The sequence below is a fragment of the Watersipora subatra genome, chromosome 9 (assembly GCF_963576615.1).
Source record: "Watersipora subatra chromosome 9, tzWatSuba1.1, whole genome shotgun sequence".
Classification (NCBI taxonomy): domain Eukaryota; kingdom Metazoa; phylum Bryozoa; class Gymnolaemata; order Cheilostomatida; family Watersiporidae; genus Watersipora; species Watersipora subatra.
This window is the reverse complement of record NC_088716.1, coordinates 57,799,285-57,871,373: the sequence shown is the minus strand read 5'-3', so window position 1 is coordinate 57,871,373 and position 72,089 is coordinate 57,799,285. Positions and strand designations below refer to the sequence as shown.

The following is a 72,089-nucleotide window of genomic DNA, read 5'->3' as shown; positions in this document are numbered from 1 at the left end:
ATGCATTTGATAAAGAAGACAGGTGAAAAACTGTACAGCAAAACTAACTTACCATATTCCTTAGTGAGTCAGTAGTTAATGAATTAGTAAGGTCAAGGTTTCTCCAAGGTATCATCTGTACTATAGCACTTTGATCAAATTCTGTAGAGCTAGGACTCTGTAATAAAGTGGGTGTGTTTATCCTTGATGCTCTCAGTGCCAGACACTCAATAAGCTTTTTTCTGTTATCTTTTTCTTTATGAAAAAACAGTGAAAGATTTAAATGTAGCTATGTTAAATGCTGTTATGTGACTTTGATTAATTAGTGAGCAGCAAACCCGCTGTGTGTTATGATATCATCTCATCAGTAACATACCAAAGTGTGTTGGAAAATGTCGAATTGTCTGGAGCAAAAATCTGAAATGTTGCTCATGTAATGACAGCGGTATCAACTTCAGTGTTAGCATGCAATCACTGTGTTATTATGCAATCTGCAATCACTATGATTATAATTTGGCAGCTTCTTGCACCATTTTTATCAAATTCATTCTGAGATAGCTTACATCAGAGTAAAACATATTTGTCCTCCACACTCTGCAATTGTAGTGGACTAAACCCGTCCTATCAATGGCCATAAATGGTACACACTGCATTACAACAGCGTATAACATAAACAATTACCTAGTTGATCTGCAAAAGCAGGTGCTACCAATAGTCTTACTTTTACTCTTCTGATTGCTTATAGATAAGTTTATCTTACTGAGCGGGTAATTACAGTCACCCTGTTCCTCACTGGTTGGTAATTCATCTGCCGACAGGCGAGCGCTAAATACGACTGAGTATTTGGATTGCCATAGTTTACCAAACTATTAGAAATGCCTGAAGTAGATGCCATTGGCGCATCAGCTTTCTGTAAACAATGTTTATACAGCTGTTGTATTTCTAGTAACATTATTTACACACAAATTTAGCAATAATATCTAAAGGTATTAGTTAGCTATAACATGCAGAAACATTGAATAGGCATTTTTTAACATTCCAAAGGATATTTTTAGGAATAAGTCTGTTAAATAGTGCTCAATAATATTTAATAAGTTCATTCATTTAACAGCTACTCAAGTTTAAAATTGTTTACTTCAATCAAAACATGCTAAAAGCAAAAAAAAACTATTTGCTCAAACAGATTGGAGAGCACGGGTAGGCTATAACAGACAACAAATCTTTAAATATATTTTTGAAACTCTATAAAAATTGTTAGTGATAAATCTGTCACATATTGTGCTTTGATGTTTAGTCATTATACACAGTTGACAGTTTATGAAGTTATTATTCAATTCACCTCTTTCAATTCAAGTTTAAAAATAGCAAACAATTTTAGTTGTTTATATAGGAAATTGTGTGCCTTACCAGTCGAATGAGTCAAAGATGACTAAATTCCCTTACTGAGACAGACTTGAAACAAAGCTATGAGTTCATTCTTTACACTGAAAGCCAATAATCTCAAAAAAGCTTTGTTTAAAGCGCAAAGCTGTAAAGCTATAATTCAAGCTTGGCCAAAAATAGCTGTTCTTGTCTATTCATTAGACCAAGTTTCTTGGATGTAAGTTTTAGTGAGTATGCTTTATTGCTTATGCTCCCAGCTAATGTGGCTTTTTAATAATTCTAACATAAAAAAAACAGCAAAGAATAGATACCTTGTTTTGATATTCATGATTACATCTTAAATTAACTACCCAGTCAATCAGGCACCAAATTAAAAAGAAGTACCATGACCAGTAGATCTCATGTTTATATTTCCAACGCAAGCTTTTCGAATTTACTAAATTTCAGCAATCATGTTTATGTCTATATGAAAAATATTTTGTATATGATGAAAAAGCTTTTCATTTTATCATTGACATACTTTTCTTTTATTTTTCTAAATAATACCCCACTGCAATTATCAGGCCTGCGGCTGCATCGGTTTTGATAGAAAATTTCTTTTGCAACCCTAAAGAATTAATCGGAAAAATGTTTTCAAATTTTTTGTCATCTGTAACTTTACCTACACAGTTTCTGTTTGATTCTGGTTGAAAAGCTATTTTTGCTTCCAGCGATCGAAGGAGATCAAACTTATGCTGGGAATTCGCTGTGCTGATTATAATTAAAATATGGTGTTTGTAATCACAAGCCCAAGCTATGCTCATTTAGTAGATAGTATAAGATCATTGGGGCTCATATTTACATTGCCATATTTCCAGGTAACTGATGTTTTGCTGTCAGAGCTGACTTTAGCACTCAATTCTTTTAGCAAACCATCATTATCAGCACTGAAGATCTGTGGCAATAACTCGTCAAGAAATCAATAGAACAGCTTGGTTTTATTTTGAGCAGCATCAGGTTGAAAGCATACCACAAAAATTTCAGAAGTAACGCGGAATAAACCTATAGACGTCCTAAGCTAAGAAATTTGCTCTATTAACTGATAATTGTTTTGCGGCTTTTTTATAACTATGTAGTTAGTTTTGTTAAGATCTGATATAAGTTTGCTTACATTGCACCAGTCAGTTATGAGTTGTAATTTATAGCTTACAGACAGGATGTTATTGTTTAAATTTTATATAAAGTACAGAACGAATTATGTCATCTGAAAATAATATAGTCTGGAAGATATTTGTGTTTATAAAAAGTCATTGATATATAAAAAAGAGAGTATGTCTTAAAATGGAACACTGGGAGAGTTCATGTTCCATCTAAAAGGAGCTGATAATGTTTGATTTCTTATGACACATTGTGCTCTTTTAGTTAGATAATTTTGAATTAAATTTAATAGACAGCGAAAGTTTAAATAAATGAGCTTGTTAGTTGATATTGTTCATGATTTATAATATCAAATGCTTTTGGAAAGTTAATGAAAACTAGTATTATACATGAATGGTTGTTCCATCAGCAAAGGTTATGTTTGTTAACTCAATAAAGGTTTCTTGAGGTCCTTTATGTTTCTAAAAGCCATGTCGATGAGAGTACATAATTTGTGTAAACAGCAATGTGGTGTTGATTGGATTATTAAATAACCATTTGATAATCTTACAAAATACTGGCAAAACAGAAATTTGTTGATAATTATTACATAGAAACTCACTTTGTTTTTGTAAATAAGAACTACTTTTGCCGAATTCCACTGAATAAGAAAGATACAATGTGTTATACATAAATTAAATATATATGTTAATGGTTTTATTAAGTAATTTGAACTAGGTTTTACAAGTTCTGCAGATATGTTGTCTAATTCTTTAGCTTTAGCATCATTTACGTCAATTGATGCACGCACCTTGCTAGAATGTTAGCGTAAAGTTTAAACCAAAAGATGGGTATACCCATCTTTTGGTTTAAACTCCTATGGTTTTAAAACTCCTTTGGTTTTACCACCTATAGCTGTTATATAACTAAGAATCTTTGAGTATTTCTATGAATTTTGAAATATTTTAAACTTTTTCAAAACTAAATATTATAATGTAAAATAGGCGAAAATTGCTAAAGGTCATATCTAATATTACTTCAAATACCACAAGATTTGCCCAAGATCAGTAAATATTTAATCAAATACATTATTATCAGTAAATATTTAATCAAATACATTATTATCAGCAAGGTTGTGAAATATTCAGTTAATATAAACCTCTTAGTCATCGGTGCCATTATTATAAATCATGTTAGCAATTATGATTACTATTAAACACTATACCAGAATCATTGCAGATGTATTTGTTATTCAGCATAAATTATCCCACATTTTCTTTAATAAAACAAAATTAAACAATGTAGTTAATATGCCTGCTTTTTAAAAAATTATAAAGTTTCAATATTTTTTTTTACAATATTTACACTTTTTCAGCTAAAATAATATTTCAATCACATCACCATGAATGCTAAAGGGAGCACACAAAAATCCTTACTGGTCAGCTTATCACTTTGATAGCAATAAAAATAGTTATTGTCTAAATATTCTGTCAGCGAAGTATGTCTGTAGACTTTATAAAATATTTATTCTTTTTCATGTTTTAGAACCTTCGGAGTTTGATTTTTGGCAGAAAGCCAGAGCGCCATAGCTGATTGTTAATTAAATCTCTGCTTTGTACTAGAACATCTTTATAACGTTAAAACTACTACATTTGTCTCTTGACAGCGACTGCTCATTGACAAGTCCTTAAGCTTCTATACTCAAATTGAATGAGCTAGTGCAACTTTGTAGTATTATTTTATTATTGAGTTATGATTTTAGGCGTGCTCATTATTCTACATGCTTTTTAGCCTACTCTTATTTGTCTTTGTACTATTCTAAAAGATTAGATAATATTGTTGTTACATATTAGCTGTGCAGTCAGCTTTCTTTTAGCTGTGCTATAATCGCATAATTGTCTAATAACCCATAGCTATCATGGGCTTGCTAACTAAGTCAGTTCCTTTATGTGCTTCTTACCTGTTAGCTGTGTTTTCTGTGATACAAGACTTATCGTGATAATACAATTCAACAACTACAATACAACAACTGGTGTCAGGAACGAACATTGTGGACTCACAGCCAGCATTTTTCTATTGTCTTGCTATGGATCTTAACATAAAAGCTTTGATCGATGCTATGCAGAAACAGCAACAACAGTTCCAGCAGCAAAACGCTGATCTACAGAAGCAGTTTATCTCCTTGTTTGAAGCTACCAAGAGTGATAGTGCTGCATCAATACCAGTAGCTGTCGCCATACCCAAGTTTGAAGCATACGACAGGGGTAAAGAAAAATGGAACCAGTACCTTCAACGTTTCAATCAGCACTTTAATGTGTATCGGGTGGTAGATGACAGTCAGAAACGAGCATGCTTACTATCTTGGGTAGGAGCTGAGACATACGACTTGTTATCAAACTTATTTGGCGCAGAGGATATTACAAGCAAGTCATTTACTGAGTTGTCGGAGAAACTTAATGAACACTTTGCAGATACCATACATGTTCAGGCAGCAAGATTTGAATTTTCTCAATGTAAGATGAAGACTGGTCAGTCCTATGTTGATTGTGCTGCAGAACTTCGTGGACTCGCACGGCACTGTGCTTTCACGTGCAAAAGCACAGGCTGTGGCACTAGTTATGTTGATGAACAAATTCGTGACATAATCATTAAAGCGACGCCACATGCTGATGTACGTCGCCAGTGTCTACTTGATGCTGATCCCTCTCTTAATGATGTTTTTAAGAAGACTACAGCATTCATCAAGACAACGGAGACCGATAAAATTCTCAAGGGGGAGACAACTTCTCCAGCTATTGAAGACACAGTAAACAAAATGTCAGGTCAGTACAAGCAAAGATCCCGCCGAGGTCAACAAACCATTGGAAAGCAACAAGCTAATGCACAGAACACAGGTATGTTGAAGTCTTGCCCTAGCTGTTACATTAAACATGACAGAAAAAATTGTCCCTGCAGAGCATTTGTCTGCAGGAAATGTGAGGTCAAAGGTCACATTGAGGCTGTCTGTATGGCTAAGACAGCAGCACAAAGTCAGACAGAACAGTCTGCTAGGACAGTTGAAAACTCTGTGTTAAGTGTGCTCACTGATGCAAGTGAACCTTATCATTCAGTACATGCAGTTTCAGATAATCTTTTCCAACGAGTCAATAGAAAGGTTTGGATCAAAACTGTTGTCAATGGTCATGATGCAATGTTTCAATGGGACACAGGGGCTACTTGCTCTATAGTTGATTTGCAAGGCTACCAAAGTCTTGGATCACCCCCCCTCTTACCTGTCAGTACCCATCTTAAAGCGCATGGGCAGAGTGAGTTACAGATTGAAGGACAATGTTCAGTTAGTGTGAAGGTAGGAGATGTGGAAAAACAAAATCTCAAACTTCTTGCTGTAAACACAACACAAGGCTCAAACCTTTTTGGTCTAGATTGGAGTGACAAATTCGGTCTCTCGCAGCAGGGGCTAGCTATATTGACACAGGGTAGTTGTGATGTTACCTGTACTGTCACAGGAAGTAACCCTATTGGATTTAGGGACAAAATCGCTCTACTCTCCTCTAAGTACTCTGATGTCTTTAAGACAGGTCTTGGCCGATGTAAAAAGGTAAAAGTACCAGTACGCTTGAAACCAGGAAGCACACCAAGCTTTTCTAAACCTCGTGTAGTGCCATTCTCTAGACGCCAAGCTGTAAAAGAAGAGCTAGATCGATTAGTTAAAGCTGGTGTTTTGGAACATGTGGACTTTAGTGATTATGCTGCTCCAATAGTAGCAGTTTCCAAACCAAATGGAAGAGTGCGTATATGTGGTGATTTCAAGATGTTGAACCAACAAATATCAATTGATCAACACCCATTACCAAGCCTTGAAGAGTTGCTAGAGAAGTTGAGAGGCGGGGTACACTTTTCCAAGATAGACCTGGCAGATGCCTACTTGCAACTAGAGTTAGATGATAATGCAAAGAAGATGTGTGTCATCAACACTCAATGTGGTTTGTTTCGCTACAACAGGATGTGTTTTGGATTGGCATCAAGCCCTGCACAGTTTCAGCGATGCATGGACTCAATGATTGCTGACTTACCTGGATTTGCAGCATACTTGGATGATCTGATTGTCACTGGTAGCAGTGAGAGTGGGCACTGGTCTAATCTTGACAAACTCTTAGCTAGACTACCAGGAGTATGGGCTCCGCATACAGAGAGAGAAATGCGAGTTCTTTAAGAATGCTGTTGAATACCTAGGTCACATAATAGACAAGAACGGCAAGACTCCCTCGAATTCTGCAATAGAGGCTATTGAACAGCTTCCACGACCACAGAACTTACAACAGCTACAGGCGTTTTTGGGCAAGATCAACTACTATGGCTCACACATTGCTGACCTGTCTAGCAAAGCAGCCCCCCTCTACAAGTTTCTTCATGAAAGTCTCGAGTTTGACTGGACTGACGAGTGTGACAAGGCCTTCCATGTTCTTAAAGAAAGTGTCATCAAGGCTACCAAACTTACCCATTTTGACCAGAGTAAACCGCTGGTTCTAGCAACATACGCATCTAACTATGGAATTGGGGCAGTACTCATACAAGAGGAAAATGGAGCTGAAATACCACTATCACATGCATCAAAGACATTGAGCGTGCACCAAAAGAATTACTCACAGATAGAAAAAGAAGTGCTTTCTATCATCTATGGAGTGACTAAGTTTAGACAGTATCTATATGGGAGACGTTTTACGCTCATCACTGATCATAAACCCCTGGTTGCCATGTTTTCACCAGAAAAGAACATCCCCGTTTTAATAGCTCAGCGACTGCAGAGATGGGCCCTCACACTGATGGCTTATCAGTATGACATCAGGTACAAACCTACAGCACAGCACGGCAATGCAGATGGCTTGTCCAGGTTACCTTTAGGGGCAGACCCGAAGTTTGACCATGATGAAGAGAAGGAGAGCATTGAGGTCTCACACACTATACAAGAGGAGCTCGATCATGATCTCCTTGACGATGAGGCTGTTAAACAAGAAACCATGAAAGACACATCACTACAGATAGTGAAAGAGTGGATACTGAATGGCCTTTGGCCCAATAAGCTTACAGCTAGCTATGAACATTTGCGGCCATATTGGAATATGAAGGAGTCTCTTTTTGTTCATGGGGAGGCTGTGCTTTTGCAACATGATGACACTACTAGAGTTGTCATTCCACAGGCTCTGAAGAGTAAAGTGTTAGCCTTGCTGCATACATCACACTGGGGTGTAGAAAGAGTAAAACAGCTTGCTCGTCAATACGCATGGTGGCCTAGCATCAATGCAGACATAGAACAGCTAATCAAAGCTTGTGAACCTTGCCGAATCTGTGCTAATGACCCAGCCAAGACTTACCAAAGTTGGCCGTCCACCCAACTACCATGGGAACGAATTCATTTGGATTATGCAGGACCTTTTAAAGGTCAGATGTGGTTGGTTTGTGTAGATGCACATTCCCGATATCCGTACGTTGCTATGCTAGATGTAGGAAAAACTACTTCTAAGGACACAATTGGCGTGCTACGACAGATCTTTGTACATGAAGGTCTTCCTTGGACTATTGTTACGGATAACAGCCCACAATTCGTTTCAAATGAATTTGACCAGTTCTGCACCATGCATGGCATTAAACATATAACATCTCCCGCATTCCATCCTGCATCGAATGGAGAAGCGGAGAGATTTGTCCAGACTCTTAAGCAATCTGTAAAGAAGAATTGTGCAGGAGGGGAGAAAATCAAGACTGCCCTACAACTGTTTTTAACCACTTACAGATGTTTGCCTCATCCCTCTTTGAACTGGAAATCACCTGCTGAAGTTCTACATGGACGACAGCCGAGAAATACTCTGACCTTGCTGAAACCAATTCAGAACAAGAAAACTCTTTCACCAGGTCAAGCATCTTCTACATCATCACGGTATGAAGTAGACTCTTTGGTTTATGCAAGGAACTATAGCTCTGGACCTAAGTGGATACCTGGAACGATAATTAACAAGCTGGGTAACATACTGTATGCTGTGCGAACAGACCGTGGTGTATGGAGACGACATGCCAATTAGCTACAAGCTAGACTTCAAGTTAATGATACATCGACCAATGACAATATCATCACAGCTTCAAATGATCTTAACATCCAACCTGCCCAATCTGTACCTGATGAGAGGCCAGTACAAAGTCCCAGATATCCTACTCGTAATAGAAGACGACCTGATTACTATGACAGTTCTAAGTTCTAACAAGGTCATGACTAACCATAAACTCCGAATAGTGAGGGAGATGTGTTACATATTAGCTGTGCAGTCAGCTTTCTTTTAGCTGTGCTATAACCGCATAATTGTCTAGTAACCCATAGCTATGGGCTTGCTAACTAAGTCAGTTCCTTTATGTGCTTCTTACCTGTTAGCTGTGTTTTCTGTGATACAAGACTTATCGTGATAATACAATACAACAACTACAATACAACAATTGTCTTAATTTCATTGGGTTCCATGGGGTTCAATACAAAAGCTACTCACAATTCTTTTTTTTACTCAACACTCCAGCTAGTTTATCTCGAAGCTACCTGTCACAAAAATGAAAAATGACCCATCCCAAAAGTGACCCATCACAAACGGGATCTGTCATCAGAAGGAGAATAAAAGTTATCTGTAATGAAAGTGACCCATCATCGAATAAGCCCGTCATCAAAGTGACCCTTCTCCAAAGTGACCATTTTCCCAAGTGACCTGTTATAAAAATAACCTGTTATAAAAGTAACTTGCCACAAAATTGACTTGCCACAAAAGTGACTTGCCACAAAATTGACCTGCCACCAAAGGGATTTGCCACAAAATTGACCTGCCACAAAAGTGACTGGCCACAATAGTGACCCGTCACAAATGTTACCGGCCAGAAATGTTACCGGCCAGAAACGTGACCTGCCACAAAAGCTACTTGCCAGGAAAGGGATCTGCCATAAAAATGCAGTCAAATAATATTCAACCTTTATTCAGATTTCTGTGATTGTAGATCTTAGATGCATGGTTCAGCAGGAAAAATGACCCTATTTAATTAAGGTACTCTACACATACGTTCATCTTTTCGTTCAATTCAATTACTCCAGCTTCTTATTTTCTATTTAACTCTCGTCTCTTATTATATCCAATATACCTTCAAACAAAATGGAAATATTGTTATATCTAATGTTGTAAAACATTCAAGTAATATAAACTTCTCACCTGATGACATCATTTTTTATAAACGATGATAGCAGTTGTGATCATTGTTCGCTATTAATCATTATACTCACAGTAAACATAAATAAGCGTAATTCACATATAATTACGCTTATTTATGTTTATTATAACACGTTAATTATAATACATTGGTCTTTGCAGAAGCAGAAGGAAGAAACTTTGATGTCATGTTCTAACAGAGTATAAACAATCTATGCATGCTTCCTATTCTACATGTAACTTCATCATGGTTTTTATGGTTCATCAGTATAGATGTATAAGAATACATTTCTAAGCAAGCTCATCATAGAATACAGTACTTACTTAAGTGCTAAACAGTTCTAATACCATGTTCAGTCTGCTTTCCCTAAAATAATGCTCAACTCACCTCACCACGAATATTAGTCAGTCAGTCAAGCAGTTAGTCAGTTAGGCCTGCTTCAGACAAGTATTTTAGATAATCAATCATGCTTTTCAATTCCTTGAACATTTGTATCCCCGATTAGTAACAATACAACAAACTTGCAAAGAGCACATGACTTCGCACAAATTGCCTTTTCTCCAGTTCCAAGATATCACATTACATCATTGCTAGCATTTTCCAACATTTAAATCGATTGAAGATGCTGTTTTGCAGCAACAAAAGATGAAACGCTGATTTCCTATTGTTAAAGAAATTAACTAAAAGGAAAAAGGCAGCAAATAAGTTACAGAGTAAGCTCAAAAATGGTGGGTCAGACCTTTTTTGGTTGAAAGGGTTGGAAGGGTGAAGAAAGGCCTTTTCAATTACATGCCACGTCATGCGCAATCGTGCACGACCGCGCATGACCAGTGCGCGTGGTTCAGCTGCGCCACCCTTTGATTATATAGATATTTGAGTCACACCAATCACGCACCTGCATAAGTTTGCATACCAGGGTACATCACCTCGCACACCATACATAAAACATCAGTTTGAACTAGCCCTTACATTAATAATAACGGCAAATCAGATTTAATGTCAAAATGATCATGCAAACAGAGTGTTTCTGTAGGCACAATAAAAAAAATGCCTCCGTTATTTTTTAAAATCTTCAGCAAGATTTTTTACTATTGTAAATTTGTAATGCTATAGCTGATCATTGGTAAAAGCATTCATATATGCTTAACCTTCTATTTTCATGTTTGTTATTGATACACAGCATACATGTGTAAGGGTGAACCATTTTGATTATTGTATTGTAGAAATCCTTTATTTATGCACACTCAATGTTTTTCAATAACAAACAATAAAATCATTAGATGCCACAGTAAAGTATGGGTATTAATGAAAAGTGCTTCCATAATATTTTTTACAATACTTAATTGCAGCAGTCAACTCAATAAGGTATTCTGGGCATGCAGCTGCATCGTGGTAAACAACAAATACAGTTGGATTTTCGACATTGTCAACAGTGGAGTGAAAGGTTGGTGATAGATTGACTCTGCTGACTGAGCGGTTGCCTTTGTAAAATTTTCCAGTGAGAACTCTAGCCATGAACACACACTCTCCTCTAAATGCAGCAACACCTTCTCTTGTACCAAAATAAGCGCCTGCACCATAGGAGGTACCTTCAACAGAACAATTATTTTATTGCTTTAGCTACTTTCTGATTACTGTACTAGCTTAAGGGTAAAGACATCCTAACATCTTGTTGACACTTAGACTAATTTGTGGCGTGTTTCTGTTGACACCTTATGCAGTAAGTCTTTATCTAGCTTGATGCTAACATCCGAGATTATGGATCGAAGCATTTGACTTTACGTGATTGTGTTTGCGAAACTTATTAATGTGGCATATATTATTTATGGCGCAATATCTTGGTATAGCAAAAGTTTAGCTGGTACAATAATCTACCGAGATATAATTGCTGATGGCCTAAAAATTAGACAAACAAGGAGACCACCCACAAAGTTGCGCTGTATGTTACCAAGTGTTGTTCGGAGAACTCTAGGATCAACAACCATCAATCTGGTAAAGGTTGAACTGTTGTTATTCACCACATCAAGGACACAAAAGTACATATATACTGATATGCTTTCACTCATCTGTCTGTGCAAAAGCACCTAGAATAACCTGCTTACCATATGCTGAGCCGGCAAAGCTTCTATTAAATTCTTCTCTGCATATCTTATCAGCTGCTCCCTTGTCTGTTGAATGAAATAGTATTCTTTCTGCAGGAAGTTCAGAGTTTTCTGCTGTTAGCGACCACTGAACTTTTCTTTTTTGAGCTTCATATTGGGTGAGTAAAGTGAGATTTCTTATTTTACTTATCTGCAATGAGAGACTGCATGATTGCTGACATAAGTAGGCTGTTCTAACGACTGAGTGAAATTACAGTTTAGGAAACAATAAATTGATAGTTATTATGTAAAGGTACAATTTCTAAAGTGAGAAATATAAGTTGGGGTAAACGAGAGCATAGCTAAAACCCAGAATTTAAGCCAAAAATAGTATGAAAGTTATGCTGTAGGTCGGCTCTTCTTAATTGGAAAATGATCCTTTGATTGGTCATCAGAACATATCACTTATGAGAGAGCAACCGCTGAAGAGGTTGCTGATAGTCTCGGCAAGTAGAAAGAACTTGAAATATACAGACTCTATCTTTGGTATGACTTAGTATTAATATTATATTAACTCACCTTAACAGTACAAGAATGATTTGATGATGCGAAGCTCCTATAGTAGTCATATCTTGAGAACAATTGGTCAATAACTGTCTGGTACTCTTGGCTAGTTGCAAAAATTTCAAACTTGTAGAACCCACGATCGACAGGATTTGGGATATTAATCTGGTGCTCTGTAGATATGTATGTTGTTATCAATCACAATGAATCAAATTGGAAATATTGTGGGTTGGACCCCAAAAAGGTATAAAGTATAACTGCTCTACAAGTAAGAAGTTAAGATATTTATTTAGTTCTCTTTACAGTCAACTTGACCTAAATAAAGTACAGTTTGCTAGATTATACAAATGTTACATTCGGTAGCCACGGAGATAAAGTTTTTGACCAAAATAAAGGTGAATAAGTTGGACAATATTAAGTTTTTAACCAAAATTGTTAACCTTGTTAACCAAAGTTAACTTGTTAACTTTGGACACTTTGTTCATACAGTGCTAATCCAGAACTGTAATAAGATTATTTACTACCTCTAGTTTAGATAACTTACTCTTTACTTGACTAAAAAAACCTATCACTAGCTCAGAGTACCAACAATAAATAACTGAACTCACAGTAAATTGTGTGTTGAACTTGTTAAGTAGAAAACCAGTTAAAATAACCACTTTTTAACAAAGGTTTCTACTATTGATATGTCTAAACATGAAGGCTGAGTATTTTTGTAGCTTGCATGTTTAGAAATCAGGCTACAAAACACTCAGACCAGACCAAAACTAACAGATACACAAAACTATCACTTGCAACTGATTAACAAGAAAAAATAACTAGAAGATGTAGTAATTCTTTGGTAGCCTATAGTGTAGATACTATACATAGTTATGGCTTTCATTCAATTAATGAATCAGTATATGTGTATAACGTAATATTTTATTTGGTTAACATAAATGGCGTTTTTATTTTTTTAGTTGTTATTCAAAAATGTCTGACTAAATGAAGCAGTTTTACTTCAAAGAAAAAAAACTTGACTCCACACTCAAGCTGGCTTATGGTATCTATGGCTTACATGTACTGACACTCCTTTGGTACTTACTCCGTTGGTCAGCTTCCCTGGTGCTACCATTTTTGCTAACCTTGGCTCCGAATTCGTCAATCTGTAGTAGAATTTGATGCTAATGACAATAATTTATAATTATTGACAATAAATATAGACTTCCTACTATCAGATAGGATGTTAAGCATATCATTTATGGTTTACTAGATGAAGCTTAAATATTTGGAACTTCAATTAACAGAGCTTAAAACTTTCAGTAATCCAGTACACAACATTTAGTTAGTATTTACCAAAATTTTTATTTGAGATTCTGCTAACATTTTCTGCGAATATTTATATACATTGTAGTTTCAGTTTTTAAATTTGAAAAAATAAGGTTCCTTAGCAACTACTTTACTTCCAAAGAAGCCATTAATTTTTGAAGATGAGATTTCTTCATTACATAGTCTGTGTCCTCTATCACGGCTAGCCTCTCCTTAATAGCCTTGTATTGCTGGATCCTTGCTAGATGTTTTATTTTGTTGTAGGCATCAATGTAGACCTGTAAAAGTTAGCATGCATTTCTTATAAAAGCAATAAAATTATACAAACTATAAAATGTGTTAAATGTTTTAGCTGTGCATGTGTAACATGTTTATCATTAGTTTGTCTTGAGCTAAATATAGCAAACGTGATGTCAGCGTGTACAATGCATTACTCCATACAGATAAAGTCTGTCCCTTGATCACTGCTCGTTCATAATAATTGGTAGAGGTAAGTGCCGGGACTTTAATTTGTGTGTTTAACTCATTATCTTAACTTTGAACTTTAAGATTCTGCCGATCAATCTGTCCACGAGAAGGAAGTCAATTTTTTCAATTTTTTATCAACTGATGATTTTAAATAGTCTACTGAGTCATGAAGATAGTTTTTTTTAAACTGAGTAAAAACAGGCCAAAATCGTAATGCTTTTCAATAATTCTTATTCACTTCAATCATTGTTTTCAATTAATTTGTATTATGCCTGTAAGGAGTATAGAGACAAGGTCCGTGTTTTCTCAGTATCACTTAATAGTCACAACCATTTCCTATATGATTAATCACAAAACCAATTTTAACATACAGTAGCAATAATATAAACCACCAAATCATAACCAGATATTTAAATACTGTATCTCTACTAATGGAAAAGTAATATTGTAGAAAACAGCATAAATTGTGTACCTTATATTCATCGTCTCCTGTTTGAATACACACATCTAGGTTAGAGTCATGATGATTAAGCATAAATTCTAGAATGCTTGCCAAGACAAGTTCTGATCTTTGAGTTGTGGTCAGCTGTTCATTGTTTGGTTTCCTGAAAGTCCTTATTATCTCATTAATTTTTGCAGCACTCGCCGCCGTAGCTCCGCAAAGCTTCCAAAGGAAAAGAGATCAACATTCAAATTGTTATGCTGTTGTGTGTGGTATAACATAAATACTCCAAAAAGTTGTATAATTGACTTCTAAAATGTTATATGACTCTTTTAGTTGTTTTGTGAGCATTTACGTTGAGCCACTGACTTACCTTATTTCCTGAAGATTCATATCCTGATTGAGTAGCAAATGGTGAGCTGATTAACTCAAAATACTGTTGCGCAGAGTTGGTGTTTACAAATGATCTCATTTCTAGTACAGAGCTTTCACTGTAGTCTGCAGCATCTGAACTCTGTGATAAATATTCCGTGTTTATCTTTAAAGGTTGACTTGCAACAAAATTTAAATCACAGTTATTTAGTATCAAAAGGCTCACCATGTCATACTCTGTTGTGTTGTAGGTGCCAAGTATGTGGAAAGGTGATTACAAGCTCTTAAAAGCTCAAAAACGAAAAGCCGCCGTAGATTGGAATCTCTTTATTTCGATGACGTAGCCATGAAATTTGGTTATTGTCTTGTCACGTGATGTTCTCACGTGAATTGAAAGGCCAATAAAAAGCTCAATATAAAACTTATCGTAGCACTAGTTTATGACAAACACTTTGGAATTTGCCGAAGACCCCGTATCAAATATAAATGCTCGCTACTTTACAGTTTTGTTTTGGTTTGGTCTAATCGGCAAGTCGTAATCTGATCATGTGACCCAATACTTCGCAAATAATTTCTGCAGCACTTTTCGATTATCACAGATGACCAACAGGCTCGTCATGATTATAAAATGATGACGATAAAATAGACACATATAAACGATAAACATGGTTTTATGGAATGCGTGAAATTTATTTGTGAAAATATTTCGACGAGTAAGGTTGCATGAAAGTGTAAACAGAAACCATCTTTCACAACTGCGTCACATTTGAGCCGTTTTGGAAAGAGAATCCAAACTACGGCGGTCTCGTGTGGCTGCGATTTTCTGTTCGTTTTTGAGCTTTTAAGAGCTTGTAATCTCCTTTTCACATATTTTGCACCTGCAACACAACAGAGTAAGACATGGTGAATCTTTTCATATCAAATAACTGTAATGTGAATTTTATTGCAAGTCAACCTTTAAGAAGTTAAAGAAAGTAAGATTAAAATTAGAAAGTTAAAATTTTCATCATCGAAAGAATAATAAATACTGTTGTGCCATGAAGTTATACATAATGTTCACTTAAACAATAGATTAGTATATGAACATTCAGCCTCAATGTTTATCCCTTATGGCAAACACAGTATACTTTCACCAATCTTCAAATAATACATACTCTGCCTACATTATGCATCGTTATTATTGATATCTCTTGCTGATTCACTGTTACTTATGAACAAGTGGAAGAATCATCCTACCGAGTAAGTAGTGACAGTCAGCCTGTCAAATATAGGCAGGTACTTCATCAGCTGATGGTCACATGGCAAGTACGTCTGAGTGGGTAGAAATTCACTATCTAATGAGGTGTTCATACTAGATGAAGTAGATTCTATTACAGTACCAGCTCCCTGCAAACATTTGTCGCTATGTTTTAGTGTATATTCTAACAGAGGTACACGCATGTGTTTCCCAACAATAAATTATAGTAGTGTAAGCTTATAGCAGAGCAAACTATGTTTTCTGCTAATATTGTATTTCAAACTTAGAAAAAACTGTGCGAAATATATATTGTCAGATATTATACAGCTCTGTCATATCTGTTTGTATACGTATTTATTAATGTACCTATTTAACTAATCTTTATTTAAGTAACACTTCATAGCAACATACAAATATACTTCTTGTAGCAGAGCAACAGGGTCTTACCTGCTGAATGATGAGACTCTCCAAACTATAAAACTGCAAATAACTTGCTCTAATAATCACAAAAAAGCCTTGCTAAAAGCATGGAGCTATAAAGCACTAACTTAATCCTTATCAAGAAACAGCTATTTTACTTTATTCATTCGCCTGAGATATTTTGCTTGTTAGTTGGAAAGAGTGCGTTCGACCCTTTACGTTCCTCATTGTCTCAATGTTAGACTATCATTCTGGAGTGAAAGTCCAAAAACTGCAGAAGTGTTTTAAAAATACAAAATGTTTCAGCCTAAATTTAGGAACTTCAGCTTAAATTCAGTCTAACTGTAGGAAACTTTGGAAAACTTTTATTGTCACTCGTTATTGATACCTGTTTTTTATATTTTATGGTAAAATCTTTTGAGCCTTTTTCAAAAACTTTCAATACTATGTACAACTGGAATGACCTAATATGCTTGTTCATGATATGCAGCATCAGAATCACGCTGCGATTTAACATTTTTTAGCTTTAACCCAGAGGTCGCTGTCAATATGCAGCTTAAGCCCACTGCAACAAGCGCTAATACTAGTAACAATATTTTACAGGCTGTGAATGATGGCATTGTTGAGTTTTTGCCGTTTGTAAAGCAGATAAGAATGTCATTACCTTCTTACCAAAACATTGCCCTGATAGAAATTATTTATACCTTAAAATGTTTCTCATTTAAAAATATATTATTGTATTACATAAAAAAAGAAAATTTTATATGATAAAAAGTTATCTGCTCTTTGAGTAAGCCAGGTTGACCAGATGCTTATGCTCCATTATAAACAACAACTGTAGTTGCTGTGAGTTAGTAGTCACGTGGTGCCCGACGGTAGCTCGGAAGGGTTCGTGGGCATGCGCCATCGGACGAGCAAAAACGGCCATGTTGTCATTGGGAATCCGAGCTCCGTTCGCATAGCTTGTGACTCTGTGCTCGCCGTGTGTTGTGTCATACTAGAAAGGATTATTAAGTTTTTGTGACTAGTGAGTAAACCTACTGGTGTAGTCTGGCACTATGGTGTTTTCTGGTAAAACGTACAGGTGGAGTAAGGGCGACATAAGGGGAGGTTTTGGAGTGTCACGGCTGGCAGTCTGGTACTGCGTAATTTTTGCTTAGTAACTTACAAGCTATTTCGGCTTATATATTGTATTTATTTTGCCTTGTTGTTAGGTGGTGCCACTCAGCTGGGCTGAGGTGAGCACGAGCGGGCTATGAGTGAGCCCGGGAGCAGCCAAAAGGCTGAGCCATCTACCGATGGCGGAGGTGGTCAGCCACCCGAGGGCGCCGCGAGCGCTGGAACAGTGCCGCTGGTTCTAGATGCCGCTTTTTTAGCGAATCTGATGAACCAGGCACGAGGGCCTATTCTAGAAAGGCTGAGCCGGCAGATGCAGCCATTTGCCGGTGATGGTGCGGGTGAGGTAACCGCATGGCTCTCGCTTTCGATGGGGGGGTCCACACCGGGTGAAGCGGCCCACGTATTAAGCGGCCATCGTCTGGTACGGGGGCGAAAAAGATCTCTTCTGGCAAAAGGGTCGGGTGTTTCCGGTGCAGTAGCACGGAGCACTTTGTACGGGACTGTCCTGTACGGCCACCGCCTGAGGCGGCAGCAGAGCTCACAGAGGATGAGCCGGGTTTTCATCAGGAGGATGCAACTCAGGGCGCCGCATCCTCTCATATGGACACCGTGTAAGCCAGGCTTACGAAGGGTCCCATAACATCAGGGGGACCCGAGGTGGCGTTGGTGTGACAGGGGGAGGCTGGAGGTCACATGCAAGCAGTAAGAGTGTACTGCGGGACAGTTCTTGGCTGTCCGGGGCAACTGGCGCGCCTACGACGAGCAGTCGTATGCCGGCCGTTCGAGCAATTCTGAATGGTTGCGGTTTTCAGTGTCTGGTTGACACTGGAAGCGAGAGGACTCTAGTAAGTTCGCAGGTGTTGACAGGCTCAACCCGACTTAGGCCGAAACACCCGCTGTTGACAGCAGATGGTAGTGTCTCATGTGAAGGGTCAGTGTCGGGTGGTCGTCGGTGTACAGGGACACTGTTTCGGCGTTACGGCACTTGTTATGGACAAGTTGTGCAATCTTGGGGTTGACTGCTTGCAGGATGGTGACGTCATTGACCACATGGGAGGCGTCACTGTCCGTAGAGGAAGTGATGCGAAGTATTTGGTCAGGTGGGGGAAACCCTATCAGAATGGATGCTGTGGAGTACCTGCAGGGCAGGACACTGGGGCTGGCTGCGCATGCGGAGTGGCAAGGGTGGCAACGTTGTCGGGGTTGGGTAGTGATCTGGTGTCACTGCGAGTCGACGACCCTGATTTTGTTGCCACTTTTGCCCAAGGCCGATGGACCGTTAGCTGGCGATGGTCCGGGGAATCTCCGAAAGGATTGCAGACCCGGGTTGCGGAGTACAAGTGTACTCCGCACCTAACTTGCATGAGCGGTACTGTGCTGACATTGAGAGCTGGATCTCAAAAGGTTAGTTGAAAAGGTGGAGTCAGCCCATTGAGGGTATTATCCCCCTTTTGGCTGTGTTTCAACCAACGAAGGACAAAGTGCGACCAGTCATGGACTACCGTGAACCGTAAGCGTTTGTCGAGAGTCACACGGGAGGTGACGCGGTCGCTGTGTGCGGCGAAAAAAACCGGAAGTGGAGACAGTTGCGTGACGAACTTGGGATAGTCGACGTCAAGTCCGCGTACCTACAGATCCATGTTTTGGAGGACCTGTGGAAATACCAGGTCGTGAAGTATAAGGGGGTCCCTTATGCGCTGAGACGTTTAGGCTTCAGGCTTTCGTGTGCGCCTAGGATCATGACCAAAATCCTAGGCAAGGTTTTTTCGCTCGACGAGCGAGTCCGATGAGGGACTGACCACTATATCGACAATATAGTAGTGCAGGAGTCTGTGCTTGGCGTGGAGGAGCTGAGGAAGCACCTTGCTAAGTATGGACTGGCGACGAAAGAGCCGGAGGGCCTTGATGGAGGTCGGTTGTTGGGCATTTCTCTGAAGGGAAATACCCGCGGACATTTGCAAATGTCGAGGGGAACTGCACTCTCCGAAATACATCTTGAGCCAGCTGGGCTGACTAAGAGAGAGCTTTTCTCGTTTTGTGGCCGACTTGTCGGTCATTACCCAGTGGCTGGGTGGTTGCGGCTCTATTGCAGCTTCTTGAAATGGCTGGGATGCAACGGAGCCTGGAATGCCCCTGTTGAAAAGGAGGTCAGCTCACTTGCTAGTAAGCTTTAAACAAGGGTATGTCAAGAGGACCCTGTTAGGGGACCATGGCACGTAAGACTGAACGGTTCGGTCGTTGTGTGGACAGATGCTAGCTCTCTGGGCCTCGGTGTGGCAGTTGAGGTTGATGGCAGCATTGTTGAAGATGCGTCGTGGCTGAGGAAGGAGTCAGACCATTCACACATCAATGAGCTGGAAGCTGTGGGACGAGGTGTTAACCTGGCTATTGTGTGGGGGTTCAAGACCTTCACCTTGGCGGTTGACTCTCTCACAGTTGTCAATTGGATGTCAAATACAATTGATGGGTGCAATCGTGTTCGCACGAAAGGTGCTGCAGAGATGCTGGTGAAGCGTCGACTGGGGATGCTCCGTGACACGATCACCGAGTACGGCTTATCGGTCACTATGCGTCTTGTACCTACTGTGGAGAACAAGGCGGATAGAATGACGAGGGTGCCCAAGAAGTGGCTTGGGCATCGAGGGATGAGTGGAGGTGAGGCCGAGAGCTTGGCTGCTGCCATCTTCACCGGCGAGAGCCTCGGGGATGCTGTGTGGGCGACTCATTTGCCTCACCATCTGGGTGTCAAAAGAACACTGTACCTTGCTCAGCAAGTACACAGTGACTTGACACGGGAGCAGGTCAAACGCGAGCTGGCTGGCTGTGAGGCCTGTCAGCGCGTTGGCCCGGCTCCGAAAGGTGAGAACCTTGTGGAAACAGGCAGCTTGGCTGTCGAGGGGAACTGGTGTCGGGTGGCCATAGACGTGACTCACTATGGTGGCTAGGTGTTCCTGTCCATGGTTGATTGCGGGCCGTCACGTTTCGCTATCTGGCGCCGCTTACCAAGTGAGACGGCAGCGCACATCGTGGCTCAGTTACGCACGGTCGTAATTGAGCGAGGACCGTGTGACGATTTGTTAATGGACAATTCCATGGCGTTTAGGTCAGCAACTGTTGCGCAGTTTGCTGATGAGTGGGGGATTTCTCTGAGATTTCGTGCCGCTTATGCCCCGAGTGGCAACGAAATCGTTGAGAGGAATCACCAGACAATCAAGAGTATTGCCGAGAGGAGAAGAATTAGCCCCGAGGAGGCGACGTTTTGGTATAACGCCACGCCTCGCAAGGGTACAGATGGGGGTTCGGTACCCTCGAATAATCTGTATCGATATTCATGGCGAGTGCCTTTTGACGTCAATCTACGCGGGTTAGATGAGGTCAGTCAAGGCAAATTTGCTGTCGGCGATGAGGTGTGGGTGAAACCTTCGACTCCGTCGTGAACTAGGCAGTGGGCACTGGGAGTGATCACCGGAGTCGTTTCAAAGCACAATGTGTGCGTGGATGGCATGCCGAGGCATGTGAGGGATGTCTGCAAACGGCGGTTTGGCACTGACCGTAGTAGTGAAAACGGCATCCGTGAACTGGTCGAAGACGGCCGGCCTAATCTAGATAGATTACGCGGTTCTGCTGCTCCCCCACCGCCTCAGCTGCATCCCTATGAGGTAGCTGAGGTCTCGGAGGGGGATGTGGAAGACGGTCCTCAGACTGCCGAGGATGAAGTTCAAAACATGGATGGTGAGCCTCAGACTGCTGGGGTTCCGTCCGGGGATTTAGATCCTGATGAGCCTGAGCTTCAACCGTCAATGCTCAGGCGGTCGCAGCGGGAGCGACGGCGTTTCCGGTATTTGGATGACTATGAGGGATAGCTGGTAGCTTCTTAAAAGCTGGGGGAAATATGAGTTAGTAGTCACGTGGTGCCCGACGGTAGCTCGGAAGGGTTCGTGGGCATGCGCCATCGGACGAGCAAAAACGGCCATGTTGTCATTGGGAATCCGAGCTCCGTTCGTGTAGCTTGTGACTCTGTGCTCGTCGTGTGTTGCGTCATACTAGAAAGGATTATTAAGAGTCTTGGTGACTCGTGAGTAAACCTACTGGTGTAGTCTGGCACTATGGTGTTTTCTGGTAAAACGTACAGGTGGAGTAAGGGTGACATAAGGGGAGGTTTTGGAGTGTCACGGCTGGCAGTCTGGTACTGCGTAATTTTTGCTTAGTAACTTACAGTTGCCAAATACAGTATATAGTATTTAAAAATAGTGATTTTCATAGAGATAGAATGGAAGCGTACTTTGGCCATTTCTACATTAATATGTGCTAGATATTTTGTATGCCAATCTCTTGTGCATACACTCGAGTCGTTTTGAATGCATTATGTCTAGGGCGCTTTGGTAATACGAAGACCGTTTTTGTGTATTCATTAAAGGCTGGTTCACACTATGTCGCCGTATCTCAGCGTTGATGCAACAATACTTCGGTGATTGTCGATGATGACAATGTTCACACTAGCACAAAGCCATCCGCGTTTGTATCAAGGAACAGTCGTCGACATTACGTTCTCATATATAACGCGGTCACTGGAGCGTCAGCGATGGGCGTGGCCTAATTAATAACAGACCATTGAGACGCGCGTAAACATTCGCGTTTCGGTTTAGTAGCAAAAGCTAGTACCACGCGCATCGAGTGATCGCTTTTGTTGAAGATGGATAGAAAATTAAAACTAAGAAAAGTACTTGTCTTAGCATTGCTCAGACGAAGCAACCGACTTAGACAACAGCAGCAGCAGAGCTTTACACCTGAAAGAGGCATAAAAGAAGATGGTGGGTGCGTCCAGCCTAGAAGAGAAGAAATCAAGAAGGACAATTTAACGCACTCTATTATACATTGCGCAATGAGAACTGTGAAATGTTTTTTTCGGTGAGTAAATATACATAGGCCTCACAAGAATATTTTCATAAATTTATCATAAACAAAACGAGTCAGTATAAAAATGTTGTCGTGTGTCTCTGGTCCCTGCTAGTCCAACGAGTGTAATATAGTCCTGCAGCAACTATCATAAACAGAAACCACGCTATCCGCGATCGCGAATTGTCTTCGCCGAAATGGTTCACATTACACGTGCTGTCGTCGATGCTCCGCGAACTATCGGGAAAGTTTGACAGCTGCAAACTTTCCCGACGTGTCTGCGATGCTTCGTCGATGCCATCAATTCACGGTTCACATAATCGACGATGAACGCCGAAAGGGAAACGCCGAGATACGGCGATATAGTGTGAACCGGCCTTAAGTCGCAAGTACTACGATTTGCAGGGTTGTCTACACACTGCTTAATCTTGTTCTAATTCTATTTGCGCGAGTGAGATTCGAAATGAGTTTTTCTGCGCACAATCGCCATTTTGAAGAAAAAACAACCACTATGGAGCGGGTCGATTCTACACGGCCAGTCGCTTTCTAGGATTGCCTCGATTTGTAACCGAAGAAGGTAAGCGTTCCAATTTGGGCTCAAAATTGAATTTGTGTTCCCGGAATACTCGTGCACAAACGCAATGGAGAGGAAAGACTACATCATTGTCAAAAAATATTTTTGCAATCAGTTGTAAGTATCTTCATTGCTGCTCTTACGCTGACTATTCCTAGCTCATTGACAAAGTCATATCTAGATCTAAATTAATTCTGTATTCGAGGATTACTCTCTAATGGCCTGCGGCTATCAACATATTCTAGACCAACTATTTAGGTAAGCTCTTGAATGCAGACAAATTATTTTGAAGGGGAAACATGGCCGAATACTGTTTTTATTTTAGCCTAGTATTCATTTTACTAGATAAAGTAGAGGTTATGCATAAGAGTATTGCCCAGGATGCGACCGTGCTAATAGTACAACTTAATATGCAGTAGGCCCTACATATATAGAATTAGGTATATCGCAAAGTGCCGACAAAAACCCTTATAGCATTTGACATCATAGCCATACCCAAACCTAATAGAAGGATATATGTAAAACTGCGATGTTTCATGTAAAGTATAGACCTTATTACACATTTGTAAGGCCTATTTAACAATGTTGCCAGTAGCTACTCAACGGCTTCTCGTAGCCTGCCACCTTACATTGTAATAAATATTGTTTTGTGTCAGCTTGGCCTAGTCCACTTGTTACTTAAGCAAGATTGTAAATTTTATACATTCCAGCACCATCACTGCGATTTGGTTTTAATACTAGTCTAGACATTGGTCTGTAACATTTTTCAGTCGAAGTTTATTACCCAGCCAGTCAACGATTGTATAAATGTATTGATACTATGTTAATACTGGATCCTGTTGTGTGAATATATCTCATTAAAGTAGTCAACCCTTTTTAAAAGATTGATCAAAAAATTGCCATAGTAAAGAACAAAATGTGACACTTGAAAGGTTGAAACTTAAGGTAACAAAATGTTTTTTATTAAATAATCAAACAATAATACACCTGAAAACAAAAGAATGTCACCAATATGTAGAAGTCTGCACTTCAAACTGTCGAAGGGTCAATGACTCGGACATTGTAATTGTAGTTCAGTCATTAAGTCTAAATTTGTTCATTTTATAATGTCCAATGGACCATCAGAAAAATCGCCATTTTCTGGTTTAGCATGATCGATCTGCCTGAATACTTAGCTCATTATGTCATGGACAGTTGCTAAATGCCAAGGAACAGATAAAATAGTTATGAGACTGCTTTGTAGTGAATGTTTAGAGGGACTGCTGACGAAACCGATTTGCTCATTAAAATGGTTGTAGAAAAACGCAATGATGAATTTCGGTGCACTTCGTGACTTACTCTTTTTACTTGCATATATGTAATGCGACTAATCTGTTATATGCAGGTTGTATGCTGGAATTGTCATTCCTTTAACCCTTATGAGCAGTGTGATCTTGTTAATATGTATTGTAAACTACTACAGTACACACCTAGATTACAACCTCCCCGTTTTATGGTATTTCTGCCAAACGATGTGGAATACGATGTTTTTTTGTCTCCACGTTGTGGCATTTCCTCGCCATACGACATCAACAAAATGGTCTCCTGAAATTCAATTTAGCCGGTTGATATGCTCAGGTTTGGCATTTTTCCCGGGAAAAACTGGTAAAAACTGGGAACAACTTGGAAATATTATAACGGCAGAATTTTTTATCCAAATATTTTTCTAAACAATGAAATTTAATAAAAATAAAAAATTGGACTAAGCAATTAGCTGTGTGACTCCATATTTATATCAATCAATAGCAGGGTTGGCTTGGTTTGAACCGAGTGGTTTAAACCAGCCCGAAAAAACCGGTTTTTATGGTTTCTTCAGTTTTTTCATCATTTTTTGTGAAAACATAATATTTTAAGCTCCTAGTGGTCCATGTGCGGTAGAAATGCAATTATATGTAATTATCAGCTGTGGAAGTTTATTTTGGACACAGTAATGAATTGATGGCAGAGCTCAAGTTGAAACTACATGAAATCCTAGCCCAACAACGAATTAGTGAATTTCATTTTCAATTGGTTTTATCAAGTGATATGATGATCTCTTTACTGATGAAATATAAAAACCATGTGAAATGATTATACTAATCCAATCATCGTCTCTAATGATGAATGAATACTTTCTCAAGTCTAGCCAGTGAGAAAGGATTACTTATAATTAGAAACTAAAACAATAAAATCCTTTTGGGCAAAAGCTTTAAGTTTGCAAACTAATATTTCATTTATTGGGCACAAGCCAGTCGTTGGATTGTTAGAATTCAGTTTATCAAGTTTGTTGTGTTTCGAAAAGTTTTGAATGGCAAAGGTTTTAAGGCAAAACGTAATAGGTGTGCTGTCGTAACGCGAGGTCTCGCAGATAGGCGTAAAGCTCACGTAGCAAAATGTCAAGCTGAATACACCAATTTAGACAGTGATGTTAATATTCAGGTGATAGAAGTTGAGTCATCTGCCACTGCTCCAAACACTAGCAATGCATCTGCATTATGCTCTGCTCTACACTACCACACAACTAATCACTGGGATTAAAGTTCCTACTTATACATAGAGCTGTATGTAAAATATTCACTTTATGTGATAAGATTTCTGCTCTGTATTTCATTGATCATGTTTGATTTAAGACTCATTCTGAAATTTCCATGTTTTCTCTCTTTTTTCCCATAACAACTCCCACAGTACCATCTTTAACAGATGATTCCACATATGTATGTTCAATACTCAATCATGCAGCTATAGTAAGTGATGTTAAATAGACTTAAAATTGCAAAAACCTTGGTAAAATTATAAAAACCATAAAAACCGGTTTAAACCAAAAAGACCTGGTTTTTTGTAAAAACTGGTTTTTTCCAACCCTGATCAATAGCAATGGAAATAAAATAGTGTTTAAAAGTGGGAAAGATTAGAAATAATCAACACCCAAGATACAGGTCAACGTTAAATGTTGACTTGCAACAAAATTCACATTACAGTTATTTGATATGAAAAGATTCACCATGTCTTACTCTGTTGTGTTGTAGGTGCAAAATATGTGGATTACAAGCTCTTAAAAGCTCAAAAACGAACAGAAAATCGCAGCCACACGAGACCGCTGTAGTTTGGATTCCCTTTCCAAAACGGCTCAAATGTGATGTATATGTGAGAGATGATTTCTGTTTACACTTTCTTGCAACTTTATTCGTCGAAATATTTTCACAAATATACTTCACGCATTCAATAAAACTATGTCTATTGTTCTTACGCGGCTGTTTTATCGTCATCGTAATGTTGTCACTTTTAGCAGCACTTGATATCTTATAACTTACCGTAAAAATTCGTTTAGTTTTTTAGCCTTAGCTTGAAGGAGTACATATCATTGTCCGATAATCATGACGAGCCTGTTGGTCATCTGTGATAATCAAAAAGTGCTGCAGAAATTATTTGCGAAGTATTGGGTCACATGATTAGATTACGACTTGCCAATTAGACCAAACCGAAACAAAACTGTGAAGTAGCGAGCATCTATATTTGATACGGGGTCTTCGGTAAAGCCCGAAGTGTTTGTCATAAACTAGTTCTACGATAAGTTTTATATTGAGCTTTTTATTGGCCTTTCAATTCACGTGAGAGCATCACGTGACAAGACAATAACCAAATTTCATGGCTACGTCATCGAAATAAAGAGATTCCAATCTACGGCGGCTTTTCGTTTTTAAGCTTTTAAGAGCTTGTAATCACATTTTCACATATTTGGCACCTACAACACAACAGAGTAAGACATGGTGAATCTTTTGATACCAAATAACTGTAATGTGAATTTTATTGCAAGTCAACCTTTAAATAATGATGAGCCTTTTACAGTCCAATAATAGAACTGTTTTGACGTGTATTGTTTAGCATTTTTTTACTTGGTGCAGACCAAACTGCGCAACAGGCTTGGAGTGGAGAAAGCGTCCAAACTGGAAGCTTGATACTAAAACCTAAAAACAATTTCAAACAATTTCTTTAGGGTATGATTCGGCCGAATGCGAGGATTAACTTTTCTTAGACAGTCAATTCTCAGCACTCTAATCCGTGTGTTCAGTTCTCCGGTCTCGACTACTTGGCATTATCTTATATTGTTTTCGTTTTTCAATTATTTTCTAATTGTTGTATTATGCTTACTGTCATGTTTTACGCATATCAATTTTGCTTTTTATTCAATGTTAATATTTAGCATATGTAAATAAATGAATATTATCTTGTGATCTGGTCTTTTTATTCAACATTTAGTAAATAAACAAATTATGAAGGTTATGCGCTTTCTTAGCCTGTGTGCTGTAAAAGAGCCATAAAGAAGCTCTATGACGGCTAATGGTATAAATGTATTGTTATTCTTTGCTCAAGTATTAGTCAACTTGTCAAAAAGAGGTTTTTTAGTTTTTTTCTGGAGCGGTATAAACCGGCGGTAATAACCGCCATAGGAAATACTATGGCAACCCTGGGTATGCTGCATATATCAGTATAAGAAGTTGCCGATATGCTATTCGCTGAAATTCTTCTCCTAACGCCTGAATGAGATACAATGCTCGAGCGCTCCTGTAGTTCAGCATTCTTTGTGTTTCGTAGATGCTTGATATTGCATGAGTGAAATGAAAATTAACAAAAAAGTAAGCGAAAGTGAAAATTTATGGTGAATTTTATCTTTAAATATAATATTTACTATAAGCTGTAATTCATTATACATGTATAACTATATATATATAACTTTAATTCATTAACCATTGGTCTTAAGATTGAAGATGGCGAAAGGAAAAAATAAGAAACAATCATAAACAGATCGTAACCACTAAATACACTAAAGTTACTGTAAATCACTATAGTTACCAAGGTTTTTATACTATTTTGTCACCAATTTTAATATGTACTGTACTTATATAAAATTTTGTTGTATATATAATAAATAAAATGTTATTTACTATGCGGTGTTTGCACTAGATAATTACTATGGGTTTCTGTAACCCTCTATACAACATTTACACCTTATGATGCCAACACTGGAACGAATTAATGTCTTATGGCAGGGGTCTACTGGGCAAGTATTTGTTTTGCGGCTATATACATTGAAGTGCTTTCTTTTTTAGGGCCTTTGGTCTAGGCCAACCATATTTTACCAAGTTGGGAGTCACCTTGTGGGGTTGTCATGGATGCGACTGGTGTAGGTAAGTAGAGCTAGGGCAATTAGAATTGTTATACTATAGGGAAAGGACACAGGATAAGGAGCAGCAAAAAGGTAGTAACGAGGAATAGTGTAAGTTGATAACTTTTAATGCATGCGCCCATTCATAGCCAATATATACACACACGTTTGTTACTCACCTCCATATGATCTTGCCTGGACATACTTTTGCTAGCCATGGATGAGACAGACTCAGCTGTTGCTTCTGTCGCTGTTCCTGTACCCGGAGTTGATGAAACTATCTACTGGTCATCAGACGAGATAAATGCTCTCATTGATGGATGGTCAAAGCATGCTGACGAAGTCAACCAGTCTCGCAACGAAGATTACATGCAGAAGATTGCTGATTATATTGGGACGAACAAAACAGCCAAGCAAGTTCGGACAAAGGTAATTGTCTGACACGCTGTTGTAGCTGACCAATCCACCGTGGTCCAAGCAAATTGCTTTTTTCTTTGATTTTCCTCTATTGCTGAATTAGTTTTAGTTCAAAGTGTTGTGAGGCCATCAGATAACATGTATGCAGGGATGTTACACCTGAATTCTGAACACCTGAATATATAATATACTATATATATATAATATATAATACCTGAATCAGGTTGGAAAAAATATTACAACGTATGTTTAAGTGTGTGCCAAGTAAGCTAAATTCATTTAGTCGAGTTTGTTATATCTGCATCACATAAGTGGAATGTTTCGAACACGTTGCTGTCAAATCTCTCTCACATCGCATTAGCCGCTACGGTCTGTCTTGAAGGTAAAAAATCCATTCTGCACTGTACATAGTAATGTTACATTTTATCCCTGATCATAACCATTACATATTTATTTATTACTTTGTTAATGTAGGAGGGGAAGCATCAAAATTAAAAAAATATTTTTGTGGTATATCCTGTTATTAGATGGTTTCTTAGAGGATAGAGAATGGATTAATTTTTGTGTAGTTGCTTTATAAAGAGAAAAATTGCCTTGAGATACGAGAGAAATGACCTACGAGCTCAGTCCTGGATTGCATTAAGCTTCTATATTTAGGTATGACTATATTTCTCCACTTATTCCTTTTGTTACTATGAACTATGTTGGTCAGGAGTTAGCTCTGTCTGTTGCTCAAGCAGGTTGTCTTGAGCGGCTAGATAACCTTGCCATTACCAATAATAGCAGTCAAAGTACATTGTTGCAATTTATTTTGTATTTACCGGCTTAACATGGTTTTATAACAAATTCGAAATAGGCAATGCTAGAAGCCATTCCTTATAATTAGTCTTAATACTTTTATGCCTTTGTATTTCGTGCTGTATTTGTAGCTGAAGAAAATGAGATCGCAGTACATTCAAGAGAAGTTGAGAATGGAACAGGGAAAGGGAAAATCTAAATGGCGACACTTTGCTATGCTAAACCTTTTTGGTCACAAGATCTATAAGAACCCAAATGTAGGTTTCTTGCAGTTCTGTCCATATTGTTCTTATCTGCTCTTGTATTACCTAATGTTTTGGTTGCCAGCCGCCATGCACATCTTTTACAATACTGTTTACCAATCTGATATCATCAACTGTAGAACTAATCCATAGTGTTCAACGCAAGGTTTATTTTACATGTCTCGAAAGTTGGTGGTAAAATAGGCCCTCCCATCACTGCTATCTCTTGCACCCGCTGATTCAAGCTAGTCTTGTTAAAAGGGAAGTGTAACATATAAGGTAGTGATGCCCCGATTCTAATTTCACCAGCCGATTCAGATACCGATTCGATATACTGATTCTCATTGAAAAATAATCCGATTCAGATCTTTTGGGTTGCATAGATAATTGTTAATTTCATTATGTAAATATAATGCAAAGAAAATATAAATATTGATGTATTATTTGTTTGTATTTATGGAAAAAAGACATACATGTATATACATTCACATACTGCCATACCGTGCATCTAGTAACAAAACAGTCCATGGTTCTTGAAATCTGTTATTAATAATGGTAATTACTGTTAGTGGTACAGTTTTATCTGTGATAATTAAGTCTTCTACTGCTGAACGAACTGCTGCGCCTGTACTGTTTAGAGCAAATAAATGTTTCGTTTAATTAGTGATTCAATTATCTCAGTGAGAAGTCTCTATCACTATCGATGTAGCCAGTAGTACTGAAGGACTCACTTGCCACAGATGATGGAGGACAGGCTAAATACCGATAAGCCACTGAGGTTATTTTATGCGATACAAACGATACATCATATAGTCAGGATCAAGAGAGAGATAGATAACTTTATGCATCGGCTGCTCAAATTACTTTCGTAATGCTAGTAAATAGCAACATTACACCGCATTCTTGTTTCTCATGATTGTTCTTTTGTTCGTGATTGGCTGCAATAAATCATATCGCTGTAATTGGGAAATACTGCACTTTGTGATTACGTCCTGACTAAAGCCAAAATACTCCTCAGCTGTGTGGATGTTTATTAGGCTATAGACATGAAATAGATTGTGTGACAGGCTCGGAATTCATTAGGTAAAAAGAAGGAACTTGCAGCTGATGATTTGTTATTAGTGTAGCAGGCTAAAATACGGTTTTCTGCTCAATAGTTGACCTGTAAAAAGTATCTGAAGTTTCCGATTTTTTAAGAAAAGATCGGCCGATGCTGATTCACATACTTAACACCCATATCGACACCGATATTAGAATCGGCGCAACTCTAATATAAGGTTTTTGCAAGTTTTATGAAGCAACAACTTGTTTCATCATCTCAATTATCATACAAGCATATCGGAAATTTGAATGTTGAAATCCAGTCAACTTGAAGCTCATTAAGTATGCAACCATTATAGTAGAGTTTCTGTTGCGCGCGATTTAGACACGAATAATGAAACTTCCTCAGCCTCAAATCACTGATACTGCGTGCGTTTCTTCAGAAACAACTCTTTCCGTTTGTGGGTTAACCCACTCCTCTCCTTAATGGTTGAAGGTAGCTCACTTCCTGTCAACCCTTTATTGTGGCCCGAAACTAGATCATATATTTGCTTCTTGTCAAGTCCATGCTGTAGATGAAAGATAGCTTCCTTATTATTAACTCCAACAGGTGACCTGAAAGTCGTGAAGTAGCCTACATGCTCCCAACTTTTTCGTTGTTATTCTTATTTTTCATAGGAATGATTCCTCAACCCTCTAATTCTCATCACAAAGCTGTGTTTAGTGGTAAGACGGTTTTTACCATTTGTGTAGAAACCATCAGTTAGTTATACATTAATATTTGTTTTTGTGAAACTAACCATTTTGCCTCTGCTTTGAATAGAGAAAATTCTCAAAGGAAGCGGATGGTGAGCTTCCTTCACCTCTTGCGCAGAGGAGTGCACGGGTCCAGCTGATGAAGATGAGAGAAGGAAACCAGCCAGTCAGCTCCGCCCAACTCGCTGCCATTCTTACTCCCCAAATCAACAAACCTGCATCTAATGAACTTCCTCCAGTTTTTCCTTACGACCCAGGTGAGGCGTTCACCCGTTGACATCTTTCATATCGCTCTTTCATCACTCTGTTATTACACCCAGTTCCTTTTCGACCATCATAACATTTTACTGGTTATTATTTTACTATCTGCTTCATTTGATACACATAATTCCTTTCCTGCCTGTGACCCACTCTGTCGGTACCCCACTACCCACAGTACCCTATTCTGGCGGTAAAGAAAACCACTTATTTTTATGATCTTCCATCCTTTGTCTGACAAAACATGTGCCATTTTGATAACTTTACTTTGAAGTATATAGTAGCCTGTCTTGACAAACTGTTGTTTTGCGGATTTGTTCCCCGTTGAGCGGGGCGAGCAAAACAACAGCTTGTCACAATACGCACTGCACCTGATGCGTCGGCTGCACTGAAAAGGAGTTGTTCTTTTCCGTCAATGCGGTTTGGCTGCGATGTTATGTCGGTCGCTCCATTGGTAATCATAACGGATTTAGCCCAAAGATTTATGTAGAAAAAATAGGATATGAACATTTAACTATACTGGTCTCTGCGGTAAACTTGAGAATAAAATGCATTAGAAATAAAATCCATACGAACAAATAAAACTGACTGATACAAAAATGCAAAGAAAACTGATTGAGCACACAAATAACGACATGTTTAGTTGCTGTTGTTGCACAAGTTCTTAAGTTTACTAAAGTTTACCGCAGAGACTGGTCTCTGGTTAAACACTTCTATCTTATTTTTTTCTGCATAAATTTTTGGGCTAAATCCCTTACGATTACCAATATAGCGACCGACATAAAATTGCACCCAAACCGTATAGACAGAAGAGAACAACTCCCTTTCAGTGCAGCTGATGCATCAGGTGTAGTGCGTATTGTGACAAGCTGTTGTTTTGCTCGCTTCGCTCGCCAGGGTACAACTCCGCGAAAACAACAGTTTGTCGAGACAGGCTAGGTATATAATTATAAATTCATAATTATTGCCATGTCAGCTTTTTGAAATTGCTTTTCATATTTTTCTGCCTAATTTTTGTCTCTACATCTAATCAACTCATTAGAAGTTTTCTACATCCATATAGAAGTACCCGCGGATGTCGCTATTGACATGGAATGGACCAACTGGAATTCTTCCCTGCAATACGCAATGACAGACTCGGGTCTTAGGACTCTGATAAGGAGTGGCTTTAGAGACGTGACTCACCTTGACCTTCTGCGAAAGAGTGGCGCTAACATTTCATATTTGAATCTAAACTACCATGACAAGCTAGCTCTGGAGCATGCTCTTGAACATGGAGGTTTGTTGGGTTCTCTAAAAAATACGTGCTGTTATTGTTGTTGAATCTCATCAGTCCATGCGTGTATCCCATTGCTTAACAATTTCGGGCTCGCAAAAAGAAATCTTGAACTATCTATCGCTCATGTATGTGTATCACCACTTTTTCTTGCAAAGGCAACTGTGAGATTAAATATATACGTTTGCTAGTTGGAGTATGATAGTAATTACTAATGGGAGGTAATAAAACTTGAACCTTGATGCTCTAGGCCTGAAGCTACAACAATACCAAGTGATCACCAATGATGATGGAACTGTTTTGGAAGTGCGGGGCTGCGCACCGGATACTGATGAAAATATTTGTAAGTGTTCTATTTTCTTGATGGCCCAATGAATCGACTTTGCATGTACATATTTAAATCTGTGTATAATTTCCCACGCTTGGTCTTTTCACGCGTCAATGTTAATTAGCACTTGAGATGAATGTTATTTTCCTACTGATTTTTCCAGACTTTGTTGTCATAATTTCAAAACCCTCTTTCTATAATAACAATATATAATGGATCCTCTATTTATGAAAATAATTCATTCTGGAAGCCATTTCATGAATAATACATTTTATACAGTGGAAACCGATTTTACCATTTCCCAATCGGCTCCAAGCCTTCACAAAACTCTAGCATAACGTTTTTATTTATAAATATAATTGTTAAAATCGGTAACAAATACATGTGTAAAGTTATATTACTACATAAGAAACAAAAGTATACAGCAAAAAAGAACCAACCGAGAAATAACAGATAAAACTACGAATGAAATGTTTGTTAACCTTTGATGTTGGCTGTCTAACCAAGGTTTAGAAAAGACCAGGGGAAGTTGGAAGATGGCAGTCAGGACAGGGTGGATGTTGTGTTGTTAACTTGGTATTGTTTCGCTCAGAATAAGTTTTTAAAAACATAAGTAGAAAGATTTTACATCAGCGCGAATTGAATAATCATACAGAAAACACATAACTTTAATCGCTAGAAACCTAAGTTGTTCTACTATGTTAATGGTAAAACATATTAGAACAACTTGGGTCTCTGGCAATTCAATCCAATACATAAAATACGCAATATACACATATGTATATATATGCGATATATGATAACTCCAATTTATATAATAAATGAAAATAAATCACTTTTTGTTTACCAACTTTCGCTAGAGAAACACAATGGTCGTGTTGTAGGTTGTACACATTAGAAGCAAACGAGCCAAAGTACGAAAAGCGTTTCAACATTTCATATCTAGAAACATCCTTCATAAGTCTAAGCAAATTTTCTTCCCAAACACACTTAGTAAATTTAAAATTTTGTGTATAGTATTTCATAAGTAGAGGTTCGACTGTATATGAAAAATGGTTCTAATGAACTAAAACTCATATTGCACTGATCTACCATCTTCGTAAGCAGTAAAGTAACCTATTACACTATCTTTGATGAAAAGAACTTTCTTGTTTGGACAAATCTTTCAACATCAAATTTAAGCTAATATTTAACTCATACATCCTGAAGAAATCCTAATAAACTTTTCTCTTTAAGAACCATATTCATATTTTGAACAAATTATAGTCGGCTATTGAATCTTATGGTGGTTTATTAACTGCTTGTAACAATATAGTCATGCTTCAGAAGGGGAGGACTGATGCACTCCTTTGCTTGTGCTCCTGTACCTACCGATGCTATATGAGTATTTGGGTCAGCACTTCCTGACTCATTTAGACTATTTAAACGTTGATGCTTTATGAAGCCGTAGCTAAGCCCAAAAATTTGCACTGTCTTTACAGTATTGAGTGAGAAAGGTATGAAGATGAGTGAGTGGAACAAGACATTGACTCACCCGCTGACTGATGCCGGCCTTGCCAAGCTTGTAAAGGCCGGGTTCAATAGCCCAGAGGATGTTGCATTAGTCGAGGATGAGGCTATACACGAGTTGGAGCTTTCTCTTAGAGACAAAGCTGCCCTCAAGAAGATTGTCAATTCCTGAAGCTGATGAGAGCGTAACATGGATTTGTTGCCAGTGTATATAGGTGTATTGTATTTGTGTAATATTGATATACTATATTCTGTAACATATTATAATGTTATTCTCTTGACCTTGATGTAAAAGGTCTAAATGCATGCCAAATTATACAGTTGCGTAGTCCACAGATAAACATTGCATATATAAAATAATATACATGTACATGCAATTGAATGTAGTGACAGTGAGGTCTACTTTGCTCGCTCATCCCTATTTGATAAAATAAACACTGCTTACCATGAAAACAGTAGTCAAGATGTAGTCAAGATAACTTTAATTCTGATGGCAACATTTTATGAACAGGATAAACTATCAGACAGCTAGAAAAACAAGTTCCTAAGGTAGCCATAGGATTGCTATAAGACATTGTACATCTAGAATATGAGTGATGATGTAACTCCAAAACTGGCTGGTCTGAATGAAGCCCAGTCAGACAAGCTACAAATCTTCACGAATAGCGCTTTCTTTAGTTTTACCGGAGTTGTCTACTATCGATGCTATTCTTGCAGTTTTGAAGACATGATAGTAGCCATTCGGCTGCTTAGGTTTTGTCATGGAACACAACTGGAGAGTGTCAAATGACTCCCTACCGCAATTTGTCTCTGCGATGGATTCATATATACTTCTGGGAATTTTACCACCTGTAGATGAAAAATACGTGTGCTTGTGGATATTTCAAATTAGCGATAATTATTACTCGCAGTACGTGTGTAACCAAAAGATAGATTTAGATTTGATAAACACGCGTATAACATGGGTATAGAGCAAATATATAACATGAGGTAAATAGCCTTGGTGGTAAAATCCAATAAGCTTGCATATAGTTATAAGATTAACCATAACAACACAAACAATTTTAATAGATTATATCAGAAAGTGTTGGTAGTTTTCTATCCTTTGCAGCTGGATTTAATGTTTGAAGTAATCTGACACCCAGGATATTCCAAGATTAACATCAACAAAAACTCGATTGCGGTTGAAGCGCTCAGATTCAAGCAAAAGTGTGCTTATGACGTATGTAGTTGCACTTCGGAAACGAAAACGGCAGATTAGAGACACGTAATGCCACAACTTGAACACAATAGGCCTAACCAGTATCAATAACAAGAGAAACAGGCAGCTGCAAAGCTAATGACACAATTTTGGCGTATATATATTTTCCTTCTGGACATTTTAACAGCGATCAAGTTTTGTAAATTTTAATCTTAAAACATCCTAGCAGTCAGATCACCCCAAATCATAAAAACAACCACAAATGATAGGAAAATGCCGATACTTTTCAATAAAATCTACTAAAACATTGTGTAAGGTTATCTTTAATACACCATAAGGTAAACATGGCGAATATATTTTACTGAGTGGATGTGATTTAAAAGTTTGGCAGAATTTGGAGTAAAAATCTGACAGACCTTCAGCTGCAGTCATGAAAACTCACTAAAAAGTTTTTTAGCACTAGACAGTTGGTCATAAAAAAATCAGTCATAAAAATTATATTATAAAATTACAGGTCATAAAATGCATCTCGTTTGTGGAAATCTACTTCCATGTTAGAAAATTATGTCGGGTGTTTGTGATGCGTAATTATATGAATGATAGTTGCCTCTGGCAAATATTGCGCAACAAATGCTACTCTGCACCAATTTGCAATGCAATAAGCAACATGTTTAGGAGGGTTCACGGTTTCTGACACAAAATCGATAACAAACATGTTCGTGAATAAAGAAGAGAAATCTCCAGTCACGCGTTACAAGATAACTGTGAGACCTTTTCTGCTACCTTTAAATAGGGTGACATGAGGTGTGGGTGTTCGCTCATCAATAATCGGTAATCCATGATTGGAAAATATCTGACGGACCTCCACTGCAAACGGAAGAAGCGAGTGTTTTAGGCAACCTTGATCTGTAGACTAATTGTGAATGAAACCAGACAACCTTCATATCTAATACACTCTTCTGATTTTGGGCAGCAACTCTCGAAAAAAACAAACAGTTTTATGAACCTTTAGAGAACCACTAACATAACAAGAAAGATAGTAAGAACCGCACCCTTTTTGTAAACCTAACATGGTGACTTATAGCCATTTCTATATACTAACTTCCAGTTCTAGCATCTTGGATGTGTTTGCTGACTAAATAAAGGTGAGTAAAGGAACTACGGCAGCATCTGCCAGAAGAACGAATAAAAATTGTTAATTCTAACTGAAAAAGGTTTGCATCTCTCGATTTAGGCCGCAAATTCTTGAGTCTTGCCATACCTTACTCACTGACATACTTACAAGATGCTATTGCTGCTATTACTACGGAGATGGCTTGGTGACAAGGAGACATAACTTTAAAAGTAGTAAAAGTTTCACCATGTGGTTAACTTTTACTAAGCTTTGTTGCTGAATAAGGATTGTGGACAAGGCTTTGCGCCCTTGTCACTCATCACTACACCACGAGTATTAGCGATTTGCCATGATGAACATCGACGCTACACCATGAGTACTAGCGATTTGCCATGATGAACATCGACACTACACCATGAGTACTAGCTATTCAGCATGATAAACATCGACACTACACCATGAGTACTAGCTATTCAGCATGATCAACATCGACACTACACCACGAGTATTAGCGATTCGGCATGATGAACATCGACACTACACCATGAGTACTAGCTATTCAGCATGATGAACATCGACACTACACCATGAGTACTAGCGATTTGCCATGATGAACATCGACACTACACCATGAGTACTAGCGATTTGCCATGATGAACATCGACACTACACCATGAGTACTAGCTATTCAGCATGATCAACATCCACACTACACCATGAGTACTAGCTATTCAGCATGATCAACATCGACACTACACCATGAGTACTAGCGATTTGCCATGATGAACATCGACACTACACCATGAGTACTAGCGATTTGCCATGATGAACATCGACACTACACCATGAGTACTAGCGATTTGCCATGATGAACATCGACACTACACCATGAGTACTAGCTATTCAGCATGATCAACATCCACACTACACCATGAGTACTAGCGATTTGCCATGATGAACATCGACACTACACAATGAGTACTAGCGATTTGCCATGATGAACATCGACACTACACCATGAGTACTAGCTATTCAGCATGATCAACATCGACACTACACCATGAGTACTAGCGATTTGCCATGATGAATATCGACACTACACCATGAGTACTAGCGATTCGGCATGAAAACATCGACACTACACCATGAGTACTAGCTATTCAGCATGATAAACATCGACACTACACCATAAGTATAATGAACATCGACAAAATGAAAAAGAATGAAAGTAACGTCAAAATAGAGTCAATATTTACTATAATAAGCGCCGTGTCTGTCCATTTGTCGGAAGCCACGCTATTTACAGCCAAGTGCACTACCAACTGCACCACTTGCCTACCTTGCTATGTGATAGAATAACTATGCACATGATTATTACACATGAAAAACGCCTACAGCGCATGGGACTGCCAGCACACTAGTATAATATGTTATCTATAAGGTAAACAATTCTTTTATCAAAGAATGCATTTTGGATAGACCAATTGCAAGTTTCTTGCAGGTGCAACTAGGCTTATCTTAAAAAATAATAATTAAATCCAAGTATGATGTGATTGCTTACTCGCCGCTCTCTCAAAAGCATCGATGGTCTCTGTGTTAGACATGCCAGCAAACACAACTTGCTGCTTGAAGCTGGACAGTTTGTCGAATTCAAACTCTACGTTTGACAGCATATCTGTCAGCATTCTGCCAGATTCATCGAGAGCATCTTGAGCCGCGCTGCATAAAAATACACAGTTGAATAGACATTAATAAGCCTGTTAAATCACATAGTACTCAGGCCATTAGTTGGTGAGTCAGTTGCTAGTAATTAGCTGATTTTAGTTAGTTGAAATGGTCATATAATTTAGCCTAACACTGCAGTGGTATCACCACATAACACGATCAGAGCATTTTAGGAATTTCATCATCCCACGACCAAACGAACGGAGCGAATGTTTGAGAGTTTTTATGATAAATGCATGTGCACACAACTCACGAAAAATATTCATCCACAACGTCGCAAACCCTTGGACCAAAATCTCATCAACAAATTTAACCATTTTTCTGTGCAGTCGTTAAAGTATAATAACGATACAAAACACATATAAACCTATTTAATTATATTACCAAGTCTTTGAAAAGTGTCGACAGTATCTTAAAACTTACCCATCTGATCGGATTATACATAAATAGACAGATTAATTCGGCCAAAAATCGCCACAAAATGCTTGAAAAGCTTGGTTTAATAATAGTTAAGACCGGCTTACGATACGTCAATAAAGCTGTGCGACAGATAGTAGAACTGTTTAGCAGTGTGCATTTCACGAGAAAAACGTGCTCATTTCACCAGTTTATGGCATTGTTTACTTGCTAAGGTTTCTAACATTTTTGTTAGATTTAATTATAAGAATAATTAATCGAATTTATCCGAAGGTTTCTGTAATAAACGTAGACCGTTTGAGGTGTAGACCGATTTACAGGTACGAAATTGTGGGACACAGTTCATCAGCCTATGTTTTTTTGACCAATTACCGAAGGTTTCATTAAATTATTTAAAACGTTAGCCGAAATTCTTTACAACCTATGTACAAGCTAGGGCCGAACTACAATGCCCCTTTATGATGAGAACATTTTTTTATTTTGCTCCAGTTTGCAGAAAACTTCCAGACGCGTGAATGCTCATACTTGCTTTCTGTTAAAGATCGCTATCAAAACCATTCTACATTCAACACAATCAACTTTACAACTGTGTATAGTATACAGTTGCCATTTTACTTTTAATTTTGCATTTCAGAGTTTTAATAAACATATTTCCTTATTGTTGTTGTTAAATTACATACATTACGGTAGGTTAGGCCTACAGCTTTAATTAATATTTATTTTATTGTTGTAAAACATAGGTGTGAGATAGTAGTAGATTAGGTGTGATTTTTTGTGTGATTAGGTGTTATTTATTGTTGTAAAACATAGGTTGAGATAGTAGTAGATTAGGTGTAAAGTAGATTAAATCAAAACGCAATGCTCACTTGGCATCTTCTAATCTTGCATGCCAACGCACTGGATTTCTATCAGTCGGATCACGAGTTAAGCTTAGAGCAAATCTTTGGGCTGAGAAGGGATTAGTCAATGGTTCAATTGGTACTGTCTTGTGTATTATATACTGTGCAAATCAAGGTCCGCCTGCATTACCTGCTTTCGTTGTCTGCATATTTCCAGATTATACTGGTCCAACGTTCCTTCCCGAACACCCCAACAGTTTTCCAGTTACACCTATCAAATGTACTTGGACTGCCGGCCATGCCACTCTTAGTCGCACAGGCATTCCTTTCGATCTAGCATGGGGTTTGACAATACACAAGAGTCAAGGTCTTACCATGGCTAAGGCTGTCATTGATATAGGACACCACGAAAAGACCACTGGAATATCGTTTGTTGCTCTCTCTCTCTCGAGTTTGAAACATTAATGACTTAGTTGTTAACAACTTCGCTAAGGAGCACATCACTCGATTAGCTATCAATGACCAAATCCTACAACGTAAAAGAGAGGAGACTAGATTGCGTGACCTTTAACAGAACGCTGAACTTATCTAACTTATCTATATTTGTTGAAATTGTTATTTGCACCTTTTTGAAGTCGTGCTCCCTCAAATTCATTTTATGTCATTTCGAACAACTTTCATTTACATTATACTCTGCCAATTCCTGCTGACAACTACTTTTTCAACAACCAGCACTGCCATTTCTTTTTTCCATTATGGCCAATTCCGTATGAACGTCAACCTCAGTGAAGATTTTTAAAATTCAAGGTACACCAACAATATGGGTATCAAAATGAAGCTAAAAGTCTGCAGGTCATGATGCTATTATTTTTTTAAACCTCATGTTGCCACATAAATATATATAGGGTATCAAAGATGGTGTCTCAGGAAAAGAGCTAAAATCTAAAAAATATTGATATCCCTTATGGTCATGTTGTGTAACTATACAATTGTTCTCAAAGACACTATGAATTATAATGCATGCTAACATTATCAGCAATCACATAAAATAGAAAAAATGTCATTCTCAATTTTAATCCTTGAAAATATAAACACAAGAAAAACATATGAACCCGTGTAGTGTCCAGAAGGGAAAACCTTTAAAATTTTCGATATTTCTCACATACACTATTCAAATTTTTTTTTTCTTTAAATCCTCTATTTGTACCCTCTATAAAAATTTTTAATAGCAAAAATTTTGTTTCACAGTAATTCGGCAGTTTAAAAAAAATGGTATTCATTTTGGTAGTGTCCAAAATATTGTAGTGTCCAGAAGAAACTGTAGTGTCCAGAAGTGAGAAAGCTGTAGCTTCAAATTGTTATTAATATTTTACAAGTGTATTCGGAGCATTGATATAAGGTCCTAGACATATAGAACTAGCTGTGCTACCCGGCGTTGCCTGGGTAATAAAAAAGTCTTTGGTAAGAAAATTTATTTGTATTTAACATACCATATACAATATTTACCATTCTAACTTTTAAACTTCATTTAATGAGAAAATATTTTTTCTGCAGTTCAAATGAATCAAGAGAAAAACTAAAATAACCTAAATAAAAAGCCTTTACTGAGAAAAACTGATTTTTATTCAACACATAACAACACGTGCCATTCTAACTTTCAAACTACATATCATGAGAAAAGTGTTTTGTGTAGTTGACATAATTTAATAGAAAATAAAAACAACTGTAAAGGTTTTTTAACTTTGTCAAACCGTAACTTTCAAAATTCATATCATGAGGAAAAGGTTTAGTGCAGGTCAAATAAATTACAAAAAACAAAACAACTATAAAAGGGTTTAGATATAAATGTGAAATAATTAGCAAGTATAGCTAAATTAAGTCGGTTTTGCTATGATTACAATAAAGGATGATTTATTAATGATACAATTATTACGAACTGGGAAAAAAATAAAAATCCTGAATATGTTGAATTAATAATAACAATTCTTGTATAACATCCATGTACAAACTTAGCTATCGGCCGACGGTCATCCATTTTACCGTAAAATGCGGATATTGCTTCATGATATGTAAACAATATTTTTTCAATTTCAAACTATCTAAAACAGTTTTGTTACATATTTTATTTCTCCAATATGTTAAGAAATGCTGCCATGCAATAAATTCAATGTATCTATACTTTGTGTATTGATAAAGCCATGTGAAGCTATGATCACTACAAAGCTAAAACGATCCTCTACAACATTCCTTACTCTTACAAAACTATTACTTTCACCACCATCAGAGTGAGTGCTGCTATTTTACTTATTTGTGTAATCACGAAAATCTGAATTGGCTATAATGCCATAAACATAAGTGATTATCTGTTTTCCGACTTGGGAGGTATATACATAAAACTTACACAAAATATTCTTTTTTGTAATTGAAATTCTTGCATAGAAGTGTGTGTGTTTGAAAAAGGTTACTGTTCCACCAGAAGATAGCCATCAAAACTTTGAATACGACGATACTATCATCTCTCGATACTAGTACAAATGTAAAAATGAGATATCGTACAATGTATCTGACCAAAATGTGAGAGAATGTCGAGGCTCTTCTCACGAATACAGTGTACTTGTCCGCGCTGAAAGAATATAGTAATTGAACCTCACAAAAAATATTTCTTAACAGGGGCGTGGTGAAGCGTGGCCGCATATGTAAAATAGGTAATCAGAGTGCGCTAAAGCTATATCTATAGCCGGAATGACACACAGATATCCACACACATACTTTGAAAAATATTTATATATAGATAGTTGCACTCAACATTTACTCTGATTATTGAGTGGTGAAGAGATTATTTGTTGAGGGAGAGACAAAACAGTCTAGGAAACTTTTAGGGGAAACATCAAACAAATCGCTTTCTACTCATGATAGCCGAAACTAGTAATCCCTTCAATTATTATTATTCTTGTTCAAGTCAAACTATATTTTTCTAACCTGTATCATGTACAAAAGACACTCGATGCTTCACTTGAGTGGACTACTTTGCTACCAGCCATGGCAAAGGCGCGGTTGATGGGGTGGATGAGTGTGCGAAAAGATATGTATGGACACCTGTGAAAGCTGGTAAAGTTGAAGCGAGGAATGCCGTTGAATTTTTCAATGCGGCTGCATCTTCAAACCAGGCTGTCGATGTCACATTTGTGTTAAAAGAAGACATTGCTGCAGAACACCAAAGGCAAAGATTTGACAAGATCTGGGAAGGAATATAAATTCTGCCTGGCACCCATGGCGTTCACTACGTCGAACCAAAGACGGCAACCGAAATTCTTTTTGTCGTTGCACTGGTTGCTCAACCACTCCTACATTCAACTTTGAAACTAAAACAAATTTTCTCAAAACCATCCCACTAACGCCAGCTCCACATCCCAGTACATTGGCACCTGCAACTGTGGTTATTTCTCCTGGTCACAATGTTAGTCTTCCTAAGCGCTTCGCTATTGGGAAACTGGTAGCTGTAGCTTATGAATGTGGAGCATATATAGGTTCAATCGAGAAAATCAACAGTGATCAAAATGAGATACATGTTAATTTCATGACTGCCACATCAAATGGAACCTACAAATGCCTGCCAAGGACAAGCCTCAACTCGTTCATGCCAATTTTATTTTGGCTGCGGTGCCAATTATAAGCCCTAATGATGCTTCGCTTCTATCTTACGAACTTGAAAACTCCCAAGTTGTTAGCGAGCAATACAAGAAAAAGGACTTTAAATTCTTTAAATTAATTACGTTTTTTTGGTCTTGCTGCTTTAAAAAATAATTTTATCATAAAATTACATTTTTATTAGTCATAATAATATTTGAACATTTTTTGTCCTCTTATATTATGCTGTAAATAAATTTATCAATTCCTGGTAATAAATACAGCTAATAAAGTTCTGTGAAAAGTCAATTTCTATTGACAATACATAGTGGACAAAGTTATAGTGTCCAGAATGTAGTGTCCAGAAGGTATGGTGTGTTTATTTTTTGCAAGTACTCGGTCTAGAATTGGTTAAAACCGGTCGAGATATACATCATTGTGAAGCTGGTTTGTGCTACTCCAATGTAAACCAAGTTTAATTTTGGCAAACCAGGGCGATTCGATAAATTCTGACATTGAAAATCGGAAACAAATTTCCCAATTCTATCGAGTAGTGTCCAGAAGGGGTACATTTTTTAACTTTTTTGCTAAATGGACAACTCCAAAGCCATGAAATATTAATGGAAGCTAAACACCATCAGTGGCTTCCTATAATAAGCAGCAAATCAGTTCTATGTTGTTCCAACAAAAATCTACCATGACTTATGTTTACCAAATGTAGTGTCCAGAATATATGGAATTGGTCTTATCACTTATTCCATTATCAGGTCGTGGGCTGTATGACAGGGGAATTTCTAGTAATAAAATGTCCATGGTGCTAAGTAATGCAAAGGTATACCTTACCAGGTTATGGATTATAAACAAGGGAAGTCCGCGTAAAGGCGTGGTCACACGAGCACCGAACCGAACTAAATGACGCAAAACGATGTCGCTCTCGGCTGTAAAAAGTTCGACCGAAGACATTTCTAGCCGAAACGAACTATTTCGGTACTGTTCGAAATTACGTGCCGAACCCTTGCTCTTATTGACTGGTTAAAATTCTAGAATTCTAGCGAGCACGCGTCACATTTCTCCTTACGTGCGTGTGAGTAAAGTTAAAAGAAATGGGACGATACTTTTATTTCGTTAAATAAACAACATGAAGCAATTTACGACAAGGTTCACCCGGACTTGTGATTGGGTTGCATAAATGTAAGATGTTGCACTTAAGTTTTGCATAAATGTAAGGGAATGGTTGTGATTTTCTTTCGTGTAGAATATAAGTAATGTGTCATATTCATCCTGATGAAGTATCGTTGACTGATTTATTTATGTAAAACCACAGTACTATGATAAAGACTGTTTTTGTTTGTTATGTACTCAGCATAGAAAAAAACATTCATATGTTAATAAAAAAATATAATTATGTTGATGGAAAGGGTTAGCAAAATCTTTGTATCGAGTGATTTATTTTGAGCAGCTGAACGATCTTCTGATAAATCTGCTGTGTAATTATAATTGTTCCTCAAAGTTTTTTGTTTACAATAGAAATATTTAACTCAAATACATAACAACTACTAATGAAACCGTGTCCTGTCTCCATACGTATGGTATCTAGGAAGCGAAGTTACTTCAGATGCCGTGTGACATGTGCCACGAACCGAACCAGCCTCCGAACCGAACCGATCCTACGTCGGTTCGGTGCTCGTGTGACCACGCCTTAACTCATCTGTCATTAAACAGCCCTTGCCCCGTCAAACCTCTATTGCATATATTTAGGCTATTCACGCTGTACCGTACTCCTTCACCTCCCCTCTTTCTATTGCCGTTTAACAATCAAAGTAATCTTTTACCACCTCTCTATGTTTATTTCCTTAGCATTTCTCTATCCGTTTAACATTTGTGTGTATCACATGTCTTTGTTTGTATAATGCTTCAACTGCGACAGATATTAGGCTAACACCTGGTACAGTACCACATGTGTCCAAATGGCAGCAACTAGCCTATCACCCAATATCATACATTCTTAAAAACTATGTCATGACTATGTCTTGAATGATTTTAGGAAATGTATTTTCTTTTCATTTGCATTCAAGCAGATTCTTTAAGCATGGTTATTTCAAAATTTTTAACATGGTGTCGTCACTCCAAATCAATGTTACGCAAGTCCGTTATTAAGTGAAGACTACCTATAAATGGCAGCAGTGCACAAGATAAAAAGCAATAATATTTCACCATTAAGCCGATCAACTGTAGATATCACATGCACATGTACCAAGAATATTAAAACTATCAGATTATTTATGCTGGTCAATGAACTACCATCTAACCAAAGCTTGTCAAAACCTCGGTCTCATGTGTATTCTGTAAGAGTGATAAATTTCTATCTGTATACCTAAATGGATCATAAAATACTAGTGGTGAAGCAATCATAAAGTGATAGTTAAGCAGGCCAGTAACATTTACCATAGCAGCAACAACAATGTAAAATGTATGCAGCGAGTTAGAACCGTGTTTTACACAGCTACAGGTACTACTGCCTCTACATAGGTAAGACAAATAGTTAGTCTGTCATATGACCGTAACTCATAGACCTGCAGGATGATGTTTGGTCTTACCCCAGTGTACTCTCCTCATCTAGTCTGGTAACCATAAGTGTCAGATGGAACTTCGCTGGCGAAATAACAAGAGGCTCTATAGATTCATCGTTCTCTATCATTTGCTGCTGAATCGCTATCATTCGCTCCTTCACCTAAAATACACAAAATGGCTCCATAAGTGTTGTAAACGCCAAAAAAATGAACCAACACTCATATGATGCTACTTTTGGGAGACATAGAATCAAGAGCGAAAGTTTTTCAAAAGTGAGGATTACTTGAAAGCTCATAACTCAGAACTGATCTTCTCCTGCCCAGACATAACACACAGAATATCTTCACCAAGTATTGACCCTCCTTCTATACTTCTATCACATTTGACTTCTAATTTATATTCAAATGAATAGCTGATTACTCCTTCATAACCTTCCACTTATTTCTGTTTTATATCTGGGCAAATCAGTACGAGGCTAGCAACAAATCATAATTTATCACTTTTTGAATATCAGAAAAGTTCCTATCAAATGCATATTTAGAGAAGTGTTAGCAAAGATACAAACTACAAACACAATTGAAGTCTCGTGGTTCAGTTCAAATCAATTCAGCAACAGATCAAAGGTGCTGTGAATGAAAGTGATACAGATAATAGAGTATGTTCATAGATTATTGTTTAACTCTATGATTTAATATAAAACAGATGCGACTAATAAAACACAAAGGTTAGACTAGCAAACTTAAGACTTGCCTGAGCATTTTGTATTTGCAATGACACAAAGGCATTTGGATGTTGTCGTCTATTGGGATTTTTCTTTGCTTTTTTTGCTAGAGGGCTTTTCCTGGCAGGAGACTGATCCTTGGTGTCTTCATGCACCAACCTTTCAGCCATCCGCCAACTACGCACTGGCTCTGTAAGATAGCGAAGGGTCAGGTTTCTGCACGGATCAAAGAGCATTTTAAGGGTGTAGAGGCAGTCTTTGCGTTTTGTGCAAACCATTCCAGAAAGAATAACAGCATTCTAATTAGGAACTTGAGCATATAAATCGTAAGAGCCAATTATTGACCTTATAGTTATGTAGTTGTCAATCTACTCAGCAAATTGAAGGAACTGAATGCTATGGAGAACTCATTGCCACATCTTTTTGTTTGCTCAAGGACACCGTAAAACCTTTTGAAATAGCCTAATATTTATCCCGAAACAAATATTATATTATACAAATCTGATATTATACAAATATATTCACTTTTGGACTGTCCTAGAAATGCGTATTGCTTACAATAGTTACAGGAATTCATTGCTAAGGACTCTAAGTCAATTATGAGCAACTGTCGATATATATGAGTAATATTATGCCTGCTAGTTTCCTGGCAGTTCATGCTGAGATATGTCAGGTGTCCAAATAAAGTACAGATAATAACTATCTGGACAATCATTCAGATTTGGCTGTTCGTGGTTGACCACTGCAGGTGTGTGAGCTTCAGTCTATTATGCTGAATGTGACAAGTTCGATCCTGTACCACGCAACATTTTTCCAACCTCTAACCATGGCTTTAGATAAATGGAAGGAGACGGCGCTTTTTATAGTAAGGACTAGATGAATGCCCACATTGCACGGGTAATAAAAACAGCTCATAAACAGTGACAGGTAATGCAGTTGCCATAAGCTAAGTTTTTTACCCGATAAATTCGAGTAACTCAAGCTAGTGACTTAAAAACTAGTCTAAATCTTTACTATAATAAGAGCCGAGCTTATCATCGTTCGTTACGCGTCATGATTTCTTAGGCAATCATGATCTTCAAGCATACCAGTGGTAACCAATTGCATTTGTCGAAGTGCTGAATAAGTATGTGCACAATTAGTCTGTAGTATGGCAAGGGCAGCGTAGCGATTAGCTGGCCTGTCTGCAGAGCTGTTGGCTTTGAGTTCAATTCCAGAGCGAAGCAGACTTTTCATTACTATATTTTAATTGCTATAACTGGACACACGAATGACAGACAAACAACTACTGATTTTTTATATATTACAGTCAATATGTAAAATCGGGCAATATGTAAAACGGCTGAAATTTTCTGGCACTTTACAAATTGACTGATTTTACACAATGACTAACATATATAACTTGCAGATTGTAAACAATTGTTATTACATTTTTTTCCTGTTTTTTATAAAACCTGTTCATAATTATATTTCAAAAACAGTACAAGCACAATCATTTATTTTAGCTGCTCTAAAAATATGAAACTAGGCCAACGCGAGGTAATGCATAAGCCGCAGCAAACATGTGTAAGTAGTAAGCGCAACTTGAATGCCCCATTGTATAGGAATAGATAATAAGAAGCTAAAACTGGCTTTAACATCAAGAGTAAAAGATTTAGTTTCAAGTAAAGTTTGTAAAACCTTCATGCTAAAACTTCCCCTTAAACCATAACTGCCACGAACAGCTTTCATTGTTTGTTCAATGGTAAATCAGACAGGCTGATTCCAATTTTGCACTCAAAACAAAGACTGGTCCACTAACATTCAAAATCATTTTTGTTTTTGAAGGCTTTTTTACAGCGATTCAATATCGGTGTCCCGATCGACGCAACAAGCCCCGCCCACAAATATGTGATGTAACCTAGCTTTTTAGGGACGGAAATTGGGGGATGTTTAGTCCGATCTAGAACTATAGAGGTGGGTGTCTTAAAACCCATTATTTTCTAAATTCAGCCTTCAAAATAATCTCAATCTTTTCTGAAAGATAGATAAGCTATTTAACATTGCTTGTAGCTTGTTACAAGATGTTTAATAGGCTGAACGCCGAAAACAATGAGCTCAAAAAAGCGCGATAACAATGCTAGCTTGTGATAAAATCACGCTTTTTTAGCTAAGAAGCTAGGTTTCGTCACATATTTATGGACAGGGATTGTTGTGTCGATTGCGACACCGATATTGAATCGCTGTAAAAAACGCCTTCAAAAACAAAAATGACTGAAAGTTAGTGGAGCAGTCTTTATTTTGAGTACAAAATCGGAATCAGCGGGTCTGATTTACCTATGAACAAACAATGAAAGCTGTTCGTGGCAGTTATGGTTGAACCTTTACTGAAGCTCAGTAAAAGTTAGACTGCGTCCACCTAATACTGCAACTTAGAAAAATATGAGGAGCGTGTCGACAACATTAAAAAAAATACAAAAACTTTTAAACACCATCATGAAGATTTTATTTTGTTGTTGTTAATAAAGCAAGATTTAAAATCTACACCGTGTGTCTAAACAAAGTGCTACATAATAACAGTCTAGCTAGAACTACAGATTTAAATCTGTTGTATAATCGGGTTAGTAGGCTACACTAAAGTCTGAGGGCACGGAAGTTACAGGAAGTTACGACAAGTCGGTGACGTAGTAGTGACTTAGTAGAGGGAAGAGTATAAAGGCTAGTGGAGAAGACCACGCTTTTCTTTGCAACAACCTTATGCGAGTACAATTATTTACACAACAAAGTTCATTATGGTACATTTCAATGAACTCTCTTTGAAGTGCAGGCTTTGTAGTGTTCGCATTCTACCTATCATATAGCCAAGTCAAATGTCAGAGCAACATGGACCTGTGAAAAACAAAAGGTAGTGAGCGCTACAGTACATATATATATACATGTATATATATATATATATATATATATATATATATATATATATATATATATATATATATATGAGTACAAGAGATATGTATATAAAAATAATATTTGAAGTAGGAGCTACTAAAGAAAAGCTATATGTAGATTATGCCAATGATTTAAAGCAAATTTTGTGTGTCAATCTAATAATGCAACTTATTGCAAAATAGTTTGGGAAAACATCACTTCTATCAATTACGAGATACGAAATTATTAAAAACCCAAAAAAAACGTTGGAATTTTTTTTCGAAAAAGATCACGATTTAAATTTATTTTGTGATTTTTTCGTGACAACATTGCTTTTACTTTTAAAGAGATAAATAGAACGACCATGCCTAAGGAACGAAATATAACTCTGCTGCGTTGACTATAGCATAGTTCGATATTGCTTAGGAGTCGGTATAAATATAACAAGAACATGCCATGACCAGAACACTGTTCCGATTAGAACACTAGTTATACTGTAATTGTACCTTCTCAAACATAGACGTACCTTTGATGCTGTTAGTACAATTTAATCAGCCAAACATTCTTGTTCGAAGGTGTAACGTTTTTGCTCATCAGTCAAAAATCAGCGTGATACTTGCGTGCTAAATCGCATTGTATTTATTTCAAGCATTTAGATTTTGTTCAGATGCAGTTGTGTTGTGTTTTGAGAGAACAATTTATATTATTGTGTTCCGTATTGAAACATCTTAAACAATACTTTGTTGCAAACAAATATTTAAAAAGGTAAACAAACGCCCATAGCCACGCTAGGCAAACTTTATAATTTAATATCAGCTATCTACGTTTAATATGCATAGCGATTATGCAGCCGTTGGTATAAAAAGCGAAATATTCAAAACAACATAAAATGAGAGGTGTATATTCTGCACTGCTGCAAAAGCTTGCCTCGTTAGCGTGCACAAGCTGTGCAACTACCTTTGTAAATTCCCACTCTTTGTTGCAAAGATGTGAGCATAAGCAAATTGCAAATAGCATTGTAACGGTTTATAATCATTGCGAGGATGCGCGTAGCCTGTGAATAAAATTACATATTACGAAGTTGTTTCCAAAGTTCATAGCTAAGTTTACGTAGTCTGAGAGCTAAACACACGATTCAGCAAAGATTCATTCGAACTATGGTTATTTTGCAAACATTCTATTGGCCGAAATACACCTTAGCCAAATACCCATTTGTCGAAATTTGTCTCTTTTGTCAGAGTGTAGTTCTCGAGAGTAGAGTAGTGGTCGAAAGTTTAGGTTGTTAGTCTAAAACTCAAGCCCTCGTAAAAAACCAACACGTAATATTGAACGTAGATACCATACCGTTCCTCAATTATAATTTTAATAAACTTGAAAGGAATTTTGGTTAGCAGGCCAAGAGAGGTTGCCTTATCCCTCCCATCTCACCCTCTGTTTGCAGGGATCGCAACTCAAAACTTTCCGCTGTTTTTTTTAAAGGAAAAATGCGACTTCCTCTGGGTCCTGACAAGTGGAAATGGCCAGGAAGATACAACTGTCCTGCTGATGCACTGTGATGTTGGTGCTATTTAGGAAACTTTCACCCAGTTCCTTATTGAAAATGATGCTTGCTAATACACTGTGATGCTAGTGCAATCTGAGACGATGGTGCAATTTGACAGATTGCCAGCCTAGCTGCTTATTGAAGGTGATGCTTGCTGGCGCACCGTGTTGCTGGCATAGTTTAGGAGATTGCCAACCTAGTCACTTATTGATGATGATGATGTTTGCTAGTGCGCTGTGGGTGCTGTTGCAAAGCAGATGATTTCTAGTTGATTGATGGTTGTAGAAAGATCCAGTGAAGGTTGTAGTGCATCTTGTACTGCACATAATAATGAATATAACCATACATTCAGAGGTATTTATGTCCTAGAAGGCGGGCCTTAAAATTCTAGAGAGCGGGCCTAAACAGGTTCAAGAGGGTTAAAAGGTTGGCTAGTTACATAAGAGTTACAATTAAAACAGGCCCCACCCTAAACACATGATTATATAATGACTACTTCTACTATATAGTGACTATATAATGACTACTTCTACTTCACATATAATGATTACGTACATAAAAAAGAATAATTAAGGATATGTTTATTGTTTACATTTGTTCACATCAAAATAGTTTTATTAAATCGATTTTACTTTTGAACTTCTACTTAAAGGTTGACTTGAAACAAAATATACATTACAGTTATTTGGTATCAAAAGGTTCACCATGTCTTGCTCTGTTGTGTTGTATGTGTGAAATATGTGGAAATGTGATTACAAGCTCTTAAAAGCTCAAAAACGAACAGTTAATTGCAGCCGTCACCACCAATTGTAAGTTGGAAATCTTCTCAAAACGGCTCAAATGTGATGTAGTTGAACACGAAGTGCTTCTGTTTACACTTTTTTCCTCATTCATCAAAATGTTATCACAGATAAAATTCATGCATTCAATAAAACCATGTCTATTGTCCTTAATGTTTATTGTCTGTTTCATTGTCATTGTAATGCTGTCACTTTGAGCATCGATATCTCAAAACCTAGCGTGAAAATCCGTTTAATTTTTTAACCTTAGCGCGAAGGGGTGCATATCATACTCTGATAAACATGAGGAGCCTGTTGGTCATCTGTGATGGTCAAAAAACGCTGCAGAAATGGTTTGCACCATTTGGTGGCAAATATGTGTTACATGGTCAGATTATGTTAGTTTCAGTTCAAGTTAACTGTAGCTAACCGAAACTGTAAGGTAGTTAGCAACTATACATGTATTTGATAAAAGCTTTCCGGTAGAACTTGAAGTCTTTTTCATAAAACTAGTGCTACGAGCCATTTTACATTGAGCCTTTTATTGGCCTTTCATTTCACGTGATAACATCACTTGTAAAAACAATAACCAAGTGGAGTTGAATATCTCATCAAAATAACGGATTCCACCTTACGGCCATTTTTGTGATGGCTGTGAATAAAATATTGTTTATGAGCTTTTAAGAGCTTGTAATCACATTTCCACATATTTCACACATACAACACAACAGAGCAAGACATGGTGAACCTTTTGATACCAAATAATTGTAATGTGAATTTTGTTTCAATTCAATCTTTAACAATTTGAGTTTGTTAATGTTGACTAGTGGTCACTAGTCATAGTATTGGTTGACAACACTATCACAGGGACTAGTCTGTGGTTTTTGTAGTTTATTGGTTACTGGTGAACCAATAGGCCTAAAAACTGAAAAACAACAATTTTATGACTTCAGTCAGTTATGTTAGCCTACTTACCATTCCCATGGCATTATCATTATTATTATTAAGTTCGAGTTTTAGTTTAATAGAATGACAGTAATATACTTTGTGGGTGAATAGGTCGCTTAGTCTCTTTAGCTTGGCAGTTGTTGTCTCTCCATGAAAAAGGGCAATTCCAAATCAACAAACTTTGCAAGTTTTTAGGTTTGGCAGGAGGAAATAAACACGGTTATTGGCTAGGCAGTAGGCGTAGCAAAAGTTCCTATGCAAATACTGTGCAACCAACGTATGGTGTAGCTGCCTGGCTGGTGCAACTGGCTAAACTGCTGGTGCAAACAACTTGCTGGTGCGCGATGAAGTTACAGTCTAGTAAGGGAGAGTTGGCTAGTAGCTTTCTAAATTGCATTTATTGTTGAAAAGACACAGACATAACTAGGCTTGACAAAGACTTAAATATGAAGTGGGCAGAGCTTAAGAACAAGATACTGGTCGCTTACAAAATTCACAGCTGGAAAAAAGTAAGTCTAGCCATCATGATTATAGGCTAAATCCAAAATCTAAACAGTGAGAAAAGTGGCTATATAATTTATAGCAGATGATATGAGTGGATAAAAGTGTTTTATAAATATGAGTTAGTAGAAGGCTGGGACACGTAAAATCCTCTATACATGTAACACTAACTCACTCAGTGAGTAACAGTAACTGTAATTTTATTTGATTTATAAATGTTTTGATTGCATTACTATTCACATCATAGATGTTAAAGTTAAAGGAACAAAATTATTAATAATCAATCAGCTTCTTTCATTATTTGCTTGAATTTAAATATTAATACGTATTATTAAATTTATATTATTATTACCATCTTTTTCATTTTTCCGTATTTTGATGCTACAGCGCTGACCTGATGCTAATCAATAATAACTTCTAGTTGTTGCCAATCAGCCAATGTACTCAATACTCAGTACTACTAAATCAATATAAAATTTATACATGCTATGGTTGTAGCCAATTATATTCCAAAAGAAACATCACATTGTCAGGCACACAGCTTAAATCTAGTAATCACAAAGTTAGTTAATGTGAGCCGTTTTGAGAGGAATTCCAACTTGCAAATGGTGGTGATGGCTGCAATTAACTGTTTGTTTTTGATCTTTTAAAAGCTTGTAATCACATTTCCACTTTACTGTGACCAGAACATAATAGGTGTTTATGTAAATTTGTAATTTTTGTATGTACATCATGTACATGTTATGAAATAAGCATACAAGAGCATTGTGATATATATGTGTCTCATATTGTATAACTGTTAGATGCAAATTGGAAACTGCTGAGCAAAGCCATAAATGCTCTCATGCATGTTCATTTGCTGTGCCCGCTGCATGTTGCCAACGCAGGGTGAAATAAACAAACAGCTACTGTTAAATATACAACATTTTAGCTGGAGTGCATGAATATCTAACTTACTGTGCAACCTTTCTACGAGAGAAAAACTCCAAATGAAATTTGATAGTAAAATTAACTTGTTTAATAATATTGCAGTGATCAAACTAAAAATTTTGCATCATAGATTCTGACATTTAGGGAGCTAAAGCACTAATATAATTTGAGCTGTCTTGAAACAGCATCTGCTGTTGATGCTGAAGTAGTATGTGCATTGCTGGGCAGTCCTAATTTTTTCCCTTTACATTGCAGCGATTTTGTCATCCTTGTGAGCCAAACCTTCCTCACTGCCTGCCAAACAGACTATGTACTTTGATTAGCCAAACTACTGCACACATAGGACTTCTCTCAATGATTTACAATGTATTTTTTCACAATTGTGTTTTTGACAAAATATGAAATTCAATTCAATTAGCTTTCAAATGACTTAATCGTTCTATTTTACAGTTTCTTATATTATATTTTCTTTCAAGTTTCTTCAATTATATTTGAAAATAGTCTGTCAACATTGTCAGTCACCATGCTAAAATTTAGCAACCATGAGAGCCAGATACCAGACCATGAGAGCCAGATACCAGACCATGAGAGCCAGATACCAGACCATGAGAGCCAGATACCAGACCATGAGAGCCAGATACCAGACCATGAGAGCCAGATACCAGACCATGAGAGCCAGATACCAGACCATGAGAGCCAGATACCAGACCATGAGAGCCAGATACCAGACATTAGTAAGTTTTCACCTGTTGGCTAAATTTATGATTAACTTAGTATTAGCTTAGCTTTTTAATTTTCTACCGTATCAGATCAGCTAAGCATGTGCTACGCTATAATCTTCGTACCGCGAAAGTACTTCACACACGATTTTGATAAGCATGCAACAAATTTTTATGAAATTTTGTGAAATATGAGTGCAATAATCTGTATTTGTACAGCATATTGTGCATTCCTTTGGTTCAAGGTACAAGTTGCTATGCAAATATTGGTTTGTTGAAAGCTGCCACAACTTTCCCGTCATGCATGCATATTGGTTTTACAGGTTGTATACAGCAGAGTCTTTTGAAGATGGCATAATTGTAATGCTATAACCATTTGTGTATTTTTTAGGATTTGCAACAAAATGATAGAGTTATAGTATACAGCAAGTCTTCTTTTGTACAGTGAGGTATACTCTCTTATACCTTCAAAGCTTGCAGATTGATTCACCAGAGTAGCTTTGGAATCAATTGCATATACCGCACTTTTCGGACTATTATAGCCGCTACTTTTTTTTGATGCTTTGAGCCATGCGGCTTATATAAGGGTGCGGCTATTCTGTGGTTTTTTTTTACTGCTAAGGCACATCAACCGGAATCTCTGGTTAGCGCGCCTCTAGGAGTGAAAGAAAAAACGAAACAATGCCTAACGGTGCTGTTTCAGTAGGCACTGGGTTAAAAAGCGTCGGCTGATACGAAAGAGTGCCTAACGGCTCCGTTCCGTTTTAACTAGCAAAGTTGCTGCAGTGTTAAAAATTACCATCCTGAGTTCTATGTCTGAGCCTGAGCCTATGTATAAACTTATTATCGCTTTTTTTTAATAAATCAGATGCGGCTTATATAGGGGTGCGGTTAATAGTCCGGTAAGTACGGTAGTTATATATGTGCAACTTGTACATGTGGGGTTGTAACTGCAAAATGTCCATAGAAGTGCATGGATTTATTGTAGGTGTTTTTTCCAAATATGTGAATAAATAGCAAAAATATAAAGTGTTAGCGATAAATAGAAGGCAAAAAATGTGCTAACGATGAGATAATTTGTATAAGTTTGTGAAAGCAATGCTACATGTACGGTGTCATATACAAAACAATGGTTGTAACAAAGCTGTTTCGAGCAAACCTGTTTTAGTTGTTTGAATATGACTTGATGTTTTTAAACATTTTGTTGACATTTGAATTATTTTACTATAAGCTGCATTATATTAATTTTAGCTATATTCCTTAGGTATTAAAAGAGTGGAACTAGCTGGACAAAGTAACAAATGTTAGTGTTAGATTAGGCATTAATCAGTTCTAAGTCAGCATGCTGCGGTGTACACCTTAATTCTTCTATTTAGAGTTTGGTCTCTTGTAAATAAATGGTGATACATCAATGAATATCTTACATGATTAATCAAGTAACAATGAGAATCCCATTTTAATGACATTAGTAATCAGCTCTTTACATGTAGGATTCTATTAATCAAACTGCTTTTTGATGAATTTTGATCCATTTTGAATGTTGAAATTTTACCATGTAGCGCTTGGGAATCTTTAGCAGCCTGCCAACTTCTGCAGTATATTCGCCTGCAGATTATTGAGATTCAACTCACAATTTTCTAATCTTAGATATTTATGGTCTCTGTACCCTGGATGTACCCTGGATTCATGCCTAAATATATACCGGTGAATTAAAGGTGATTTATAACGAGATATTTTACATAATTAACCAAATAGCAATGGAAATCAAAAAAGTAATAATCAACTCTTCATATGTATAGTTCTGTTAATCGAAATGCTGATGGTCAAGTATTTAGGCTTTTTGAATTTTGTAAATATACCATGTAGCGCTTGGGGATCTTTGGCGTTCCCAAGCGCTACATGGGGATATTCTTTACTTGTGCGATATTTGTTTGCATATTGATATTGAATTTTTGATTTTCCAATCTTAAATCTATACAGTCCCGGCATCCCGCATCCACTGATAAATCTATACCGTCGATCTGCCAAGCTTCCTTGGGTCTACCATCGGATTTGTACCGGTGCTGTGCCCTGGATCCACTCCTAGATCTGCAACTTCTTTTCAACTTGCTTCCATTACTTGAGTTTGATCTATTTCTTGATGATATGCCGGTCGAAGTTGTGTATGACCTACATGCAATGTAAATAACAATGTGATACAATACAATAGTTGAAGTTATCATCTCGTGCATGCCCTACATTAAAGTGAGTAGGTTATCATCATAATATTTTGTAAAATTGGTCATATAATTTTTCTTATATGTACATTATGCATAAACTGATTTACTTTTTAAATAATATTTAATTTTGAGTAAATGAATTGAGCAAACTTTAGTGAGCATCTAAAATTTAAAAAAATTATTGAGTGGAATAGAAGATGTTTGCAAAAATGTTTTAGTACATCAAAGTCTTAATGTTAAAATTTTCTCTTTATCCCTTAAATTCAACTTGTCATTCTAGGTTTGTTGGCTAGTGACTAAAATAACCTATCTTAAGGGTCTGTTATAAATCGTCATTATTGTCAACATTGAATAAAATAACCTATCTTAAGGATCTGTTATAAATCGTCATTATTGTCAACATTGAATAAAATAACCTATCTTAAGGATCTGTTATAAATCATCATTATTGTCAACATTGAATAAAATAACCTATCTTAAGGATCTGTTATAAATCGTCATTATTGTCAACATTGAATAAAATAACCTATCTTAAGGATCTGCTATAAATCGTCATTATTGTCAACATTGAATAAAATAACCTATCTTAAGGATCTGTTATAAATCGTCATTATTGTCAACATTGAATAAAATAACCTATCTTAAGGATCTGTTATAAATCGTCATTATTGTCAACATTGAATAAAATAACCTATCTTAAGGATCTGTTATAAATCGTCATTATTGTCAACATTGAATAAAATAACCTATCTTAAGGATCTGTTATAAATCGTCATTATTGTCAACATTGAATAAAATAACCTATCTTAAGGATCTGTTATAAATCGTCATTATTGTCAACATTGAATAAAATAACCTATCTTAAGGATCTGTTATAAATCGTCATTATTGTCAACATTGAATAAAATAACCTATCTTAAGGATCTGTTATAAATCGTCATTATTATCAACATTGAATAAAATAATACGGGAGGGAGATTGATTGTCAACCAATTTTATTATAGCGAGTAAAATATAAACTAAAGGTTCATGTTTGATACCGGGTGGATTTTGTTTAAAGACAATCAAACTAGTTACGTCATATTAATGTGTAGTCTACACAAATATGCACTTCTACAGTTTCAACACTGAAGACAAAACATTGCTGTGTAGCCTTATCGAGTCTGACATCCTATATTCAATTATAGTACTGGTTTTTTATGTTTTACTTACTTTTCATTTCTTGTGGAATTCATCGATTGTGTTAACTTCAATGACAGTTTTATGGGTTCTGTAGTTGCATTGTTTTCTACAAATAAAACTAGATTAATCATCACAAAACTTGGATATCTTGATTCAGTATACATAGAATATATTACTATTAGCTTACAATTCATCAGGCTAGAATTCATTAGTATAGAGAATATGACTACCAACAGAATCACAAAATGATTTTTTATGTATGGTTACAGTGTAAGTACTAAAATTTTATTTTGTAGATGTGTGATGCATCTATTTTTAAAACTAATTCATTCAAAACACAGTGATATCTACACAGTCCACAATATTGTTGTTGAAGAGAGTAACAGCTAGCCATTTGCTAATGGGTTCTGCGTGCAAGTTCTCTTATACTGAAAAATTCACAGCTTTCGTGCACAACTGTACTCGCCAAAAGCAATGCATCTGGTTGTTTTTTTACTATTCAAGTAAGATAGATATCAACTTTATTCCCATTGGTCAATACCATATATGGGCAAACTAGACCATGTGACAAAACCAAAAGGTTCACAGTAGGCATGAAAATGTGGAGTCCAATCAAATACAGTTCAGTACAATGCTGTAATCCTACAACTGTAATGCTGAAATGAGTACACTATATGCGCCCAAACAGTTACACTTGTGAATGCTAGAATATAAATGTATGTATACGTGTACCTGCTGTACGGAGGTTAATGAATGTACTGCTGTATTTCAGGACAATTCAGAATGTAGTTTTTTGCTTCGTTCATAGATGTATATACTTAGATTGGCTAATAATAGCTATTCCCATAGGTTTCCTTGTCAGACTTAAATAGCACGATGTAACGCCATTGTATTGTACCTTATGCTTGACTGCACTGTTATTAACAACGGAGCTCATCAGGAGAAGTTGACAAAATCTTATTTATTTTCACATTAAAACCTTCTTGGATACATAATCCATTAAACTAAAGCAATTATGTGATAATATCTGATAACCTCCATAGATTAAAACTAAAAAAGCTATGAATTGTTGCACACAAATCGTGAGCCATCAGGGCTTTATTTGCCACCCTCTCCTACCCCATTCTCTCTTTTCCCCTTCTCCAAAGAAGAAGTGAGAAGGGGAAAAGAGAGAAGGGGGAAAGGAGAGGCAGGGCAAATAGCCCACCCACTCAAAGAGCCAGACCCTGGCTAGGTAAATAGACTAAAATCTTGCTGAACTAAACATGACTAAATATGATGAGTATGCAAGTATGTCTTAAGTCAAAAATGAGACAGAATGATTATTTTACAGCTAACCATGTAGCTGGCTAGGTCACCAAAGCTGAAGTGTAATGATTGTTGTTTCACTAGCATCGTGGATGTTACTAACTATGATGTAAACCAAGCAACGAATTCCCTAATCACAGTTAAGAATCGTGGTGGCTTGACTTTGTCTTCGCCTGCGGTGATTGAGGTTTTCAACCAGTGAGAAAGCGACTGAGAATGTTGCTTAGTAGTGCTGAATTGGTGAAAAACTTTCCCAGGCTAGCACTAATTGCCACCATGGAAAGGTTGCTGAGATTCAACATCATGCTATTGTTTAAGTGTAATCATCAAGCTAGTAGCCTAGCTCGTGAGATAGCAAAGAGATATTTTTCGATTAGGGCGCATTATGAAGCTAAGAATAGAGCTGGCATGGGTAGCTCGTCTGGTCGTGACCCACCGGGTCAGAGGTGCCCGAGTCAGGCTCCCTGACCCTCGGGTCTTCCTATGCAAAGACACAGGTAGGTTTATGGCTAAACAACAGTGGTTGTATATCGCTTTTTAAGTGCGATTGAAATTGAGTCGCATATAGTCCTAGAGCGGAAGGACCAGGCAAATTAAAACAAGGTGAGTCAAGACTATATTTTTACGTCTGTGACAATAGTCTTTGGATTATAGGTTTCACAACGTTTTTCGGCAAGAAATAATCAACATGTCGGTGGTCTGGGAGTTCATGAAGAAGCCAGTCACAAAAGGAAAATACCAAGTTATTTGTGCAAGATGCAAAAGCAAGTTAAAGGTTGACTTGCAACAACATTCACATTACAGTTATTTGGTATCATAAGATTCACCATGTTTTACTGTGTTGTGGTGTAGGTGTGAAATATATGGGAATGTGATTACAAGCTCTTAAAAGTTAAAAAAACGAACAGTTAATCGCAGCCACACGAGACCGCCGTAGTTTGGATTCGCTTTCTAAAACGGCTCAAATGGGCTGTAGTCGTTACAGGATGGTTTCTGTTTACACTTTCATGCAACCAATAGATATATAAACCTAGATTGGCCAATAATAGCTATTCTTATCGGTTGCCTTGTCAGACTTAAATAGCACGATGTAACGTCATTGTCTTGTACCTCAAACTTGACTGCACTGCTGGTAACAATGAAGCTTATGAGGAGAATTTGACAAAATTACATTTATTTTCACATAAAAACCTTCTTGGATACATAATCCAGTAAACTAAAGCAATTCTGTGATAATATCTGATAACCACTTTAGATTAAAACTATAAAAGTTATGAATTGTTGCGAACAAGTCATGAGCCATCTGGGCTTTATTTGCCACCCTCTCCTATCCCCATTCTCTCTTTTCCCCTTCTCCAAAGAAGAAATGAGAAGGGAGAAAAAAGCGGGGGGGGGGGGCAAATAGCCCACCTACTCAAAGATCCAGACCTTAGCTAGGTGAATAGACTAATATCATGTTGAACTAAACATGACTAAATATGATGAGTATGCAAGTATGTCTTAAGTCAAAAATGAGACAGAAGGATTATTTTACAGCTGGCTATGTAGCTGGCTAGGTCACCAAAGCTGAAATGTAATGATTGTATTACTAGCATCGTAGATGTTACCAACTATGATGTAAACCAAGCAACAAATTCCCTAATCACAGTTAAGAATCGTGGTGGCTTGACTTTGTCTTCGCCTGTGGTGATTGAGGTTTGCAACCACAGTGAGAAAGCGACGAGAGTGTTGCTTAGTAGTGCTGGATTGGTGAAAAACTTTCCCAGGCTAGCACTTAGTGCTACCATAGAGAAGTTGCTGAGGTTCAACATCATGCTATTGTTTAAAGGTTGACTTGCAATAAAATTCACATTACAGTTATTTGGTATCAAAAAATTCACCATGTCTTACTCTGTTGTGTTGTAGGTGCCAAATATGTAGAAATGTGATTACAAGCTCTTAAAAGTTAAAAAACGAACAGTTAATCGCAGCCACACGAGACCACCGTAGTTTGGATTCGCTTTCCCAAACGGCTCAAATAGGACATAGTTGTTACAGGATGGTTTCTGTTTACACTTTCATGCAACCTTATTCGTTAAAATATTTTCACAAATATACTTCACGCATTCAATAAAACCATATCTATTGTTCTTACGCGTCTGTTTTATCGTCATTGTAATGCTGTCACTTTTAGCACTGATATCTTATAACTTACCGTAAAAAATCGTTAAACTTTTTAACCTTAGCTTGAAGGAGTACATATCATTGTCTAATAATTATGACGAGCCTGTTGGTAACCTGTGATAATCGAAAAGTGCTGCAAAAATTATTTTCGATGTATTGGGTGACATGATCAGATTACGAGTTGACGATTGAGTAATGCCAAAACAAAACTGTAAAGTAGCGAGCATCTATATTTGATACGGGTATTCGGTAAAACCCGAAGTGTTTATCATAAACTAGTGCTACGATAAGTTTCATATTGAGCTTTTTATTGGCTTTTTAATTCACGTGAGAACATCACGTGACAAGACGATAACCAAACTGTAATGTCTACATCATCGAAATAAATTCCAATCTACGGCGGCTTTTCGTTTTTGAGCTTTTAAATGCTTGTAATCATCTTTCCACGTATTTTGCACCTACAACACAACAGAGTAAAACATGGTGAATCTTTTGATACCAAATAACTGTAATGTGAATTTTGTTGCAAGTCAACCTTTAAGCTACAAAGAACGATCCACCTCAATACTATTGAGGCATTTACAACGAAGGCATCCTGAGGAACTTAAAAGCGCGTCTAAGAACCTTCAATCCAGCAAATTAATTTTATTTTCAGTTTCTTTCACTAATACCAGAAGTTTTAGAGAAGTGATGGATTTTTGCTTTCCACTATGCTGGGTTATCTATTTCTACATTTGTAAAGCATTTCTTAACTAATCTCTTGTTGATTATAATAGCAGTTTAAAATAAAATCTGTAAAAAAAACTAGCCAAATCATGCCATTAATCTATCACCTATTGAATAGCATTGATCCACCAATGTCTAGCCGTAAATTGTAGATTGCATCTATAAACCAAGCCACAAAATATAGTTATTGGTGTGCTAATGGTGTCTTTTATCTTAGTTTATTGATGTAACAACATTAGGCTGTAATAGAAGTATCTCTTAACCTTAAATGAATAAAAAATCGCGCGCCGTGCTGACCCGGTCCGACCCGATCTTGGCCCTCATTGCTGACCCTGAGTCTGGTCCGACCCTGCATTTCTTGATCTCGTTCCAGCTCTAGCTAAGAAAGCCATTGATTCCATTTCCCTGATCAGACCAAAACTTCACAGGCTCATCATATTTAGTCATGTTTAGTTCAACATGATATTAGTCTATTCACCTAGACAGGGTCTGGTGCTTCGGGTGGGTGGGCTATTTGCCCCCTCCCCTTTCTCCCTTCTCTTTTTCCCCTTCTCACTTCTTCTTTGGAGAAGGAGAAAAGAGAGAATGGGGATAGGAGAGGGTGGCAAATAAAGCCCTGATGGCTCACGATTTGTGTTCAACATTTCATAGCTTTTATACTTTTAATCTATGGTGGTTATCAGATATTATCACAGAATCACTTTAGTTTACTGGATTTTGTATCAAAGGTTTTAATGTGAAAATAAATGTGATTTTGTCCTCTTATCCTGATGACCTCCATTGTTAATAACAGAGCAGTCAAGCATGAGGTACAATACAATGACGTTACGTGGTGCTATTTAAGTCTGACAGGCTTTTTCCCTATTGGCCAATCTAGGTTTATATATCTACGGCTTCGTTGCTCTTTGCTTCGTTGCTCTTTGCTTTGTTGTTTCCTGGTTCTCTCACTTTCTTTCACTAGGTTTCACTTTCCTTCACCAGGTTTTCTTCTAACCAACACTAGATGACTCTCGCCTATGTAGTGAGTTTTGCGCACTAGTTCATCGGCTTTTTATTCAAGCCGGTTCTTGTGTGTGTGTGCGCGTGCATGCGTGCGTGTGTTGGGAGCTCTTCAAGTTTCCAGTAAAATCAGCAGATGGTAAGATATATGTTCTGGTCTTTTATTAATCTTAACACATCGTGCTGTTAAACATATTAGTAGAATACGTATACATGTAAATTGACAGAATAATTAGAATTATAATAAATTTCAAAACTCAATAAAAATACTGGCTGAGCTCTAGATGACAAAGATGAGTTGTTCTGCACTGCTATTATTTTGGTAACGAGGCCACATATCTTGACTACTTCTCTCTCTCTCAATAGTAACCATGATTGAATTAACAGATCACCGATTGCTAAAAATATCTGTTTCTAAATATTGAACTTCAGATTTCTTGAAGTTATTTCCAGATGATGGCCACTTAGCGTTAAATAATTTGGCCAAGTTTCAGTTTTATAAAATATCATTGCTTTGTGATGTGTAATTATTAGCGATCCACTAACAAATTGAATGCTGGTTGAATTATTAAATAGGAAAACCTTTACCATGAGCCATGATAAAATTTTTGATATGCTTTGTGAATAGCCTTGAGCTATTTTTATTGTAAAAGTTTGGCGTTGGAAATTCTTGAATGACAATATTTTCACTATCGACGTTAATCGCGCCTCATCCCATGAGATGTTTTTCCAATTAGTAATGAAACCAGATCTCTACTGGTTTTAACTAAAATTCGCTACACCGCATAATCAGACTTCTACTAGGAGCAGATAACATCTTCAAATATGTCAACATGAAGAAAAGAGACGCTCCATAGAACATATTGGCAATAGTTCTGGTTGCCTATGACCACACAGTTTCCAAGGCAACCAAAAATCGCATACATGTATAAACATTATTCAAGGCACTCATACACGGAAAAGCTCATGAGTAATGATTTTAGACATCAAAAAATAAAATCTTTCACCAAAGGTAGCTGTATAGGCCAGGTGAGTAAGTGCTTTAGGCAAAACCTTGATACACAACATTGGTAATTGCAACCAATCATATGTCTGGTTGCTTGCCACTACACGGTGTCCAAAGCAGCGTTCACTCGCATAATTATATTACATAAGCCTTATGCATATTTGATTAACTCTTACAGGAAAGAGTTGACGAGAAATGAGGTGAGACATAAGAAAATAACATTTTTTTTTACAAAGGTGGCTATATAAACCAGGTGAGTGTTTTAGGTAAAACCTTGACATGTAGCCTTCGTAGCTGCAACCAATCATATGTCTGGTTGAGTGGACATTATGACTATGACTATCGTGTTTTTTCTAATGTTGTAGGATTATAAACTCTTAAAATGCCGAAGTTGATCCTTGAAGCTTACTTTTAGTATATTAAGGTTTTTAAATATCTATTGGATTAGTACAGTTGATAATTGAATTAATGTTAATAAATTATTTGTAAAAATTGTAGAGTTGCTCCGATTTTGGTATCGGTATCGGTATCGGTGCAGATATGAGTGTTCAGTATCTGAATCGGTATCAGCCGATCTTTTCTTAAAAAATCTGAAACTTCACATACTTTTTACAGATCAACTATTCAGCAGAAAACAGTATTTCAGCCTGCTACACTAATAAAGATCATCAGCTGCAAGTAACTTACTCTTACCTAATGAATTCTGGGCTTGTCACACAATTTATTTCATGTCTATAGCCTGATCAACATCAACATGCTGAGGAACCTTTTTGCTTTAGTCAGGACATGAACACCAAGTGTAGTATTTCCCAAATACAGCGATGGAATTTATTGCAGCCAATCACAAACAAAATAACAAATAAGGGAAACTTGAATGCAGTGTAATATTTCCATTTACTATCATTGCGAAAGTAATTTGAGCAGACTATGCAAAAAGCTATCTATCTCTCTATTGAACCTGACCATACCATGTATTGTTTGTATCGTACAAAATAACCCCAGTGGCTTATAGGTATTTAGCCTGGCTTTCAACATCTGTGGCAAGTGAGTCCCTTTTCAGTACGACTGGCTACATTGATAGTGATAGAAGAAAAAGACTTGCCACTGAGAAAATTGAATCGCTAACAGTAATTAAAAGAAACGTTGATTTGCTCTAAACTTGTGCAAGCACAGCAGTCCGTTCAGCAATAGAAGAGAGACGTCATGTTCACACAGAGAGCTGTACCGCTAACAGTAGTTTCTATTATTGATTACAAATTACAAGAAACATGGACTATTTTGTTACTAGATGCCCGGTATGTCAGTATGTGAATATATATATATATATTTTTTTTTTTGCCACGAAACCTCTTCATGGTGCTTACCACCAACAAATATCTAAGGTTGGCGATCTTCACCAGACATATATGTGGCTGAACAAAGGAAACCTATCGGCCAATACAGAGTCACTAATCATGGCAGCCCAGGAGAAAGTGCTCCCAACAAGGCAACTCCAAACGAAAATCTATCACACTAGAGACGATCCTAGATGCAGACTATGCAAAGATGCACCTGAGACCATCCAACACATCATCAGTGGATGCAAGCAGCTAGCAGGGAACGCATATACTGAGCGGCATAATCATGTCGCAGGTGTTGTGTATAGAAGTCTATGTGACGAGTATGGCCTTAATAAACCACAACACTGGTGGGAAGCTCCTGGTAAGGTCAATGAAAATGACCAGGCTAAGATCCTCTGGGACTTCTACATCCAAACTGACAAGCATGTCCTAGCAAACCAACCAGATATAGTGGTGGTAGACAAGGAGAACAAGAGGGCTACTATAATAGATATATCAGTACCCAATGACTACAATATAGCCAGCAAAGAAAAAGAAAAGGTAGAAAAATATCTCCCTCTTGGAGAAGAAATTGAAAAATGCTGGAATGTAAGAACAACTGTAATCTCAGTAGTCATTGGGGCACTGGGGGCAATAACACCGGCGCATAAAATGTGGCTTGCCCAAATACCAACAGCAATCAACTCAGGTGAGTTGCAGAAAAGTGCGCTATTGGGAACAGCTAAGATCTTGAGGCGAGTGCTCAAACTCCCAGGTCTCTGGTAGGAGACCCGAGTTAGAGCAGAATTTACCACCCATACGGGTATCCGGGGTGAGGAAACAATTTTATATATATATATATGTATTATATATATGTAATACATATATATACTTATATAATACTTATATATATATATGTATATAAATATATGTATTATATATATATGTATATATATATGTATTATATATATATATATATATATATATATATATATATATATATATATATATATATATATATATATATATATATATATATATATATATATATACCCTTATTTCCAGAGTTAGGAGTTGAATAAATATATACCAGTTAGGAGGTTTCGGAATATAAGGGATTAGGAGTTAACGCAAATATATATGGGTAAGCCTCCTATATGGTCTAATATATTTACATTGTAGATATATATATATTTTTTCACCTCCTAATTATTATATATTTTTATGGAAATTTTAGGAGAATATGGTATCATACAATATATATTCATCACCTTATCATAATTTGTATACAGACGGTTCCCAACCTACGAACGCGTTACGTTCCGGACGATTGTTCGTAAGGTGAATTTGTTCGTAAGTTGCTTCTGTGCTATATTTTGCATTATAATTTATGTTTAAGGCCTATATAAGTATATTGAAGGTTTATATAAGTATGTTTAAGGCTTGTATAATTAACCTGTATTGGTTTGTACAGAAAAAAAAATTTAATAAAATGGAAATAATACTTTGGTGGACGCCGGGCCATGACACTGCATTTCTTATTTATCTTATTGTATGTCTTGTCCTTTCTATTACATTGTTGTTTTAATCGTTATGCTATCACTTATCGTTGTTGTCTTATTTTTTGTATGTGTTGTCCGTTTATTATATCGTTGTCTCACTCGTTATGCTATTGTTATATCTGATATACCGTCATAACACTATCACTTATCGTCACTTAGATTGTTGTCATACCAACGCGCTAGCGGTCCTATTCATTCACCTTGTTAGCCGGTGTTCTTACCGTTTGCCGTTAGCCGGAACGGTTGATATTATTGTATATAGATGAGTGCGCCCATTTAGTTGAGCAGAGCAGATAGCCGTATGCTCCTCGGCTGGTGAATTTCCTTCGCTAATTAAAAGCACTTTAATTAATTACAGGCAATCTCTTATCTTTATTTATTAGTAGAGATCTTGCCAAGTAAAGGCCGGCAAATCTCTTTACAATACGTATGTAAAGTTCAAACAAATAATTCGAAAGTTAATCGAGTTACGAACAACGTACATGCGTTCGTATGTACCGTTGTTCGTAACTCGAATGTTCGTAAGTAGGGAACCGTCTGTATATGCATACTAGAAAAACTGTCAAAACTTGGACAGATGGTGGTTGTAATTACATATCAATTTGAAGGTAATATAATTCATACCTCATAGTAACGATTACCAGTTAGCAGATTGCTACAAATTGCACATAAATTAGAATGTTACCATTGTAACTTATGTAATAGTTACAATGGAAACATTACATAGCATGGCATAGCTTACATACCCTTTAGTAAGATATATCATTGTATCATTATATCATTTAGGAGTTTGCTATAACTTGTTTCTTTGAGAGGCTGCTCTGATTTACATATAATAAAGTATGTTGCTTTAACTTATAGATCACTTGAGAAATTGTTATAATTTGAATTTCACAGAGTTGGTAGCAATTATCTATATATCAGTGAGGAGGCTGCTATAAGTTATATATTATTTAGGAGGCTGCTGCTATTTATAAATTGTTTTGGAGGTTGCTATAACTTACATATCATTGCAGAGGCTGCTATGAGTTACATATAATTTAGGATGTTGCTATCACTTATAGATCACCAAAAACCTTGCTATAATGTGAATTTTCCATAGTTGATAGCTTTTATTTATATATCAGTTAGGAGGCTGCTATGAATAATATATTAATTAGGAGGCTGCTGATATTTATATATCGTTTAGGAGGATGCTATACCTTACACATCATTGCAGAGGCTGCTATGAGTTACATATAATTTAGGATGTTGCTATTACTTATAGATCACCTAAGACCTTGCTATAATTTGAATTTTCCATAGCTGATAGCATATATTTATATATCAGTTAGTAGGCTGCTATGAATTATATATTAATTAGGAGGCTGCTGCTATTTTTACATCTTTTAGAAGGTTGCTATATCTTACATATCATTGCAGATGTTGCTATAAGTTACATAGAATTTAGGATGTTGCTATGACTTATAGATCACATAAGAGTTTACTATAATTTGAATTTCATATAGTTGTAGCTACTATTTATATATCAGTTAGGAGGATGCAATGAATTATATATTAATTAGAAAGCTGGTGCTATTTATATATCATTTAGGAGGTTGCTATAACTTACATATCATTGCAGAGGTGCCATGGGTTACACATAGTTTGTGATGTTGCTATCACTTATAGATCAACTAAGACTCTGCTATAATTTGAATTTCATATAGTTGGTAGCTACAGTACTATTTGTATATTAGTTAAGAGACTGCTATGAATTATATATTATTTAGGAGGTTGCTATAACTTACATATCATTGTAGAGGCTGCTATGGGTTACATATATTTTAGGAAGCTGATATCACTTATAGATCTCCTAAGAGTTTGCTATATTTTGAAATTCATATAGTTGGTAGCTGCAGTACTATTTATATATCAGTTAGGAGGCTGCTATAATGAATTATATATTAATTAGGAGGCTGCTTCTATTTATATATCAGTTAAAGATGTTGCTACAACTTACATATCATTGCAGAGGTTGCTATGGGTTACATAGAATTTAGGATGTTGCTATGACTTATAGATCACGTAAGAGTTTGCTATAATTTGAATTTCGTTTAGTTGGTAGCTACTATTTATATATCAGTTAGGAGGCTGCTATGAATTGTATATTATTTAAGAGGTTGCTGCTATTTATATATCATTTAGTAGGTTGCTATAACTTATTTATCTGTTATTATTACTTAACAAACATAATTTATATACTAGTCAGAAGGTTGCATGAAACTATACAACTTGTATCTTATAGCGATATACCGTTAACATATGTAAAAAGCTATATAACTTAAATATAGGTTCTAGAGGTACCTATGACGTATACAGTGTACATACTTCAGAAGGCTATGATCGATTATGTACTATGTTAAGAAGATAGCATAACTTGCACACATTAGCTAAGAAGCCAAAAAACCTTGTTCTCTTTTAGCAACTTATACGCATAATGTCTTCTCTGACTTATGACATATCAGAAAAGTAACGAAATTATCTAAAAACACTCACAAAATTTTACTATAGAATCTACCATATCTTTGTGCCTATTGGTGCGATCATGAGTTGTGAGCAAACCGGCCTCTGTTGCACATTTCCAAATATTTTTTTCTGAAATAATTTAATTGTTGTTAAAACTTACATATTGTATAGTATTTTAAACTTTAAGGTAGGATTCCATAAATGTGTATATAAAACAACAACAGCCACCATGCTTGATATCAAAAAATTCAACTAGTCAAGTACCATAGAATGGTTGTTGCTTAGTCGCCAAACGGAGTAAATTTATTCAGACGTCAAGTTTAATGCGATATTACAAAAGCCTCAACAACAAGAAGACCCTGCTACCAGTTTAATTTTGCAGCTTCTTGAGTAAGTTGTGGGCTATGGGTATAATCGTAGTATAATAATCGTAGTATAATCGAGTTGTGGGTATAATCATAAGTCATGATTATAATTTTCAAACACCAATTTCTTTTAACAGTATACAGCTCTGACATTGTTGGTAGTTTGCCTAAATCTTCCGATCATGGCTTTTTGAACTCTCCATTTTCTTTTAGGCTGCATAACTTTCTGCTCACTAAAATAAACAAATAATGTAACTCAATATTTATAAATATGGTCTAAGTTATAGTTTTTTATTCAGTCACATATCGCTGCTGCACTGCATACAAAAACTTAAAAAAATTAGTTTGAAACAATGCATGGACACAACTCAGTTACTGTGATTGCTAAAATGAAACTCACACATTTTTCCTTGCTGTGCATATTATCTACAGTAATAATATGATTTCATTGCACAACATACTTAGTTATTCAATCTAACGTACAATAACAGCAATATCTTTCTATTCATCTTAAGCCACTCTTAGAACGTTAAGTAAAAACATTTTCCCACTCGGAGATGGAACCTGGAGAGTCAGGTTGCAAAACCGGCGCAGTACCACAACACCATAAATTGGGTAGATTTCAAACAAGCCCATTGTGTCTATGTAGAACCCAAGGAAAAAATTAATGTCACATAGAGAGCCAATAAAAATACAATAACATTCTATCTTGAGGGCATTTTCGCTTTTCAAACTTTTTGGCTGCAATTTATTGTTGGCGATGATCAGTCGGACTGAACCTAGCACGGCACCAAATTTTTTCTAACTTCAGATCTCTCGACTTTGGGTGGTTTTATTGATCAATAGTAATACTGAGTCCTATTATTTACATTTTACCAGTAATAATAATGCCCTGAACTGTCAAGAAATTGATAAAACATTCTACTCAGACACATTCACTTAAATTTAGAAAATGACCCAAAAAAAGTTATTTCTTATTGTGTAGTGAATTTCTGACTTTTTTAGTTAATCCAGCAGAATACCTGGCATAATTACTCAACATTTTGTTTGCATAACTTGTTCAATGGGATTATTGAGGATTAGGTTTTACTTTGATCATTCAAAATAAATATGAACATTCTTTGTCTTGTAATACAGGTCTGTTGTAAAAATTAGCTCAGTTGATTAAATACTCTGGAGCGGCGAGCGAAC

General features: G+C 36.9%; 3 protein-coding genes across 4 annotated transcripts; 1 reads left to right on the top strand and 2 right to left on the bottom strand.

The window, feature by feature from the left end:
* Nucleotides 1-10,999: 10,999 nt before the first annotated feature.
* On the bottom strand, nucleotides 11,000-17,531 carry LOC137405274 (uncharacterized). The gene is made up of 9 exons (XM_068091503.1): nucleotides 17,466-17,531; nucleotides 16,183-16,332; nucleotides 14,948-15,088; nucleotides 14,605-14,796; nucleotides 13,799-13,942; nucleotides 13,441-13,501; nucleotides 12,372-12,529; nucleotides 11,814-12,003; nucleotides 11,000-11,300 (listed from the first exon to the last, which is right to left on the bottom strand). Exons 1-9 carry the CDS (start codon nucleotides 17,529-17,531, stop codon nucleotides 11,014-11,016), a joined length of 1,389 nt encoding a protein of 462 aa, XP_067947604.1. The 3' UTR covers nucleotides 11,000-11,013.
* Nucleotides 17,532-23,108: 5,577 nt separating this feature from the next.
* On the top strand, nucleotides 23,109-35,214 carry LOC137403867 (uncharacterized). Of its 2 annotated transcripts, none has more exons than XM_068089960.1 (8): nucleotides 23,109-23,195; nucleotides 28,319-28,396; nucleotides 28,589-28,803; nucleotides 29,721-29,846; nucleotides 31,696-31,885; nucleotides 32,950-33,165; nucleotides 33,413-33,505; nucleotides 34,972-35,214. In XM_068089960.1, exons 2-8 carry the CDS (start codon nucleotides 28,378-28,380, stop codon nucleotides 35,169-35,171), a joined length of 1,059 nt encoding a protein of 352 aa, XP_067946061.1. In that variant the 5' UTR covers nucleotides 23,109-23,195; nucleotides 28,319-28,377; the 3' UTR covers nucleotides 35,172-35,214. The 2 variants fall into 2 exon arrangements, with proteins under 2 accessions (XP_067946061.1, XP_067946062.1); XM_068089961.1 differs by lacking the exon at nucleotides 23,109-23,195 and adding an exon at nucleotides 23,237-23,309.
* A 418-nt stretch (nucleotides 35,215-35,632) lies between these two features.
* On the bottom strand, nucleotides 35,633-51,157 carry LOC137405273 (A-kinase anchor protein 7-like). The gene is made up of 6 exons (XM_068091502.1): nucleotides 51,079-51,157; nucleotides 47,244-47,404; nucleotides 46,520-46,653; nucleotides 38,876-39,033; nucleotides 36,984-37,067; nucleotides 35,633-35,848 (listed from the first exon to the last, which is right to left on the bottom strand). The coding sequence occupies exons 1-6, from the start codon at nucleotides 51,155-51,157 to the stop codon at nucleotides 35,646-35,648; spliced, it is 819 nt and encodes a 272-aa protein (XP_067947603.1). The 3' UTR covers nucleotides 35,633-35,645.
* Between the last annotated feature and the right edge of the window lie 20,932 nt (nucleotides 51,158-72,089).

Coding starts and splice junctions, on each gene's coding strand:
- LOC137405273 (XM_068091502.1), bottom strand. CDS start 51,157: ATGATTATAAACCGTTACAATGCTATTTGCAATTTGCTTATGCTCACA. Junction 37,068..38,875: donor TGCTTTTGAGAGAGCGGCGA/GTAAGCAATCAC, acceptor TTCCGTTTGCAG/TGGAGGTCCGTCAGATATTT. Junction 35,849..36,983: donor TCATGTCACCCTATTTAAAG/GTAGCAGAAAAG, acceptor TTTCATCTACAG/GTGGTAAAATTCCCAGAAGT.
- LOC137403867 (XM_068089960.1), top strand. Junction 31,886..32,949: donor AGTTTTTCCTTACGACCCAG/GTGAGGCGTTCA, acceptor ACATCCATATAG/AAGTACCCGCGGATGTCGCT. Junction 33,506..34,971: donor GGATACTGATGAAAATATTT/GTAAGTGTTCTA, acceptor CTGTCTTTACAG/TATTGAGTGAGAAAGGTATG.
- LOC137405274 (XM_068091503.1), bottom strand. CDS start 17,531: ATGGCCGTTTTTGCTCGTCCGATGGCGCATGCCCACGAACCCTTCCGA. Junction 14,797..14,947: donor ATGAATCTTCAGGAAATAAG/GTAAGTCAGTGG, acceptor TTCCTTTGGAAG/CTTTGCGGAGCTACGGCGGC. Junction 11,301..11,813: donor CTTTGCCGGCTCAGCATATG/GTAAGCAGGTTA, acceptor GTTCTGTTGAAG/GTACCTCCTATGGTGCAGGC.